Below are 72,089 nucleotides of genomic sequence, written 5' to 3' on the forward strand. Positions count from 1 at the left end.
TGTATGTGATACTGTCGAGCCACTACGTGGCCGAATACGGATAATGTTTTATGTGTATGAGCAGATACGTTACTGCGATGATGAATTATATGACATGATGATGTATACGCTATGATGATTCATGTACGACGATTATGTATATATGATATATGTATGAAATGTATTCATCCTTAAGGGTCGCGTAGGTTTTTTCCTTCACCTTATGACTTATGATTTCTCTATCACGTTTATTTCATTCATGCCTTACATACTCAGTACAATGTTCGTACTGACGTCCGTTTTCTTTGGACGCTGTATTCATGCCCACAGGTAGACAGGGAGACGGCACAGACCTTTAGGAGCTATCAGCAGATTTGCAGGAGCACTCCATTATTGCGGAGGTGCTAATCGTGTTTACACTTTTGTGTATATATATATGTATATTTATTTTAGGCACGATGGGGTCTTGTCCCATCCATATGTCTAGAACTCTAGTAGAGGCTCGTAGATACGTATGTGTGGGTAGTATGGTCTCACGATGCTATTATGGTGTATATGTTATTATTTTGATAGTCGAAGGGCGTATGTATATAAAAATCAATTATGTTTCAAAATGAAAGATGATTTTCTTATAATTGAGTATAAATTTGATAAAAGAGCATTATATGATTATGATGAGTAATAGAACGAGCGGTGCTCTGTGGTTAGCCCCGGGTACCCGTCGCGGCCATACTCGGGTCGTGACAAAAGTTGTTTCAAAGCAGTTCAGTCCTAGGAAGTGTCTACAAGCCGTGTCTAGTAGAGTCTTGCTTATGGTGTGTTGCGCGCCACGCTAATAAAAAAGAGGCTACAGGGCATTTAGGAAATATTACCATCTTTCTTCTTATGAGATCGTGCGATAGAGCTATGTATAAGATTTTATCCTCCCTAATAGTGTGTTGTGATTTCAGAAATGCCGCCAAAAGGAAAAGCTACAGTTGCCCAGAAGGGCAAGACTACGACAAAGAGGCGGGTTGAAAGAGAGCCTCCGATGAATGTAGAAGTGGGCGAATCACATCATGAGGCCCTATCTAATACTTCCTCTACCGCGCCCAATGTAGAGGAACAAGGAGGAGCTTTAGCTCCAGTTCCTCCACCGGTTGCTTCGGTTCAACAAGTGACCGAGGCCATTAATTTATTGACACAGTTGGTTGCCGCCAAGGAACAACGACAGAATGCGGGCCCAATTGATCGGTCAGCTAGTACCCGAGCTCGTGACTTTATGAGTTTGAATCCTCCGGAGTTTTTTGAGTCGAAGCCGGATGAAGACCCGCAAGGTTTCATTGACGAGATGTTGAGGACATTGAAGATTATTCATGCCTCCGAAACTGAATCCGTGGACTTAGCATCTTATAGACTTCGGGATGTGGCAGTCTTATGGTATAATAACTGGGTATTATCAAGAGGAGAGAATGCGCCTCCTCCGGTTTGGCAAGAATTTGTAGATTCCTTCATCTGCCACTATTTTCCACCTGAGGTCCACCGATCTAGAGCGGATAGGTTCTTAAATTTAAAACAAGGAAATATGAGTGCCCGAGAGTATAGCCTTCAATTCAATTTATTGGCTAGATATGCCCCAGCTATGGTGGCCAATATGGGAGATAGAGTGCATAGGTTTGTGAGTGGCCTAGGGCCACATTTTTTCAAAGATTGCTTAACGACTTCATTGCAAGACGGGATGGATATTTCCCGCATTCAAGCCCATGCTCAAAACCTAGAACAGCAACAACGTCCGCAAAAAAGCGAGCGTGATATGAGTCAGGGCAAAGTAAGAGGGCCAGATCCATAGGTGTTGATAGCGACTATAGAGGGGGATCGAGGCAGTCATATTCTAGACAGTCAGGTCAGTCGGTGACTAGTGTACCCCCACGAATTACAGGCCAGGGGTCCGACTTCTCTAGTCATCCCGGACCGGATCAGAGTTTCATAGAGTCAGGCTCTCGGTATAGGAGTGATTCAGGCCAGAGGAGATCATCTATGCCACAATGTACCCAGTGCAGTAAGCTACATTGGGGACCGTGCCGATTGGGTTCGGATGTTTGTTATGTTTGCAGCCAGTCAGGTCATATTATGAGAGAGTGCCCATTTCGAGGCGGCAGGCAGACGGTTCAGCCCGCAGGATCAGCAGCTGGTTCTTCTTTGATGCGCCCGGGAGGGCAGACTTTCCCGGTACCAGCAGGTCGAGATAGAGGTAGAGGGGGAGCATCTGCTTCAGGTGCCACTCAGCCCCGTATATATGCTTTAGCTGAGCGACAGGATCCAGAGTCATTTCCCGATGCCGTCACAGGTATATCTACACCTTTGATAATGTGTGAAAGGAGAAATAAATATTTATCATATTAAACAAGTTTGAATTGAGAAGTTTTATGCTATGTAGCGACGGTAATCGGTAAAGTACGATATGTGGTATTAACAGTTTTATATATATATATATATATCCTTGAGGATTGTATTAATCCACCACCTGTAATCTAAATGAAATACCTTTAAAAGTCCCATCGATGAAACTTAAAGGGATATTGTAAAATATGGCGATACTATATTAGAATAGAAGAAAAAGGTACTAGGGGTTAAGTCGTTGTTACTAATATTGCTATTTATAAGCGACAATTAAGAAAGAGACCTAAGGTTTTCTATAGCAGGACGCTAGATATGATAATCAAGGAAAACAAGATAAAGGAAGGAAGAGAGTACGATGAGATAAGTTACTACAGATAGCCAAAAGGGCTTTTGGTATGAACGACACCGAACCTAGTTATGGTCGGGTGCGCGAAACACTGAACCTTCGTGGTCGGGTGTGCTATATAAATGATATGCATATGAATATGACTATGGATATGATATGTAAATGAGTACGATTATGAATACGGATACGGATATGGATACATGTATATGTATAGATGTGTATGCACACGAAACACGCAAAAATGATTATGTAACTTGCAAGTATATATACGTCGCCAATGAAACCAAATGGGTACTTAAAAAAAAAGAGGAGTAAAAGGTAAAACAAGGATAATGTAGTCATGATACTCAGGGTCAGTTGAAGGAAAACATATGGTAAATTGAGTTGAAATGTTGAGTTGGGATTATCGTTAGGGATAAATAGGACAATTACATCGAATGTGACATAAGTGCTTGCTATAGTAGCCCTGGGGTGTGACAACTTACGAATGCAATAAGATCACTGAATGAAAGGGAAGCTTAGGCCCCGATGCATCAGGCCTTATGAGATTGTATGCAAAAAAGGCAAGATGGCTTATGAGTTAGATCTACCATCCATGCCTCGATGCTTCATAAATATGTTGGAAATCCTACTAGGATCGTGCCAGTGAATGATGTTCATGTGACGGAAAAGGTGATTTATGAGGAGGTACCCATTGCCGTATTAGATAGGCAAGGATGGAGACTTCGATAAAGGAGTGGCCTCAATTAAGGTCTTATGGAAAAGTAACAACCGAGGAGAATTACTTGGGAAGAAGAAGAGAAAATGAAATCCACATATCCGCACTTATTCCATCCCCCAGGAGATATTCAAGATGAAACGCTAACAATATAAGGTATGTATGCTTACTTTTCATGCTTTTGGTCGTGTGTGGCCAATTTATAAGTTCTATCGTGTTGTGGCCCTGTGAGGGAATGATATTATTGGTTTTTGTGACAGGATGGTAGTGCCATATTACAGGGGAAGCTCTGGCGAAATTTTCGCAGAATTCCCGAGTGTTTAACATTCGAGGACGAATGTTCCAAAAAGGGGGGAAGAATTTTACACCTTGGAAAAATCCCCGTTAATGTACAGTGAATAGGATAGCGAGGAACAAGAGGTATACGATGATTCTGGTAAGTAATAAATAGCATTTTATGACTTTAATCGAGATTTAAAGACATTTGACTAAAAGGAAGAAGTTTGGTAGAGAAAGTAAAGGATATGTTATGTGTCGGGTGGGAATCATGGACAACGAGTTAACGATGGCATAATGATGTCTTGGAGATGAGTGATAATGTCCCTTAGATTGGTATTGAGGTGTTAAACAAGTGTCAAGAAGGTTTCATAAGAATTGGAGATCAAACGAGTCGACGAGAACGAAATCAGAACAACTGGGCACTATACGGCCCAACATATGGACCGTATAAAATATACTGGCCATATGTTAGGCCGTATATTTTTCCAAGAGGAGCACCACCTACTGGACCAAACATACGGCCACACATACGGCCCTTATAAAATGTACGGACCGTATGTTGGTCCGTGTAACTTGGTCGGGACAGGTTTCAACATTTAAAATAAGGGACCCTTTCTCATTTCATTTCATTTCATCTCACTCCTTCACAAGTCAATAAACCTCTAAAACCTTCCCCATCATTCAACCACAAGAATTCAAGGGAAAACCAAGATCAACTACACCAAATCCATGAAAACAAGTGTGTGAAGCCTAGCAAAAGCTCATCTACACCAAGAAAACTCAAAGGAAGTGAGTTAGGGTTTTGGTGCAAGAAGAGAAGTTCCACTCAAGGGTTGTTCATCCATCATCTAAGGTAAGTTTTATGACCATACCATGTTGTTTGAGGTATTTGAAGGCTAAGACACTTGAATTGTAGAAAGATATAGGAGATGCGTCTTGAAAGAGTGAATAGTGTCATTGTTGAACAATAATTTGGATTGAATGACTAATATTGGTATGTTGTGATTGTAAATATGTGATGAATGACATTTAGACCATGGAATATGTATTATATATGAGAAAACGCGATAGGGAGTTATAACCATAATTGTGGAGAAATTGAAGGGAAATGGTGAATTGTGGTAAATGTAGGTAAATAATGATTGTCGTGTGCAATGTTGTGAAAGTTGTTATGAATGCTTGGGAGTTGATATACTATATGACGAAAGTTGTATAAACAAAGGAGATGCCGCCCAAATTTTCCTAGAAATAGTAAGCAAGTTTAAGTAATCGATTGACCAACCTTCGTACGACTTCTCTTGAAGGTAGGAACGTGAATATTGAAGGGGAACAATCAAGCGGTGGAATAGCTACAGGAAAAGGTATGTAAGGCTAGTCCCTTCTTTCTAAGGCATGAATCCTATAGTATGATGTCCCCTCCTTCTTCATGATTTTCCTACGTATCAAAAGCTATGAGTCTACGATTACAAAGAGTATCACAAGATAAAGAAAAGAGACATGTATGAGCATGACTATATTGATGATGAATCTAAGTCTAGGAGTTCTAAAGCACATGAACGACATGCCTACGAAGATGGCAATCCTTATACGATTCCTATGATATTATTTCTCTACCTCTCCCTGACTTTCTTATATTCCGAAACTGCGAGTCAACATTGATAGAGATTTTCTTATGAGATAAAGATGAGCAATGCGTTATGAATATGATAATGAAGATGATAAGCTTAAGTCTAAAGATTCTAGAGTTCATGGTATAATGTTCCTACCAAGCTTATGATATTAACTATAATCTATTGGTGTTACTTGTTGTATACACTCACCTTATGTACTAATTCCTTCAAGGTGAGGCGGAATACCTATGAATGCTCCATAATGTAATCGGGGTTCTCGACCTTATGTCACCCCGACATTGTTATAGATTGTCCATAAGCCTTATTGCATGTCTTATGACCAATGTTCCGCAAAGTTGCGAGTCTAGGTCCATAGATAATTTCATATGAGATAAAGGTAACAGATATGCTATATAAACAGTAGTGGTGATGTTGAGCTTAAGCCTAGAGATTATAAAGTCTATCCTACGATATTCATACGAAGTCCATGCTACGAATATGATGTGATTTTCATAGATTGTGTTTAAATTTAAATGTATGCATTAATGAAAGGTTACGATATGCTTATAAGACGTATGTGATGACAATGATGATGATGAGATATACTAATCCTTGTTATGATGTATGTGATATGGTCGAGCCACTACGTGGCCGAATACGGAAGATATGTATGTGATACTGTCGAGCCACTACGTGGCCGAATACGAATACTGTCGAGCCCCTACATGGCCGAATACGGATATTGTCGAGCCCTACATGGCCGATACGGATAATGTTTTATATGTATGAGCAGATACGGTACTACGATGATGAATTATATGACATGATGATGTATACGCTATGATGATTCATGTACGACGCTTATGTATATATGATATATGTATGAAATGTATTCATCCTTAAGGGTCGCGCAGGTTTTGCCTTTACCTTATGACTTATGATTTCTCTATCATGTTTATTTCATTCATCCCTTACATACTCAGTACAATATTCGTACTGACGTCCATTTTCTTTGGACGCTGTGTTCATGCCCACAGGTAGACAGGGAGACGGTGCAGACCTTTAGGAGCTATCAGCAGATTTGCAGGAGCACTCCATTATTTCGGAGGTGCTAATCGGGTTTACACTTTGGTGTATATATATATGTATATGTATTTTGGGCACGACGGGGTCTTGTCCCGTCCATATGTCTACAACTCTAGTAGAGGCTCGTAGATACGTATGTGTGGGTAGTATGGTCTCACGATGCTATTATGGTGTATATGTTATTATTTTGATAGCCGAAGGGCATACGTATATAAAAATCAATTATGTTTCAAAATGAAAGATGATTTTCTGATAATTGAGTATAAATTTGATAAAAGAGCATTATATGAGTATGATGAGTAATAGAACGAGCGGTGCACGGTGGTTAGCCCCGGGTACCCGTCGCGGCCCTAGTCGGGTCATGACAAAACAAGTTGATGATAATCTGACCGCTCAGGGTAGTTCTTACAATCGCCAATTTGCCTTGGTGCCACAACTACTCGCAATGATGAAGTTGCTCAGATTATCCCTTTAAAGTCGAATGTTGCAATATGGAAGATTAATTCAGCAGCTCCCTCTGTTTCACTTGGAGATGTTTGTGATAATTCGACTGCTCTAGCTAACTCTCATAATCCCTGTTGTGTCACCACTATTCCAAATGAAGCAACAAGGCTATTAATAAATTATCTTGTCGGAGAAGGTGTAGTGTCATTATATGAAATGACTAAAATGTTGCTTTGGAGTTTTCCGTCAAACCTTCTAATGGTATGTCTAGGTATATGTAAGATTAGGAATGCTAATTTGTTGAAGGAAATTGTTGCTAATTCATTTTGCATGTTGAATTCTACCAGCATGCAATGTCGTCTTCCGCCTGTGATGAAGGATTGCAGAATCCAAAATCATAGATTGAAAGTGCAGCCAACAGTACCAGTGATCTTGGCATAATGCACCAGTTTATCACGGTGTTTTTAAGTTTAAAAGGTACACTTGGTTTTTGGTATTTCTGGTTGTCATATCTCTCTGTCATATAGATGAAATTTTGTTCATATACACAAATTAGTAGAAAGATAAACTCTATTCATTGCTACCGTATCCAAATTAGGCCTTTTGACTATCCAGTATGAACAAGCATCACGTATAAGTTGCGTACTGCATAAATCATTCAAATGAAACTCATATTACCTGAACTACTCAACATATTCTCATATGAATTTCTTCATACAGTAGAAGTGAGTAACTTCCCCCCCCCCCCTGAATGACGTGTCTTTAGCATTATTCTATGCCTTACATGTATATTTTCAATCTTATTTACTAATTTCTTACTGAATGACATGTCTTTAGATTGCGTAACTTTTCTTGGAATTCTAATTTAGCCTCCAAAGAGAAGAACTTTTAGAATCTATTTTTATGGTACAAGATGAATGACAAAGTCATGAAATCAAGAAAGTGTTAAATTCTGCATTGAATCTCAATCCAAGTAACTTGTATGCCTATCTGTTTTGGATCATAAAGCTGAAAATTTAAAATTTAAGCTTATGATATGTATAGACAAGAAGAAGTAGAAACAAGAGGACTAGGAAATGCTACTAAAATTTTGTATATTCTATATGTACCTATAACCGGTACATAATTAGCTATACTGCTTCTTATATACTTCTCTTATCACATGGAATCTTTTTATTGTTTTCCTTCGTTCATTCTATAGCTGTAGTAATTTTCTATCTTGACTACGGCATGTAACAGGTCTTAATATTTTTGTCAAAGGCTAGAAACCATTGAGGCTGACGACGACATATCTTGGTTGACCTTCAAAGTTAATGCATCATAATTAATATGTAAACAGTATGCAAATATGTTACTTGTAAAATTCTAGGCATCCTGTAAAAAATGTTCCTAAATTGATAGTACCAAGCAGTTATAATTCAGTAAAGTTGCCTTCTAAATCTTGGTATGTTTGCATTTTTGTTGGCGAACTCTTGCTTTAGGATCATCATAAGGCCGTCGTTTTGTGAATGGGAAGCTTCAACCCACATGATTTTTTTTTAATGTTGGCTTCCATTGTTGGGTTCTCTTCATACTTCCTTTCTTCATCTTTTTTTCTTTTGGTACTTTTTTCTGGGTTCTTTTCGTATTTTATAATATTGCTATTTCATGGTTGTTGTGAGCTAAATTTTAGGGTGTGACTCTAGTAGATAACCATAAAGAATCATATCATGGTATATTTCTAAATTAATTATCTGTATGCCTTTAATTTTGTTCTGCCCAAAGTTTTCTACTTTCTAGGAATGAACTGCTCAATCTTTCCTTCTTACCTTTTCATTTTCCAGTTTGTATGTGTCACGACCCAACCAGAGGGCCATGACGGTCACCCGGAGCTAATCCACCGGGCACGTTTCATCATACTTCTACAATCATATCTAGGTGAGCCATATGGCCTACTCATAATCTTTATGCATCAATAACACAATTTTTATCGGGCTAAGGCACTTTTATATCAACATCAACACTATGCCTATATATATACACAAGCCGACGAGGCTAAACAAATGATTTACAAAAATATGAGCCGACAAGGCTAAGAGACACCTAGCTATACACAACTGTCTACGAGCCTCTAGAAAGAGTATGTAACATCGCAAAGACGGGACAGGACCCCGCCATGCCCATATATGCACACAAAATAATAGTACTAACAGTTGCAGCTCCGGATCAAATGGAACTCCTGTAAGCAATCTCTGGATAAGCAGCCTAAGGATCAAGTCTATCTCCCTGTCCACCTGCGGGCATGACACAACGTCCACAAACAAAAGGACGTCAGTACGAACAATGTACTGAGTATGTAATGCATAATCAATAACATAATGGAAACATGAAGGATTACATGAGATAGTAGAGCCATTTATACCTCTAGCGACGTTCATTATATTTACTTAACCTTTTTCTAAGGGAACCTTCCATTACATACACATACATATATAGTAGCACCATACCCAAATATAGAGGTTCGGTGTAACACATACCCGACCATAACAAGGCTCGGTGTTATACATACCCGGCCCTATCAAGGCTTAGTGTTATCCGTACCCAACTGTAGTGGTGCGTGCGCAATAGATATCATACTCGGGCACATAAGCTCGGTGTTACAAAATAGTCATATATATACATAGACCCATAGAAATACATAATTGTCATCAACATCATCATCATCACTAAATCATTCCTTAGAGGGTCAACTATCGTAGAATGGGACCAATGGTATCATGACAGTATCAAGATTTATGAGCTTTAGCACTTCTAGAAATGGAGTCATCATGGAAGACATTATGGATTTCACATACCGGTATACAACAATGGAATCATGCCTTAAGAAAGAAGGGTTAGCCTTACATACCTTAATGTCTTTTTAGCTACTTAACGTTCATCTCCAAAGCCCGAGAAATCTACATTTAAGAGGGTTCATACGAAGGTTACGCTTCAAAGACCCTTAAGTTCAAACGAGTATAATTCGTAAGCTAGAAAAAATTGGGCAGCATTTCCCCTATTTCATCTACTTCTACCAACATCCAAAACAACTCCCAATCAACAATGAAATTATCAACAATACCACAATCAAGATGTTTCATTCAAGTTAATCATCATCCAATCCCCAAAACTCTTTTTCATGATCATTCATTACAATAGCTACAACACAACACCATATATACTTATGTACAATACATCCTCAGCATCATTAGTACCACCCACAACAAGATTATACTCATAACATGTAAAGAATTATAATTCAAGTTAACCTATAGCTGATAATATCCTCATGTTCAAACTTGAACTCTGTTTTCACTTTTCTTCCTTTTCCCACATGGTATAACAATCAAACAACCTTAACCATATGTAAAGATGTGAAATCTTACCTTAATCACTCAAGAACAAGTCTTGGATCAACTCACTCCACTCAAGTGAAGTCTCCAACATCAATACCAAAGGAAAACTTAAGTTCCACTAATCCTAGAAAGCTTTTTTGCACTTGAATCTCTTGGATTTGACTTAGATCAGTTTATGGACTTGGCGAGAGGGTTTTGGAGAGCCCAAAGATCTGTTTTGGGGAAAAAATGAGCTCAAATGAGTTGAAATGAAATATATAAAGCGTGACTTAAAATCCCGTCCGGCAATTCTACTCTCACTTTGACGGACCGTCAAAATTCCTACGGTCCGTCAAAATGCTCCGTCAAACTGCCCAGCCAAACATGGCTCACTGTGACTATTTTACGCTGGGAAAATACCATTTGACGGGCCACAGAAATTTCTGTGGTCCGTCAAACTGATCCTTCAAAATGTTCTGCCCGAGCAGTCTATCTTAAAACACCCATAACTTTTTACTCTGATGGCACATTGACGAAATGTTTGTTGCGTTGGAAACTAGACTCAATGAACTTCAATTTGGACAGAAAAAACACACCAAAACACCTAATATTATAGGAGATATACCTCTCTCAATTTGGACCAAAATCCTGTCCAAAATTTGCCAAGTTTTCCCAAAGTTCTGACAAACTTAATTTCCTTAATTCCCTTGTTCTCAAATCCTTGCATAGCTTATTTCATGAACATAAACCCCCCATAACCATAAGATAGGAACATATAATCTCATATATCCTAGAAGATAACTCCAGTTTCCATTATTAGGACAACAAACACCTAACTAATTTCATCGTACAAAACTACAAGGTGTAACAGTATGTTTCTCTGGAGTCTGATATGCCTGTCATGCTCTTTTTGTGTTTTGATCTGCTTGCTTTTTGCACCACTGGTATTCATTTGTTGGATTTTTCTTCTTTTACTTCATTGTCATTTGATTATTTTGCTTCCTACATTGTCTAATTTTATCAATTTCATTATTTTATTCTTTTCATTTTGCCTCTTCTTACATGGCCCTGTTGATGCTTTTCTCCCATTGGAATTTCTTTTGTGTGCTTAATACTTGGATATAAGTATGGGTAGCAGATTTCGATGATAAAATGGAGCTTAGATGGTGGATACACCAACAGAAGCCCTATGTTTGACGGAAATTATTGCATGCTTCGAAATAACATTGTTTTTCAACTGTGTACTTTGAGAATAATGATGGGTTTGTTTGTGTATTCCCAAGTAAGTGTGTATGTTCACAAGTTTAAAAGTGATTAGAGGTTCTAAATCTGGTTTCGTCAAAATAGACAAGTAAACACAAACATATGAATAGGAGGAGAAAAGAGGTCTACGATCTACAGTGGTTCACTTTTAAATTATTGAGAAGGACAAAGGGTAAAGAATAGAACTCCAAATCTGCATGATGAAGCATTTTTGTGTTTCGGCCAAAATAGAGTGTTCTCATTATTTACTTTAGTTGTTATGCATATGTCTACTGTTACACCCCGTAGTTTTATATTTTGCGATTCAGGCTACCTTTCAGGAGGTATGTGAGCTTATATGTGTTTAACTTATGGTTATAAGGGTTTAAGTGCATATAGTAAGCTATGGAAGGATTGAAGGGCAAGTGAATTAAGGAAATTAAATTTGTTTGAACTTGGAAGAGAATATGAAGGGTAATTTTGGCTCAACTTGGAGAAAGAATATCTTTTAGTAGATGAGGAGTTTTGAAGCAAAGTAAAAGCCTAAAATAAAGTTCGTCGTGTCTAGTTTCCAGTGCAACAAACCGTTCATCGATACAGTATCGGAGTAGAAACTTATTGTCACGACCCGACCGGAGGGCCGCTACGGGCACCCGGTACTAACCCACCCGGGCACCTCTTATCATACTTTCACATTTACATCTAGGTGAGCCACATAGCTAAATCATACTTTTATTCCTCATTCATATTATATCCATTGGGCAACAATACATTTATATCATCATCACAACTATGCCCACAACAATGTACATAAGCCGACGAGGCTAACAAAATTATATCCAAAATATAGGCCGACAAGGCCAAACACATCTACCCATATACACATGTCTACGAGCCTCTAAGGAGAGTATGTCATATCATATAGGCGGGACAAGACCCCGCTATGCCCATAAATGTGCACACAAAAGAATAAATACCAAAAGATGTAGCAACGAATTAAATGGAGCTCCGCTATGTAGTCCCTGAGTAATAAAGCTATGGATCAAGCCTTTCTCCCTGGCCACCTACAAGCATGACGCAGCGTCCCCAAACAAAAGAACGTCAGTACAAAGAATGTACTGAGTATGTAAAGCATGATCAACATCATTATGAAAGAATAATAGAAAACATATGAAATAGCATTGGTTGGGAGATAGTAGTATCATCGTCATAAAGACTTACTTGCTTTTCATAGGGACTTTCCATTTCTAATGCGTGATTGTGTACATACATCTATATCCGTATCCGTATTCATATCCGTACTCATTTACATTCGTATCCATTTTCGTATTCATAGCATATTCGTATTTATACTGATATTTATATCGTATACATATCCATATCATGTACATAGCATACCCGACCATGAAGGTTTGGCGTTTCGCATACCCGGCCATGGCAAAGCTCGATGAGTATACATACCTGGCCCTACCAAGGCTCAGGGTTATCCGTACCCAATTGCAGTGGTGCGCGCGCAATATATATATATTCAACCCGGCCGTATAAGCTCGGGGTTTCATAATAGTCATACATAGATACATATACATAAAAGCTCATAAGCATATTTAGCATCATTACTATCGTCATTCATTACATCTATCCTTAGAGGATTACTCATCATATAAGGAATGTAGTACAATCGTAACATATCATGAATCATGAGCTTAGTAGCTTTTGAAGATAGCATCATTTGGAGGACATCATAGGCTCATAGAAGATTAGATATTTTTCCAAAGAACCATGCCTTATGAAGGAAGGGTTAGCCTTACGTACCTTTCCGTTCAAATATTCTATCACTTGCACGTTTTCCTTCAATGCTCACGTTTCTACCCGCATTAGAGTTATACTATCATTAAAAAATCGATAGCTTAGCATACATGACTAAAGCTAGAGAAAATTGGACAGCATCTCCTTTATTTATACGACTTCCTCCATATCATATATCAACTCCCAAACATCAATAATAACATTCACAATATCATAACAATACTCTTTATTCACATACATTATCCTTACTTCTCAATTCACTACCAATCATCCATATCCATGGTCATAGCACACGATTACATTCATTCATATACAATGTCTATACCATGTTCTTAACATCATTTATAACATAACCATAATCATAACACATCAAGAATCATGACTCAATCCAAGCTATTACTCAAAAATGACACTATTCCCACATTCATGACCAATTTTCTATATCCTTCTACAATACAAGTGTTTTAACTTCTCAATACCATAAACAACATGGAAATATCATAAAACTTACCTTATATGGTGTAGGAATGAACTTTGGGTCGAAACACTTCACTTGAGAAAAACCCTAGTTTCACCTTCACTTGGATTCCTTGTCTTGGATGAACTTTAATAGGTTTCTTACACTTGATTCTCTTGGTTTGATGAAGTTGTTCACTAATATCCCTTGAATTCTTGTGGGAGAAGTGTAGAGAAATGTTCTAGAGAGAAGGGGAGTGAAGGGGAAATGAAATGAAATAAACTTGAACCCCTTATTAATAATACAAAATATGTCCCGCTTGGATTTCACGGACCAACATACTGTCCGTATAAATTATACTGACCGTATGTTTGGTCGTACTTTTGGTCCAGTGAGGGGTGCTAATCTGTGCTGATTATATGGCCAGTATGTTGGGCCGTATAATGCCCAGTACTTTCGAACTCATTCTCGTCTACTCGTTTGATCTCCAATCCTTATGGAACCTTCTTGACACTTATTTATCACCTCATTAACAATATAAGGGACGTTATAACTCTTCTCTAAAGAATCATTAAATCATCATTAACTTGTTACTCGTAAATCCTTTCTGATACATATCGTATGCCTTTGTTACACCTCGGAAAATTTCCCGTTGGTACGCAAGTAAATGAACTAATGATGTGTGCGAGGAGTGCGAGTGTATAATGTTTCATGGGAAATGTATGTAAAGGGATGTGGATGATTAGAATGAAAAGTCGAGAAATGAGAAAAATTGAAAGTTGGCAAAACTGCCCAGTGGTCGTATAGTGCAAAATACGGACCGTAAAGTACAATACGGTCCGTAAACTTGACGTCGTAAACTGGCATGTCCAACTTCAACTTTCTGCCAGCTGAGGAAATGGCTAAAATACGACCTGGTGGACGGACCGTAAAATGATTTACGGCCCGTAAACCATGGTCGTAAATCACCATGCATGCAGGCCAAAGTTTCTGGTTCTGCTTAAGCTTAAAAACGACCACGAGGGACGGTCCGTAAACTGAAATATGGACCGTAAACCTCCATGGACGACCACTGTTCACCCAGCATAGATTTTTCAATTCATTAAATATGAGGATCAAGACTTGTCTTATTTCATTTACAACATTACACCACTTCTCTCTAGAACTTCTCTCTACATTTATTTTATGAGTTTTCAAGGATTATAAGTCATCCATAACATTAAGACAAGTAAATCAAGGATAAGGGAATCATCAAGGATCATCCAAGTCAAGAAATCCAAATAGAGAAAAACTAGGGTTTGCTCAAAGAAGAGTATTATCAACCAAAGCTTGTTCCTACAACTTCTAAGGTAAGATTCATGATTTTTACAAGATGTTTGAGGTATTGGAGAATTAAAATACATGGATTGTAGAAAATGTGGTCAACTAGGTCATGAATGATGAATAGTGACATTTTGAGAAATAGTTTGAATTGAGTTATGAATGTTGTTGTGTTATGATATGAATGTGTCATAAATGGTATTAAGATCATGAACTAAACACTTTAGACGAATGGACGAAGATGGGAGTTATAATCATGAATGTGGGAGAATTAGAGGAAAATTGAGGAATTCTAGATAATGTGGATAATGTGAATGACTAATGGCCATTGTTATGATATTAATGAAGGTATAAATGCTAGCATTGGAAGGAAACGTGCAAGTGTAGAATAGTTTGACGGAAAGGTATGTAAGGCTAACCCTTCTTTCATAAGGCATGGTTCTTGGCCAAATTCCTAAATTCCTCTATATGAGTATGTTGTCTCCACATGGTTGGCATTCCGAGCTCATAAGCTCACGACCCTTGATATGTACTATGATTATACTATGTTCCTCGCTTGACGAGTAAGTCCATAATGTAGATGTAACGATAGTGATGAGGATAGAAATGATGATGACAGTAAAATGAGATTAAAGATGCTTACGAGCTATGATATATGTATATGTGCCTATGAAGGGCTATAATGATACCCCGAGCTTATAACACCGGGTAGGATATATATATGTATATGATTATGTATAAAGTATGTATACGATTACGTAACGCGCGCACACCCTTGCAGAGGGTACGGATAACCCTGATGCCTTGGTAGGGCCAGGTACGTATGACCTTGAGCCTTGGTTGGCCAAGTATGTATAAGACACCGATCCCATGAGGTCGGGTATGCTATGTATATGAAATGACTATGAATATAATATAAATATGAATGTGAAAAGACTATGTATAGGAATACGAATAAGGACATGTATACGAATATGAGCACAAGTATGGTACGAGTATTATTATGGGATACGAACGACGGTGTATGCAAGTAAGCGACATGATGATGATATTACTGTCTCCCCTCCTATGCGCAGGGAGACAAATTTGATCCTTAGCTGCTTATTCGGAGATTTCATAGAGAGCTCCATTTCCTTCGGAGCCATATCTTTTGGGTACTCAATCTTTTGTGTATATAATTATGGGCATAGCGGGGTCCTGTCCCGCTAATGTGATATGTTATACTCTTAGAGGCTCGTAGACATGTGTGTGTGGGGGTAGATGTGTTTGGCCTTGTCGGCCTATGTTTTGTATATCATTTTGTCGGCCACGTTGGCCCATGTATATTGATGTGGCATGAATGCCTATGATGATATAAATGAGCGGTTGTCCATATGGGACTAGTTGACGAATGAATGGAAATGCATGTATGATTATGTGGATCACCTAGATGTAAGTATAAGAGTAAGCTAAGAGGGTGCTCGGGTGGGGTAGCACCGGGTGCTCGTCACGGCCCCAAGTCGGGTCGTGACAGCCTTGCCTTCTCTTGGCAAACTTTCTCCCCCTACCTCGAATGGCTTCGAAATCTTAATTAGGGTCATCAAATGTCTTTCCTTACATATTCAAATACCATATACTTCGTGCTCTTCGTTAGGCTATGTCACGACCCAACCCTATGGGCCATGACTAGTGCCCGAGCTGGACACTCGTATACGTACCTGTTAAATATAGACAAACTGATTCTTAAGAACAATATGGAAACTTGCAAAAAAACCTCAAAGGTTGATAACGCCATCATATATAGGTATCCAAATAACCTGTCTCCTGAGGAGTCACCACTAATCAAAATATAATATGATACGCAAGCCGAAAGGGCTGCCATTACATGTCAATATGATACGCAAGCCGACAAGGCTGCCACGACATATCAATACCATGCGCAAGCCGACAAGGCTGCCACTACAGACGAACATATCCATAACCCATCGTATAGACACAGCTGAACAAAACTTATACACAACCCACACATATATCTACAGACCTCCAAGAGTATCGATAGTGAAATATGACGGGACAGGGCCTCGCCGTACCCCTGCATAACATATATGTATACACATCAAAAGATTTGTACCAAAAGTCTAGGCTTCGGAACAATTGAGCTCCCCAAGACAGCTGAGTGGAAGTCCTAAGCTGGTGGATCACCAAATCGACTATCCGTACCTGCGAGCAGGAAACGCAGCCCCCCGGAGAAACAGGGGTCAGTACGAGATATGTACTGAGTATATAAAGCATAAAATAAAATAAAGAGGATCATGACTGAAATAGAGATCACAGGAGACAAGTATGACATTCAAATACCAATACACTTGACTTAAAAAATGTAGATCATGCATATCAATATCATATATCGTACCCGGCCCATTATGGGACTCGGTGAATAAAGTCATCACATGCCATCCTTGGCACCATAATCATATCATCATATCATCATATCATCACATCATCATATCATCATATATATATATATATATATATATATATATATATATATATATATATATATATATATATATATATACCGTACCTGGCCCTCTAGTGAGGGACTCGGTGAACAATGCAGTGAAACTGTGCATGAAAACATACCCGGCCCGGGACTCGGTGAAAGATATATTGGGGAATGCACGAGCTGAGTAGTGAGCAAACATATGCAAACTAAGTCATATCTGAGACTCGATAGAATAATCAAAACGAACTATCATTTGAAAATCAAGACAATAATCATATCAAGTACCCTTCGAATGTCACAATGGATTATATCAAAATAGGACGCCTGAAATCATAGACACGTATCAAGACATAATAAAATAAGTCATGGGAATCAAGAACATTAACCATCCAAGTGTCTCTAAGACTAGGAGCTTCTATGGAGTCATATACACGTTGTCTGTTTATTTCATCAAGATCATGACAAAAAGAAGGAAGGGTTAGCTTTACATACCTTACGTCGTCCAAGGAACTCAACTTAATCACGAACTTTTCACAATTAGTGTGCCAAACCTATAATCGTAAGAATATGCATGTTACTTAAGAAGGCTTTCGTATATCATATATATTAATAAATAACTTAATTCTAAAATGAAACGGGCAGCATCTCCCCTATATCATTAGTATCTCCCAATTCGGTATATCACCACTATAGCCCAACAACAAATAAATCTCAAAAACACAACAATATACTTAATTTACTACAACAATCCATCCAACATATATCCTTAAAATCAATCCCTTAAACTTATCTTTATTTCTAACGGAATTTCGACATCATTTCCATTCTATTTCGAACAATCCCAATACCTCAATTCAACTAACAAACCATTAATATCAACATTAACAAAAATACCCAACATTTATCCACAATAATCTAACTAAATCCACCAAAGAATCCATCCAAATCAACACCTGATCCCCAACTACTTAATACAACATATACGACAATTACATCAACATTTCCAACATTCTAATCCGCCAAATCTATCAATAAACATGTAAATAACATCACAGACAACATAAACATACCTTATGTAGTCCATAACAACGAAATCAACACCATCCAAAGCTAATTTGTGGTTCAAAACGACGACAATAACTTTTTCTTCATTTCACTCTTCACGGGCCTCGGGATTTGGGGTCGCGAACTTGATCAAACTCTCACTTTCTCACTCTAATCTCTCCTCCCTCTCTCTATAACCTTGCTGAACTTTAAATCACATTAAAATGCTATTTATGACTTGTTTGAAGCCTATTTATAGTGACAAAGGGCGGTGGAGTGGTCCTGCCACGTGTCAGGCTCTCTACTTGCGGCCGGCGCCTTTGTTTAGTAAAATAGTCATATCTTTTGATTCTGACATCTAATAAATTCGCACGACCAATGGTTGGAAAGATAATTCAATTATCTACAACGTTCATTTTAGGAGTTTTCCCAAATTCCCAAATAATGATGGGGTTATGGTCTCCCGAAGTCAGATCACCCGAAAACGTAACTTAAAAACATCTTTTTGGAGGGCTTACACTTGGATTTGGCTCAAGGGTCCTTCTTGAGTTGTGTTTAACTTCACATATATTGTCCATATAACTTATAATATGTCCTTTATAAAAATCCCATCATGTGGGCCCCACCTCAGCTTATGGTTACGAGGGCTATATATCTTTTAACGTATCATTCCAATCATATTGTACGAATTCCAAATATCATACTCATGCTATCCTCATGATACTACAGTAGAATTTCATTCTTTATACTTGTAATATTTTCTCCTCCTCGAGCTCACATTAAGCCGTCTGTAGCCTTAGTAACACGAAATTTTCTGGGGTGTAACATCCTTCCCCCCTTTGAAACATTCGTCCTCGAATGTTAAACTAATCCTGCACTCCCAATACTTCCTTAAACGTTCTTTTACTGAATTATGCCCTTCACATGCCTCCTTCATTGGTCGATCCCTTCACTTTATTGTAACGCATTCCAGATCTCTACGTAACCATTCCCATAATATTTGTTCTTGTTCTTGCCTCTCAAGGCGATAATTCCACGCCGTTGTCTTTACTCTCCTTTTCATTTCACAGTTGGTTGACGATTGTATTGCGAGCTCTTCCGCTGAAATCTTACTCTCTCCTAGTGCACGTAGTCTTAACTCGACTCTTTCTTCTTCTATAGTTACTCCTTTAAGACGTATCGTTCACTTCATCTTACCTCTCACGCGTAGACGTCCCTCGTCGATTTATTAGACTTTACATTCCCTGGAGTATTTCATGCCTCCAGTAACCTGTAGACCCTTCGCAGACGCTACAAATAAGACAAAATTTCCCTTGGTGTAACATTATTTTGCTTCAATAACGTTACATTGCTCTGTTGTTACAGTCCATACTCTGGAATCTTCAGCATCATGTATCACTTCTCGACTTTCTTATTAAACGATTTTAACTGCCACTTTGCTTTTAGCTCTTAATCTCGATCTTTAGAGTTGGCTATCAAGTAGCGCTGGAGTTCCCTCATGTGATAACCTTATCTAGCTGCTCTGTGATCCGTCTATTATTAACTGGTACAATTCTGAAAGAATTTTTTATTTTAGCATATAAATTCAATGTCATCCAGTAACCAGTTTGTTCTGATCGTCTCGCTTGAACTGTTTCACCATTTCCCTTACTCCAACTTGTAATACTTTAGGCATATTATCCCGTGCCGTTTCTTTATTTTATTTTTCTCTTAGCTTTTCTGTCACACATTATGTTGCGATCTTTTCAAGATCATGCGAAGGTGCTCAAATACCTTAGCGTCGTTTCACTAGTCTTTATGCTTTACTTGCATTCTTCTCTTGTATCTTTCAATCGGTATCGAGGCTCAACTATGGCCATGTCCTATTTGCCCTCAGTACTAATTCTATCTCAGTAATTTGGCTCAAACCATCTTACACCTTTCCTTAATGTACCCAAAATATCATTACCGCATTGCTATTACTGAATCCTTACTCTTTTTATCAAGTACTCACTTGGTCTCATCCTTAGCATACAAATATTCGTAGGTTGCATAACTATTTTTGTACAACTTGTATAAAGTATGTCCAATCATGGAGAAGCATAGAAGAGTAGCAGAACCTGGATTTCACCGGAGATGGAGGTGGCATTTTCATGCCAACTTTGTTGAAGGAGAAATGCGGACAACAAGCTTAAAATTAGGGATTTACTTTCCTAATTCCCAAATGTGTATTTTTATTTTTCTTTTTAGACCTTATTTCCATTTTTGTTGCACTTTGAACCTTTATTTTTTGGATAATTTACAAAAGCAGTCCTTAACAGGACTATAATTTTTTTTTTAAAAAAGTATGTCCAATCTTAGTCGTAGTCCTTCCTTCTCCTGGTTCATTCTGCTTTACATATTTCATCCGTACTAAAGCTCGCTCATAGCTATCTTGTCATACTCCTTTCCCTTTCTTTATTTACCCTTTGATTTTCTCATATCCTACTATAGGAGATTTTCTATCTCTCCCCTTTGCTACTTATAAGTCGCAACATCATTAGCGCACAACTCTATTGCCAAATCTTAGCCTCTAATCTAGTATAGCATTGCTATTCTTTATAATATCTCTTAAGTTACTCGTTACCATTCTTTTGTCGTACTCTTTCTTTTTATAAGCACCAACTTTGTAATGCCATATCATTCAAGATCTTTACAGATGCTTCTCCGCACCATCTCAAATACCATCCTGACTTCTATCCATTCATTGCTGGCTTCAAATCTTACTAACTTGTTTCGGCAAGGGATCTCACTTGAAGTTTAAGTATCCATATCAAACATATTGCAGTGTCAATTGCTTCCATTTTACACTTGCTTCTTCTCACACCCGCTTCTCCCCTTTAGGGTGTACTTATACCATTATCTGTTTATATTCCGCTCTACGTCCCTATTTCTAATCTTCAAATTCATCTGATCCTTTTTTTTTTCAATTCACTTGGCACACTGTACCATATCCATATCTTTTCTTTATAATTTATGATTTTGATTATCCACGTATGAAACCTTTACAAAATCGTGAAGCGACGAGAACCTTTCTACATATAGTATAAAATCTCATCTGACCATCTGTACTCGAGTAATACGACCCATGTAGCAACTTATCCAAGGCCACATTCCACTTACTACGATTAGTAATTAGTTAGTACTTATAGTCGTTCCAAATTCTCAATTAGGTAGCACTTATATTCCAATGATAAGGGTCCAAAGTTCTTTTATAATATTATCTTTATCCCAACCTATACATAATCAGAAAGCACACTATACAAGTAGCTTTTCCAAGTCCCTCTTAACCATCCAGTCATGAAGCTAGTCATGAAGATGTACAGGGTACATGAACTCCTGGACACCGCTCTTGGACTTCAGTCTTTGTGTTACAATGCCCGTCTATCATAGTCCATCACAGATTGCCCTAAGATATAAAAGTACTGTAGTCATGTGAGCTTACCTTAGACCAAGTGTTTCTACTCTCATCCCTTTGTTTATAGTCAATTTCAAGCCTAATCCTTGGCGTCGACTTTATTGTTTCCGTCTTGATAATTCGTTTTTATTCATTCCTTCTCAATTTACCTTATTACCTTCCGTTATAATCAATCCTCCAGTCCTCACACGAGGAACCCTATTCTTAATCTCAATAGCGCCTTGTCTTTTAGGATATATTACTTCTCTATAGTCCTTTTTTCTCTTCCAAAACTTATGTTGTTCATTCTGATCATCCGCTCTCATTCTTATTATCCCAGTCATTTTCTGGCACTCATTCTACCTCGTTGCTCATCTTTCTATAGTTTGGCCTTTTACAGTTCTGTCACTGATATTACTCGTGTTCTCGGCTATACATGTCATAACCTATTACTGCACTGTTATCTCGTTTTCTTCTTATTTCCTTCTTCCAATTAACTCCTTGTTCACTTGTGCTCGCTATCATTTCCATTATCGCGTACCTATAGAAGAACTTCATAAGTCTTTCTTATTCGTTCTATAGCTCGCCTTAATACTTTAATCACATAGATCACGTCATATCCTTTAGTCACTTCGTTGCTAGGCTTTACTCATTTTCATAACAACCCTTATGATATTCACATTACATCCTGCTCGTAATCAATCCTATAGCGTAACACTTCTTAACCTTTTACCCTTTTTGGTCAATCTTATCCTTAATACCCCACAAGCTGGCTTATCAATACATTCATATTCGTCACAATTCTTCTTTCTCTGTACTCTTGTCTCAATCATACTGTTATTTCTTCTAACTATAAACTCGTCGTAATTTATCCCTGCTTGTCAATTCAGTGATACCTCAATATAATACCCTATTAAGATTTGCTAGCCTTTTCTAAATCATCTCTTAGTATCTCAAGCCCTTCCAAATTATCCAAGCATTTCATCAACAACACATGAAACACATGATCTAAGACAGCCCACAAGTTTGAGTTTTCCTTCTACAAATTCCATCTCCAATTAGTTGATTAAGAACTAATAAACTCAAGGACATAAAGATATGATGAAATGTTACCTCAAGAACACAAGAACACTCCAACTCCAAGATTACGTCACCATGAAGCATCCTCCAAAACCACCACAAGAAGAAGAAATAGAATCCGACAAGCACCACAGGACTTCTAATGCTTGATTCACATAGTTTACCTTCAGACCATGAACGAACTATTTAATTCATAAACTACTTGTTGTATGCTTTGTACTCTTCAAATAAAAGTGAAACTTAATTGTGGACGTTTTTGGTCTTCAACATGAGCTTTTTCTAAGGTAAAATGTGGCTGAAACGTATTCTGGTCCGTTCAAATGAATTCGAAACTTGCTGCTCATATTTGCTTCTTCGAAATAAAATTTCCCAAACAAGAATGATACCTCTTACGGATGACATGGAGGGTATCTCTTAAAAATTTAATCCAACCTGATAAATTTACCATATCGATATCGACCTCATAATTACTATTACTATCAATTCAACCGTTAACTTTATTTCTCGAAGTTAGACGTACTTGCAACCTAGTCAAATCTTATCATTACTGTTGACATGACCTTTCAAGACCTTTTACGAACTTATATCTCATTCTCTTTTTATTTCTAGGAAAATTTTGGCAGAGTTCCCTCTGTATTTCTTACTATCCCTAAACCTACACGCAGGAAATACCAACAATGCCTCACAGTGCCAACATATATACGTATATATTATCTCGTATCATAGCAGCACAGGGCTCCCCATATCAATAACAATATGAAAATGATGAACTTACCTCGTATGTCCAAATCGAACTGTACCTGTTACACTTTCCTGTTTACTTTCCCTTTCAATCTTTAACTGCAGGTTTCAATCATACCTATAACATTCATACCGTATCTGACATGTACCCTTCTTACTTATCTTTTTACTGATTCGTTCAGCTTCTTCTGTTCACACCTTGAACTTATCAACAATATATATACATTCAATCTATTTTCTTACTATACTTCAATAACTTACCTTGATGATGGCCTGTTTGCCATTCTGTATATACAATTTCTGATAACGTAACCTCGATGAAATATCTTACCACTGTAACTCCCAGTAGCATTATTTACCTTCTCTTGTCAACACCATTCTCTTGCTGAAATCAAAGGTTAGTATATAAGGGATATCATTTCCTATCTCTTGGCTCTATCGCACGATCTAGAGTAAGAAGAAAAGTAACATCCTAAATATCCTGTAGCTTCTTGTTTATAGATGTGGTGCACAACACACCGATAACAAGACTCTACTAGACACGGTCTGCAGACACTCCAAGGATGAACTGCTCTGATACCACTTTTGTCACGACCCAACCCCGTGGGCCATGACTAGTGCCCGAGCTGGACACTCGTATACGTACCTGTTAAATATAGACAAACTGATTCTTAAGAACAATATGGAAACTTGCAAAAGAACCTCAAAGGTTCATAACGTCATCATATATAGGTATCCAGATAACCTGTCTCTTGAGGAGTCACCACTAATCAAAATATAATATGATACGCAAGCCGACAGGGCTGTCATTACATGTCAATATGATACGCAAGCCGACAAGGCTGCCACGACATATCAATACCATGCGCAAGCCGACAAGGCTGCCACTACAGACGAAAATATCCATAACCCATCATATAGACACAGCTGAACAAAACTTATACACAACCCACACATATGTCTACAGACCTCCAAGAGTATCGATAGTGAAATATGACGGGACAGGGCCCCGCCATACCCCTGCATAAACATATATGTATACACATCAAAAGATCTGTACCAAAATTCTAGGCTCCGGAACAATGGAGCTCCCCAAGACAGCTGAGTGGAAGTCCTAAGCTAGAGGATCACCAAATCAACTATCCGTACCTATGGGCCTGAAACGCAGCCCCCAAGAGAAAGGGGGGTCAGTACGAGATATGTACTGAGTATATAGAGCATGAAATATAATAAAGAGGATCATGATTGAAATAGAGATCACAGGAGACAAGTATGACATTCAAAATACCAATACACTTGACTTATAAAATGTAGATCATGCATATCAATATCATATATCGTACCCGGCCCATTATGGGACTCGGTGAATAATGTCATCACATGCCATGCTTGGCACCATAATCATATCATCATATCATCATATCATCACATCATATATATATATATATATACCGTACTCGGCCCTTTAGTGAGGGACTCGGTGAACAATGCAGTGAAACTGTGCATGAAAACATACCCGGCTCGGGACTCAGTGAAAGATATATTAAGGCATGCACGAGCAGAGTAGTGAGCAACCATATGCAAACTAAGACATATCTGAGACTCGATAGAATAATCAAAATGAACTAACATTTGAAAATCAAGACAATAATCATATCAAGTACCCTTCGAATGTGACAATAGATTATATCAAAATAGGACACCTAAAATCATAGACACGTATCAAGACATAATAAAATAAGTCCTGCGAATCAAGAAAATTAACCATCCTAGTGTCTCTAAGAATAGGAGCTTCTTTGGAGTCATATACATGTCGTCTGTTTGTTTCATCAAGATCATGCCAAAAAAATGGAAGGGTTAGCTTTACATACCTTACTTCGTCCAAGGAACTCAACTTAATCACAGAGTTTTCACAATTAGTATGCCAAACCTATAATCGTAAGAATATGCACGTGACTTAAGAAGGCTTTCGTATATCATATATATTAATAAATAACTTAATTCTAAAACGAAACGGGCAGCATCTCCCCTATATCATTAGTATCTCTCAATTCGGTATATCACTACAACAACCCAACAACAAATAAATCTCAAAAACACAACAATATACTTAATTTACTGCAACAATCCATCCAATATATATCCTTAAAATCAATCCCTTAAACTTATCTTTATTTCTAATGGAATTTCGACATCATTTCCTTTCTATTCTGAACAATCCCAATACCTCAATTCAGCTAACAATCCATTAATATCAACATTAACAAAAATACCCAACATTTATCCACAATAATCTAACTAAATCCACCAAAGAATCCATCCAAATCAACACTTAATCCCCAACTAGTTAATACAATTACATCAACATTTCCAACATTCTAATCCTCCAAATCTATCAATAAACATGTAAATAACATCACAGACAAGATAAACATACCTTATGTAGTCCATAACAACGAAATCAACACAATCCAAAGCTAATTTTTGGTTCAAAACGATAACAATAACTTGTTCTTCACTTCACTCTTCACGGGTGTTACACCTCGGAAAATTTCCCGTTGATACGCAAGTGAACGAACTAGTGATGTGTGCGAGGAGTGCGAGTGTATAATGTTTCATGAGCAATGTGCGTAAATGGACGAGAATGATTAGAATGAAAAGTCGAGAAATTTGAAAAGTTGAAAGTTGGCAAAACTGCCCAGTGGTCGTAAAGTGCAAAATACGGACCGTGAACTGGTATACGGTCCGTAAACTGGAAGGTCGTAAACAGCCATGCAAGGCTTCGAATTTCTACCCAGTGGAGAAATGGTAAAATACGACCAGGAGGACGGACCGTAAAGTGATTTATGGCCCGTAAACCATGGTCATAAATCACCATGCATGCAGCCTAAAGTTTCTGGCGCTGCATAAGGGTAAAGACGACTACGAGGGACGGTCCATAAACTGAAATACGGACCGTAAACCTCCATGGACGACCACTTTTCACCCCAGTACAGATTTTCAGTTCATTAAATATAAGGACCAAGACTTGTTTTATTTCATTTCTACACTACACCACTTCTCTCTAGAATTATCTCTCTACATTTATTTCATATGTTTTCAAGGACTATAAGCCACCAACAACATAAACAAGTGAAGCAAGTGTAAGCAAGCCATTAAATACCATTCAAGTCAAGAAATGCAAATGTAGAAAAACTAGGGTTTTGCTCAAAGTGGAGTATTATTAACCAAAGCTTGTTCCTACAACTTCTAAGGTAAGATTCATGATTTTTACATGATGTTTAAGGTATTGAAGAGTTGAAATACATGGATTGTAGAAAATATGGTCAAGTAGGTCATGAATGATGAATAGTGACATTTTGAGGAATAGTTTGAATTGAATCATGAATGTTGTTGTGTTGTGATATGAATGCATTATAAATGGTATTAAGATCATGAACTAGACACTTTAGACGAATGGACGAAGTTGGATGTTATGACCATGAATATGGGTGAATTAGAGGCAAATTAAGGAATCTAAATAATGTGGATAACGTGAATGACTAATGGCCATTGTTATGATATTAATGAAGATATAGACGCTAGCATTGGAAGGAAGCGTGCAAGTGTAGAATAGTCCGACGAAAAGGTATGTAAGGCTAACCCTTCTTTCATAAGGCATGGTTCTTTGGCCAAAACTCTTAAATCCTCTATATGAGTATGTTGTATTCAAGTGATTGACACTCCGAGCTCATAAGCTCACGACCCTCGATACGTGCCACGAATGTACTACGCATCCTATTGACGAGTAAGCATAAGATAGAGATGTAGCGAAAATGATGATGATAGTGATAACGATGATAATAATAATGATGCTAAAGGTGCCTACGGGCTATTATATTCACATGTGCCTATGAAGGGCTATAATGACAGCCCGAGCTTATAATGCTGGGTAGAATATATATATATGGATGTATATATATATATGTATGTATATGATTACGTAACGCGCGCACACATCTGCAGATGGTACGGATAACCCTGAAGCCTTGGTAGGGCCAGGTAGAAATAACATTGAGCCTTGGTTGGCCAAGTACGTATGAAACACCGAACCTTATGGTCGGGTACGCTATGTATGTATATAAGTGTATGGCTATGTATATAATATGAATATGAATGTGAAAAGACTATGTATATGAATGCGAATAGGGGTATGTATACGAATACGAGCACTATTATGAAATACACATGAGAAATGGAAAGTTCCTATGAAAGGCAGGTAAGTGCCATGATGATGATATTATTGTCTTCCCTCCTATGACACTTCATATATTGTCTATGATGCTTCTACATTGATGTTAATCATGCTTTACATACTCAGTACATTCTTCGTACTGACGTCCTTTTGTTTGTGGATGCTGCGTCATGCCCGCGGTGCACAGGGAGACAGACTTGATCCATAGCTGCTTATTCAGAGATTACATAGCGGAGCTCCATTTCTTTCGGAGCCATAGCTTTTGGGTACTTATTCTTTTGTGTATATAATTATGGGCATAGCGGGGTCCTGTCCCGCTCATGTGATATGTTATACTCTTCTTAGAGGCTCGTAGTCACGTGTATATGGTTAGATATGTTCGGTCTTGTCGGCCTATATTTTGTGTATCGTTTTGTCGGCCACGTTGGCCCATGTACATTGATGTGGCATAGATGCCTATGGTGATATAAATGTACTGTTGCCCAATTGGGACTAGTTGACGAATGAATGGAAATGTATGTATAACTATGTGGCTCACCTAGATGTAAGTATAAGAGTAAGCTAAGAGGGTGCTCGGGTAGGCTAGCACCGGGTGCTCGTTGCGGCCCCGAGTCGGGTCGTGACAAAAGTGGTATCAGAGCAGTTCAGTCTTAGGGTGTGTCTACGAGCCGTGTCTAGTAGTGTCTTGGTTATGGGTGTGTTTCGCGCCACACTTATAAACAAGAAGCTGCTGACATTTTAGGAATAAATGACCTTCTTTCTACATAAGAATCGTGCGATAGAGCTATGATGTAGGAAATTCTTGCTCCTAAATCGTGTGTTGTGTATTTCAGAAATGCCTAAAAAGGGAAAGGATATGGCAGCCCAAAAGGGCAAGACGGTGGTAGAGAAGCGGGCTAAGAAAGCACCGCCACCGGTAGTAGAGGAAGGTGAGTCCCAGAGTACGGCTCAATCTCAGTCCTCCCAGACAGTGCCTATTACTGAGGAGCGTGAGGGAGCCTCAACCCCAGCTCCAGCACTTCCACCAAATGCTTCTGGCCAAGATGTGAAAGAGGCCATTAATTTGTTGACCCAGTTGGTTGCGGCCCAGGATCAGAGGCAAGGTTCAGGGTATGGTGATAGGGCTGTTAGTGCAAGGGCCCGTGATTTCATTTATTTAAACCCCCCGGAATTCTTTGGGTCAAAGCCGGAGGAGGATCCCCAGGACTTTATCGATGGTATGCTAAGGACGCTCTGGTTGATACATGCTTCAGACACCGAGTCGGTAGAGCTAGCGTCATATAGATTGAGAGATGTCTCGATCCAGTGGTATACGGTGTGGATGGCTTCACGGGGGGCCAATGCACCTCCCCCGGTATGGCAAGAGTTTTTGGATGCTTTTCTCCGTCACTATATGCCTCCAGAAGTTCGGCGAGCAAGGGCCGATAAATTCTTTAAATTTGAGGCAAGGTAGTATGAGTGCCCTAGAGTATCGCCTCCGCTTTAACTCCTTGGCTAGGTATGCTTCGGCCATGGTGGCAGATATGGGCGACAGGGTACACCGATTCGTAAAGGGCCTAGGGCCACACTTCATGGATAAATGCTTGTCTGCGACCCTTCAGGACGGTATGGATATTGCACGCATTCAGGCACATGCTCAGAACTTAGATGAAAGCCTTCAACAGTGGAGAAGTTAGCGTGAGCAAGATCGGGGACATAGCAAGAGAGCTAGATCTTCGGGTCCGACAAGAGAGTTTAGAGGCGGACACAGGCAGCAGTTCCCTAGACATTCAGGCTATTCTATGACCAGTACATCTCCTCGGTTTCCAGGCCAGAGCCTTGATAGATCTGCTCGTTCAGGGCCGAGTCCCAGTTATTCAGGACCTCAGTTCATAGATGATTCAAGCCAGTCAAGGCCACCTGTACCACGATGTTCCCAGTGTGGGAAGTTGCATTGGGGTGGATGCCGATTGGGCTCGGATGGTTGCTATTCATGTGGTCAACCAGGCCATATCATGCGTGATTGCCCCTCAGTACAGGGTAGAGGTAGGACCCAGCCAGCAGGGTCGGCAGCCGGATCATTAGCATCTGTACGCCCTACGGGGCCAGGTTCACATGCGCCAGTCGGCCATGGTAGAGGTACAGGCAGAGCTCCCAGTACTAGCGGTCCTCAGCACCGTATTTATGATTGGCTGGACGCCAAGATCTTGAGTCTTCTCTTGATGTGGTCACAGGTATATTATCGGTATTCTCTCATGATGTATATGCTTTGATTGATTCGGGCTCCACATTATCATATGTTACTCCATATATTGCGGGTCGATTTATAATTGAGCCGGAGTCTATCAAACCTTTTGAGGTGTCTACACCCGTGGGTGAATCGGTAATAGCTAGTCGAGTATATAGGAATTGTATGATTGTGATTTGTGATCGTTGTACCATGATTGATTTGCATGAGCTAGAAATGGTAGATTTTGACGTTATTATAGGAATGGATTGGTTGGCTTCTTGTTATGCCAATGTTGATTGCCGAATGAAGATGGTTCGTTTCTAGTTTCCGGGAGAACCATTCTTAGAATGGAAAGGGAATGTGGCATCACCAAAAGGTAGGTTTATTTCCTATCTAAAGGCAAGGAAAATGATCACAAAAGGGTGCATTTATCATCTAGTACGAGTTCAAGATGTAGAAGCTGAGTCGCCGACTCTACAGTCAGTTCCAGTGGTGAACGAATTTCCGGATGTGTTCCCGGAAGAGCTTCCAGGCCTTCCTCCCGAACGGGAAATTGATTTTTACATTGATTTGTTGCCAGGCACCACACCTATATCTATTCCCCTATATATAATGGCACCCGTGGAATTGAAAGAGTTGAAGGAGCAATTGAGGGACTTGCTTGATAAAGGCTTCATTAGGCCTAGTTCATCACTGTGGGGAGCACCCGTATTGTTCGTCCGAAAGAAGGACGGCTCCTTGAGAATGTGCATTGATTATCGGCAGTTGAATAAAGTGACGATTAAAAACAAGTATCCTCTTCCGAGGATCGATGATTTATTTGATCAATTGCAAGGTGCCAAATGGTTTTCAAAGATTGATTTGAGGTCCGGGTACCACCAAGTAAGGATTAGGGAGAAAGATATCCCTAAGATAGCTTTCAGAACAAGATATGGCCATTTCGAGTTCCGAGTAATGTCGTTTGAGTTAACTAATGCACCGGCAGCGTTTATGGGATTAATGAATAATGTATTCAGACCTTTTCTGGATCTATTCGTGATTGTTTTCATCGATGATATCCTGGTGTATTCTAGATCCGAGACAGATCATGCGGAGCATCTGCGTACAGTCCTTGAAGTTCTGCGAGCTCGAGAGTTGTTTGCAAAATTCTCCAAGTGTGAGTTTTGGTTGAACTCAGTATCATTTCTGGGCCATATTGTTGCAACTGATGGTATTCGGGTGGATAGCCAAAAGATTGAGGCCATAAAGACTTGGCCAAGGCCCACGACTCCTACGGAGGTTCGTAGCTTTTTGGGCTTAGCAAGTTATTACAGAAGATTTGTTGAAGGTTTCTCTTCTATTTCTGCACCGCTCACAAAGTTGACTCAGAAGTCAGCTAAGTTTCAATGGACAGATGCCTGCGAGCGTAGCTTCCAAGAGTTGAAAGATAGATTGACTTCTGCCCTAGTATTGACACTTCCAGAGGGATTGGAAGGGTATGTTGTTTATTGCGATGCTTCAGGCGTTGGGCTAGGTTGTGTACTGATGTAACACGGTAAGGTGATTGCGTACGCTTCTAGGCAATTGCGGAAACATGAATAGAATTACCTGACCCATGATTTAGAATTAGCCGCAGTGGTCCATGCATTAAAGATATGGCAACATTATTTATATGGTGTCCATGTGGATGTTTATACAGATCATAAGAGCCTTCAGTATATCTTCAAGCAGAAAGAGTTGAATTTGCGACAACGACAATGGTTGGAGTTGCTAAAGGATTACGATGTTGATATCTTGTATCACCCCGGAAAGGCTAACGTTGTGGCTGACGCTCTTAGCCGCAGATCCATGGGAAGTCTAAGTGATGTACGACCAGAAAAGAAAGAGATGGCCCGTGAGCTTCAACAGTTAGTGAGCCTAGGAGTCCGAGTAGTGGACTCAGGTAGCAGCAGAGCTACTATTCAGAATTCAACAGTTTCATCGCTAGTAGCGGAAGTAAAAGAGCGACAATATGAGGATCCCATGCTAATGCAGTACAGAGATACACTCTCTCAGAAGGAGGAGTCATCATTTGATATTTCGGAAGACGGAGTTCTCCGATGTCGAGGCAGGTTATGTGTTCCCGATGTGGTAGGTCTACGTCACCAAATATTGAGGGAAGCTCATTGTTCCCGTTACTCCGTACACCCCGGAGCGACGAAAATGTATCATGATCTTAAGTCTATATACTGGTGGAATGGAATGAAGAAAGATATAGCGGAATTCGTGGCTCAGTGTCCTAATTGCCAACAAGTGAAGATTGAACACCAAAAGTTGGGTGGATTATTGCAAGCTATAGAAATCCCAACTTGGAAGTGGGAAGTGATTAATATGGATTTCATTACAGGGTTACCCCATTCTCGACGTAAGTATGATTCCATATGGGTGATTGTGGATAGACTCACAAAGTCAGCTCATTTCTTACCGGTCAGGACGACCTATGTGGCAGAAGATTATGCGAAGCTTTATCTTAAAGAGATAGTGAAACCCCACGGCGTTCCAGTATCTATTATCTCCGATAGAGGGACCCAGTTTACAGCTAAGTTTTGGAGATCGTTCCAAGAGGGTCTAGGGACCCAAGTGCGCCTAAGCACGGCATTACACCCACAGACCGATGGGCAAGCTGAACGCACTATTTAGACTCTCGAGGATATGTTATGAGCATGTATGATAGACCTTGGAGGAAATTGGGATGACCATTTGTCACTCATTGAGTTTGCTTACAATAACAGTTATCATTCTAGCATTCAAATGGCACCGTATGAGGCTTTATATGGGCGAAAGTGTAGATCCCCGATTGGGTGGTTTGACACTGGGGAGGCCAAGTTGATAGGGCCATATTTGGTCCAGCAAGCTATAGAGAAAGTCAAGCTCATACAAGATCGGTTGTTAGCGGCTCAAAGTCGCCAGAAGTCCTATACGGATAATCGTCGAAGGGACTTAGAGTTCCAAGTTAAGGATTGGGTATTCTTGAAAGTGTCGCCAATGAAAGGCGTTATGAGATTTGGCAAAAAGGGAAAGCTCAGTCCCCGGTATATTGGACCATATGAGATTGTGCACAGAATAGGAAAAGTGGCCTATGAGTTAGATCTACCTCCGGAATTGGAGTCAGTCCATCCAGTATTTCATGTCTCGATGCTTCGAAAATGTGTTGGAGATCCTACTAGGATCGTCCCAGTGAATGATGTGCAAGTGACAGAGAAATTGATTTATCAAGAAGTACCCATTGCTATATTAGACAGGCAAGTACGGAGGCTTAGGAACAAGGAAGTGGCCTCAATTAAAATTCTGTGGAGGAATAGCAATCGAGAGGAGATGACATGGGAAGCAGAAGAAAGTATGCGATCTAAATACCCACATTTATTTCAGCCTGTGGAAGAAGCCCAAGATGAGACGTTAAGATCATAAGGTACGTACATTACCTTTTATGCTTTTGGGTCATGTATGGCCAAAAATTTTTATGTTGTTACGTTGTGGCATTGTGTGGCATCGATATTATGGGTTGTTGTGGCAGGATGGTAGCGCCATATTATAAGGGGAACTCTGGCAAAATTTTCGTAGAATTCCCCGAGACTTTAACATTCGAGGACGAATGTTCCTAAGGGGGGTAGAATGTTACACCTCCGACAATTTCCCGTTGATACGCAAGTGAACGAACTAGTGATGTGTGCGAGGAGTGCGAGTGTATAATGTTTCATGAGCAATGTGGGTAAATGGACGAGAATGATTAGAATGGAAAGTCGAGAAATTTGAAAAGTTGAAAGTTGGCAAAACTGCCCGGTGGTCGTAAAGTGCAAAATACGAACCGTAAACTGGTATACGGTTCGTAAACTGGATGGTCGTAAACTGCAATGCAATGCTTCGACTTTCTGCCCAGTGGAGAAATGGTAAAATATGACCAGGAGGTCGGACCGTAAAGTGATTTACGGCCCGTAAACCATGGTCGTAAATCACCATGCATGCATCCTAAAGTTTCTGGCGCTGCTTAAGGTTAAGATGACCACGAGGGACGGTCCGTAAACTGAAATACGGACCGTAAACCTCCATGGATGACCACTGTTCACCCCAGCACAGATTTTCAGTTCATTAAATATAAGGACCAAGACTTGTTTTATTTCATTTCTACACTACACCACTTCTCTCTAGAATCATCTCTCTACATTTATTTCATAAGTTTTCAAGGACTATAAGCCACCAACAACATAAACAAGTGAAGCAAGTGTAAGCAAGCCATTAAATACCATTCAAGTCAAGAAATGCAAATGGAGAAAAACTAGGGTTTTGCTCAAAGTGGAGTATTATTAACCAAAGCTTGTTCCTACAACTTCTTAGGAAAGATTCATGATTTTTACATGATGTTTAAGGTATTGAAGAGTTGAAATACATGGATTGCAGAAAATATTGTCAAGTAGGTCATGAATGATGAATAGAGACATTTTGAGGAATAGTTTGAATTGAATCATAAATGTTGTTGTGTTGTGATATTAATGCATTATGGTATTAAGATCATGAACTAGACACTTTAGACGAATGGACGAAGTTGGATGTTATGACCATGAATATGGGTGAATTAGAGGCAAATTAAGGAATCTAAATAATGTGGATAACGTGAATGACTAATGGCCATTGTTATGATATTAATGAAGATATAGACGCTAGCATTGGAAGGAAGCGTGCAAGTGTAGAATAGTCCGACGAAAAGGTATGTAAGGCTAACCCTTTTTCATAAGGCATGGTTCCTTGGCCAAAACTCTTAAATCCTCTATATGAGTATGTTGTATTCAGGTGATTGACATTCCGAGCTCATAAGCTCACGACCCTCGATACGTGCTACGAATGAACTACGCACCCCATTGACGAGTAAGCATAAGATAGAGATGTAGCGAAAACGATGATGATAGTGATGACGATGATAATAATAATGATGCTGAAGGTGCCTACGGGCTATTATATTTACATGTGCCTATAAAGGGCTATAATGACACCCCGAGCTTATAATGCCTGGTAGAATATACGTATATGGATGTATATATATATATGTATGTATATGATTACGTAACGCGCGCACACATCTGCAGATGGTACGGATAACCCTGAAGCCTTGGTAGGGCCAGGTAGAAATAACATTGAGCCTTGGTTGGCCAAGTACGTATGAAACACCGAACCTTATGGTCGGGTACGCTATGTATGTATATAAGTGTATGGCTATGTATATAATATGAATATGAGTGTGAAAAGACTATAAATATGAATGCGAATAGGGGCATGTATACGAATACGAGCACTATAATGAAATACGCATGAGAAATGGAAAGTTCCTATGAAAGGCAGGTAAGTGCCATGATGAAGATATTATTTTCTTCCCTCCTATGCCACATCATATATTGTCTATGATGCTTCTACATTGATGTTAATCATGCTTTACATACTCAGTACATTCTTCATACTGACGTCCTTTTGTTTGTGGATGCTGCGTCATGCCCGCAGGTGCACAGGGAGACAGACTTGATCCATAGCTGCTTATTCAGAGATTACATAGCGGAGCTCCATTTCCTTCGGAGCCATAGCTTTTGGGTACTTATTATTTTGTGTATATAATTATGGGCATAGCGGGGTCCTGTCCCGCTCATGTGATATGTTATACTCTTCCTAGAGGCTCGTAGTCATGTGTATATGGTTAGACATGTCCGGTCTTGTCGGCCTATGTTTTGTGTATTGTTTTGTCGGCCACGTTGGCCCATGTACATTGATGTGGCATAGATGCCTATGGTGATATAAATGTATTGTTGCCCAATTGGGACTAGTTGACGAATCAATGGAAATGTATGTATAACTATGTGGCTCACCTAGATGTAAGTATAAGAGTAAGATAAGAGGGTGCTCGGGTGGGCCAGCACCGGGTGCTCGTCGCGGCCCCGAGTCGGGTCGTGACAACGGGCCTCGGGATTTGGGGCCTCGAACTTGATCAAACTCTCACTTTCTCTCTCTAATCTCTCGTCCCTCTCTATCTAACCTTGATGAACTTTAAATCACATTAAAATGCTGTTTATGACTTGTTTGAAGCCTATTTATAGTGACAAAGGTCGGTGGTGTGGTCCTGCCACGTGTCCACCACGTGTCAGGCTCTCTACTTGTGGCCAGCGCCTTTGTTCAGTAAAACAGTCATATCTCTTGATTCCGATATCGAATAAATTCCCAAGACCTATGGTTGGAAAGCTAATTGAATTATCTACAACTTTCATTTTAGGTGGTTTCCCAAATTCCCAAATAATGATGGGTTTATGGTCTCCCGAAGTCAGATCACCCGAAAACATAACTTAAAAACATCTTTTTGGAGGGCTTACACTTGGATTTGGCTCAAGGGTCGTTCTTGAGTCGTGTTTAACTTCACATATATTGTCCATATAACTTATCATATGTCCTTTATAAAAATCCCATCATGTGGGCCCCACCTCAGCTTACGGTTACGAGGGCTATATATCTGTTAACGTATCATTCCAATCATATTGTACGAATTCCAAATATCATACTCATGCTATCCTCTTGCTACTACAGTAGACTTTCATTCTTTATACTTGTAATATTTGCTCCTTCTCGAGCTTACATTAAGCCGTCTGTAGCCTTAGTAACACAAAATTTTCTGGGGTGTAACAGTCTATTCACTGTGCATGAACGGAAAATTTTCCAAGGTGTAACATTCGTCCTCGAATTTTAAGTCCTCGGGGATTCTATAAACATTTCTCCAGAGTTTTCCCTGTAATATGGCACTACCATCCTTTCACAACAGCCCATAATAACAATGCCTCACAGGGCCACAACATAATAGCAATAGAGTTTGGCCACACACAACCCAAATGCATAAAAAGGTAAACATACATACCTTATGATCTTGATGTCTCATCTTGGATCCCTTCCGGGGGCTGAAATAAGTGCGGGTACTTGGATTTCATAATTTCTTCCGCTTCCCATGTCATTTCTTCTCGGTTATTATTTCTCCACAAAACCTTAACTGAGGCCACTTCTTTGTTTCTAAGCCTCCGTACTTGTCTATCTAATATGATAATGGGTACCTCTTCATAATTCAGCTCTTCTGTCACTTGAACATCATTTACTGGCACGATTCTAGTAGGATCTGCAACATATTTACGAAGCATCGAGACATGAAAGACTGGGTGAACTGACTCAAGATCAGGAGGTAGATCTAACTTGTAAGCCACTTTGCCTACCTTGCGCACAATCTCATAAGACCCAATGTATCGGGAACTTAACTTCCCCTTTTTGCCAAATCTCATAACGCCCTTTATCGGCAACACCTTTAAGAATACCCAATCTTTAACTTGGAACTCTAAGTCCCTTCGACAATTATCCGTATAGGACTTTTGACGACTTTGGGCTGCTAATAGTCGACCTTGTATGAGCTTAACTTTTTCTATGGCTTGCTGGACCAAGTCTGGCCCTATCAATTTAGTCTCTCCTGCTTCAAACCACCCAATTAGGGATCTACACTTTCTCCCATATAAAGCCTCATACGGTGCCATTTAGATTCTAGAATGATAACTATTATTATAAGAAAATTCAATAAGGGGTAGGTGATCATCCCAATTTCCTCTGAAATCCAACATACATGCCCGTAACATATCCTCAAGAGTCTGAATAGTACGTTCAGCTTGTCCATCGGTTTGTGGGTGGAATGCCGTGCTAAGGCTCACTCGAGTCCCCAAACGCTCTTGGAAGGACTTCCAAAAATTACCTATAAACTGAGTCCCTCTATCAGAGATAATCGATACTGGAACACCATGGAGTTGCACTATCTCTTTAACATAAAGCTTTACATAATCTTCTGCCATATATGTAGTTCTGACTGGTAAGAAATAAGATGACTTCGTGAGCCTATCCACAATCACCCATATAGAATCATACTTGCGTCGAGAATGGGGCAAGCCTGTAATGAAGTCCATGTTAATTACTTCCCACTTCCAAGTTGGAATTTCTATAGCCTGCAACAATCCGCCCAACTTTTGGTGCTCGATTTTTACTTGTTGACAGTTGGGACATTGAGCTACAAATTCTGCTATATCCTTCTTCATCCCATTCCACGAGTATATAGATTTAAGATCATGGTACATTTTTGTTGCTCCGGGGTGGACAGAATAACGGGAGCAATGAGCTTCTCTCAATATTTGGTGTCGTAATCCTGCCACATCCGGAACACCTAATCTGCCTCGGCATCGGAGAACTCCGTCTCCTGCAATCTCAAATGATGACTTCTCCTTCTGAGGGAGTGTATCTCTGTAATCCATTAGCATGGGATCTTCGTATTGTCGCTCTTTCACTTCCACTACTAGCGACAAGACTGCTGAATTCTGAATGGTAGTTCCCCTGCTACCTGAGTCCACTACTCGAACTCCTAGGCTAGCTAACTGCTGGAGCTCACGAGCCATTTCTCTTTTCTCTGGTCGTACATCACACAAACTTTCCATGGATCTACGGCTAAGAGCATCAGCCACAACATTTGCCTTTCCGGGATGATACAGAATATTGACATCATAATCTTTTAGCAATTCCAACAATCGTCGTTGCCGCACATTCAACTCTCTATGCTTGAAGACATATTGAAGCCTCTTATGATTTGTGTAAATATCCATATGAACACTATACAAGTAATGTCTCCATATCTTTAATGCATCAATCACTGCAGCCAATTCAAGGTCATGGGTTGGATAATTTTTCTCATGTTTTTGTAATTGGCTTAAAGCATACGCAATCGCCTTACGATGTTGAATCAAAACACAGCCCAGCCCAATGCCTGAAGCATCGTAATAAACAACATAACCTTCCAATCCCTCTGGAAGTGTCAGGACTGGGCAGAAGTCAATCTATATTTTAGCTCTTGGAAACTACGATCACAAGCATCTAGCCATTGAAACTTTGCTGATTTCTGGGTCAGCTTTGTGAGTTGTCCAGAAATAGAAGAAAAGCCTTCTACAAATCTCCTGTAATAACTTGCTAAGCCCAGAAAGCTATGAACCTCCGTAGGAGTTGTGGGCCTTGGCCAAGTCTTCACGGCCTCAATCTTTTGGCTATCTACCCGAATACCATCGGCTGAAACAATGTGTCCCAAAAATGTCACTGAGTTCAACCAAAACTCACACTTAGAAAATATTGCAAACAACTCTCGAGTTTGAAGAACTCTAAGGACAGTACACAAATGATCTGCATGTTCTGCCTCAGATCTAGAATACACCAAGATATCATCGATGAATACAATAACAAATAAATCTAGGAAGGGCCTGAACACATCGTTCATCACATCCATAAATACTGTCGGTGCATTAGTTAGTCCAAATGACATTACGCGGAACTCAAAATGGCCATATCTTGTTCTGAAGGCTGTCTTAGGGATATCTTTCTCCCTAACTCTCACTTGATGATACCCAGATCTCAAATCTATCTTCGAAAACCATTTGGTGCCTTGTAATTGGTCAAATAAGTCATCAATCCTCGAAAGAGGATATTTATTCTTAATCGTCACCGTATTCAATTGCTGATAGTCAATGCACATTCGCAAGGAGCCATCTTTCTTTCGGACAAACAATACGGATGCTCCCCACTGGGATGAACTAGGCCTAATAAAGCCTTTCTCAAGCAAGTCTTTCAATTGCTCCTTCAACTGTTTCAACTCTGCGGGAGCCATTATATAGGGTGGAATAGATATAGGCTTGGTGTCTAGCAACACATCAATAGCAAAATCAATTTCCCGCTCGGGAGGGAGGCCTGGTAGCTCTTCCGGAAACACATCCGGAAATTCATTCACCACCGGGACTAACTGAAGAGTTGGCGGTTCAGCTTCTACATCTTGAACCCGCACTAGATGATAAATGCAACCTTTTGTGATCATTTTCGTTGCTTTAAGATAGGAAATAAACCTACCTTTTGGTGACACAGTATTACCTTTCCATTCTAAAATTGGTTCTCCCGAAAATTGGAAACGAACCATTTTAATTCTACAATCAACATTGGCATAGCAAGAAGCCAACCAATCCATGACCATAATAACATCAAAATCCACCATTTTTAACTCATGCAAGTCAATCATAGTACGACAGTCAGACATCACAACTATGCAGTTTCTATATACTCGGCTAGCTATTACCGATTCACCAACGGGTGTAGACACCTCAAAAGGTTTGATCGACTCTGGTTTGACTTTAAACCAACCCGCAATATACGGAGTAACATATGACAATGTGGAGCCCGGATCTATCAAAGCATATACATCATGAGAAAATATCGATAATATACCTATGACCACATCAGGAGAAGACTCAAGATCTTGGCGTCCAGCCAAAGCATAAATATGGTGCTGAGGATAGCTAGAACTGGGGACTCTCCCTCTGCCTCTACCATGGCCGACCGGCGCATGTGAACCTGGCCCCAGAGGGCGTATAGATGACGAAGATCTAGCTACCGACCCTAAAGGCTGGGTTCTATCTCTACCACCAACTGAGGGGCAATCACGCATAATATGGCCTGGTCAACCACATGAATAGCAAACCTCTGAACCCAATCCGCACTGACCTTAATGAAACTTCCCACACTGGGAACATCGTGGCACGGGTGGCCTCGCCTTACCCGAATCACCCCTGAACTGAGATCCCGAAAAGCTCTGACTCTGCTCGGAATGAGTAGACCTATCAAATCTCTGGCCAGAAAACCGTGGAGGCGCACTAGTAATAGAATGGCCTGAATGCCTCAAAAACTGTTGTCTGTGCCCGCTTCTATACTCACTCATCAGACCTGAAGATCTAGCCCTCTTGTTATACCCTCTATCATGCTCACGCTCACTTCTTTGTTGTTGTTGGCTTTCTTCTAAATTTTGAGCATTGACTTCAATGCGTGAAACATCCATATTGTCCTGAAGGGACGCAGTCAAGCACCTATCCATCAAATGTGGCCCTAGGCCTTTCACAAATCGGTGCACTCGGTCACCCATATCCGCTACCGTGGCCGAAGCATACCTCGCCAACGAATTGAAGCGGAGACTATACTCTAAAGCACTCATGCTTCCTTGCCTCAAATTCAAAAACTTATCAGCTCTAGCTCGCCGAACTTCTGGAGGCAGGTAATGTCGGAGAAAAGCATCTACAAATTCTTACCATACCGGGGGAGGCACATTAGCTCCCCGTGAAGCCATCCAAATAGTGTACCAATGAACCGCAACATCCCTCAATCTATAGGATGCTAACTCCACCAATTCGGTGTTCGAAACATGTATCAACCGAAGTGTCCTCAACATTCCATCAATAAAATTCTGTGGGTCCTCATCTAGCTTTGATCCAGAGAATTTCGAAGGGTTCTGTCACGACCCGATCCCGTGGGCCATGACTGGTGTCACGACCCAACCCCGTAGGCCGTGACTAGTGCCTGAGTTGGACACTCATATTGTCTGTTAACTATAGTCATTTACAATTAGCATGTCATGATCTCATTTGTATATAAAAAGATAGGGAGTATTTTAAATCTGTCAAAGTTTTGTGTCTCTTAGGCCCCTGTCTCCTGAGGAGTTGCACTTTTAAATAACCACATAGATATATATATTACTACGCAAGCCGACAAGGCTGCCACGATATACAAAATACCAAACATACATATATATGCAAGCCGACAAGGCTGCCATTACGAATGGGTACGCCCCAAACATAAGCCATAGACATAAAACGCATCAACAACTACAAACAGACCCACACCGATGTCCACAGACCTCTAAGAGTAATGACCGTATCATATGGCGGGACAGGGCCCCGCCGTACCCAAACAAACACATATGAATACAACATAAGGGAGTTATACCACAAGCTAGGCTCCGGAACAAGGGAGCAATCCAAAATAGCTGAATAGGTATCCTAAGCTGGCGGATCTCCGAAACGAGCGTCTGTACCTGCGGGCATGAACGCAGCCCCCCGAAGAAAGGGGGTCAATATGGAATATGTACTGAGCATGTAAAGCATGAAATGTAGTAATAGACTCATAAGGAGACAAAGTATGTAGGACTCAGTGCAACAACCAGAATTTCTTAATACTTGCCTATGAGCATAATTCATCTGTATCATTCTCATATCATTATCATTATAGAGTTTTGTAATCAAAGATGCATAATCATTCTGTATATAACATATATAACGTGTCCCGGCCCTTTAATGAGGGACTCGGTAATCTAAAATCATAGCATCATAACATAAACATAGACGTGTCCCGGCCCTTTCCTGAGGGACTCGGTAATAAGGAATATGCCCTCCTGGCCACCATCATCTCCATATCATCATATCATTATATCATCACATCATCATATCATCATATCATTATAACATCACATCATCATATATATATATATATAACGTGTCCCGGCCCTTTAATGAGGGACTCGGCAATAATATAGTAAACATGCGCACGAAAACGTATCCTGGCCCGGGACTCAGTGAAGGATATAGCGATAAGCACGAGCAGAATAATAAGCAACCACATATATGCAATTCATCTTTTGAGACTCAATGGATAAGCAACTGACCAGCTCTAAAGCGTTAAAATGATATTCATTTTCAGTTCATTTCAAGTCTCATAACAACCTATCACAAGAAACGTTTCAGATTTCATGTACATATATCACTTTAATTTGGTGTAGCTTTTGAAAGTCAAGTATGTCTCTAATTGTGCAATCCTTTATGAATAGGAACTTTCATACATTATTCATTAGTCACTCATATTGTAGGCACATGACAATGGCCTTAATGAAATATAGAATCATAAGTCATGCATGGAACTAGAGAATAGAATTTACCCCAAGGTTCATATCGTTTCATACTTACGTCTAGGACATGCCAAAAGAAAGAAGGAATAGGCTTTACATACCTTTAGCGTTTAGTTATATTCTAACTTGTACTTGCTGCTCAAAAACACTTATCCTATATCAAGATATAAAGATCTACAATTAGTCTACAAGGGCATTCAATACGTATTGTGACACTCACAATTCCTTTCTAACAATTAAACGACGTTTCGTTCGCATTCAAACCAACTAGCGTTACAAGCTAACATTGCTAATCGTTCTTTCATATATTAATCAAGACTTGTTTAAACATGACTTAGGGAGCTTGGGCAGTCCCTACACCATTCAAAACTGTTTCATACACACGGCTAAACAACACACATAGCATTTCCATTCTCACTTAGCAATTTTCCAGTTTTAACTTGCAACAACAACAACACGTTTAATGACATTACTTTCATGATTCTTGGAACTGTTTTAACCTCATTTTCATTCCTACAACAGCCCACCATCATTTCAGTTTCAACTTGAATCAATGCACTTTACTTTCACCAAACGTTTGCAACAAGAATCAACATTCAACACACACAAATTCACTTCTAACATCAAAACTGTCCACGGTTTTGGACTGCCTATACACTTCAACATAATTCATTTCTTTAACACCTCAATTCACATATTCAAAATGCATACAATACATCATAATGTCCATAACAACAACAATCCAAAGGTGACACAAAACAGTCCCTAAATCTCCCCTAAAACAGTCCCTTTTTCACGGCTACAACACCCTTACCACGATTTCATGATTTTTATCCGTTTATCCAACTACAATACATTCAATCCATTCCCAATACATGTTCAAGAAGATAAAGCATGACTTCATTAGAACCTTCAACACACGGCTCATTTTCAATTCAAGAAAAACAGCCCAATATCCAACATGCAACATCACAACCAACTTCTACAATCTTTGTTCAGTTACCTATGTTGGTACATATTCAATTCATCAACAATACATGCAAAATGAAATCAATCATGACTTCACCTCACTCACGGCTCACTCTCTACTTCAACTACAACAACAATCCAACAACAACATGCATGAACTATACATTCAAATCATCATACAACACAAGAACAATAAGCATTCTTACCTTTCAATCTTGTTCTTCACCTTGGCCGAAACTTCAACTCTATTGAGGTGCTACACTTCCTTGTTTCTTTTCAACAACTACTACATATTCTTGTACACTAAATGAGGAGTTGATTTGAGGAAGAAAGCTGATTTTTTTTTGGATTGAACTCACCTCACCACTCTCGGCTAGCTCTAGCCGAGAGCTTCTCTTTCTCTCACTATGCATTTTCAACTTGTAAGTGTTGAAATGAGTTGTGGAATGTGGAGTGAATCAGATTTTTTTTCACATTATGTATTCACTCCATATTTTGGCCATGTGTATTACACTAACTTAGGTCAAGAATCTTTGACCACTCCATTATTCTACACGGCCAAACATGGCTTTAAATAATGGGCTGATTTTTTTGTTCCCAATCCCACTTATTAATCTAACCATGGTTAATTTAATCCCCATTTTCCATTAATACTTTCATGCCAACGAAATTGTAGGTGAATTGTGACTCGAAACGAAACCGGAAGATAAAATCTCTACTTCGTACCTTAAGATAGTCTTGTCTTTAACTTGTCGCGTTTATTTTAAAACGTCCCAATGTATGAAAATATGGGATATAACAACTAGTGCCCGAGTTGGACACTCGTATATGTACCTGTTAGATATAGTCAACTGAATCTAAGAACAATATGGAAACTTGCGAAAGAACTCCAAAGGTTCATAACGTCATCATATATCTATATATATCCAGATAACCTGTCTCCTGAGGAGTCACATCTAATCAAAACATAATATGGTACGCAAGTCGACAAGGCTGCCACTACATGTCAATATGATACGTAAGCCGACAAGGCTGCCACTGCATATCAGTATCATATGCAAGCCGACAAGTCTGCCACAACAGACGAACATATCCATAGCACATCGTATAGACACAGCTGAACAAAACTTATACACAACCCACACATATGTCTACAGACCTCTAAGAGTATCGATAGTGAAATATGACGGGACAGGGCCCCGCTGTACCCCTGGATAAACATATACATATACATCATAAGATCTGTACCAAAAGTCTAGGCTCCAGAACAATGGAGCTCTCCAAGACAGCTGAGTAGAAGTCCTATGCAGAAGGGTCACCAAACCGACTATCGATACCTGCGGGCATGAAACGCAGCCCCCCCGAAGAAAGGGGGTCAATACGGAATATGTACTGAGTATGTAAAGCATGTGATACAGTAAGGAGGATCATAACTGAAATAGAGGTCACAGGAGACAAGTATGACATTCAAAATACCAATACATTTCCCTTATAAAACGTAAATCATGCATATCAATATCATATATCATACCCGACCCATTATGGGATTCGGTGAATAAAGTCATCCTTGGCGTCATAATCACATCATCATATCATCGTATCATCACATCATCATATATATATATATATACCGTACCCGGCCCTCTAGTGAGGGACTCGGTGAATAATGCAGTGAAACTGTGCACGAAAACATACCCGGCCCGGGACTCGGTGAAAGACATATTGAGGCATGCACGAGCAGAGTAGTGAGAAACCATATACAAACTAAGTCATATTTGAGACTCAATATAACAATCAATATGAACCATCATTTGATAATCAAGATAATAATCATATCAAGTACCCTTCGAATGTCACTATGGATTATATCAAAATAGAACTTCTGGAATCATGGACACGTATCAAGACATAATGAAATAGCTTCTGAAAATCAAGAACATTAGCCATCCTAGAGGCTCTAAGAATAGGAACTTTTTTGGAACCATATACACGTCGTCTGTCTGTTTCATAAAGATCATGCCAAAAAGAAAGAAGGGTTAGGTTTACATACCTTTAACGCTTATTTAAATGTCCAACGTCTACTTATCGAGCTCGTAGGTCTAAAATTAAGATATCATAAGCCACAATTAGATCATCCACATATGTTACTAACCAATCCAAGTACGAATGAAACTTAACAACATTCGGGCAGCATTTCCCCTGAAAAACATAACAATCCTCGAGATTCCAATTTAGATAAACATCAATCAAAATACCAACAACAACAACACCAACAATTTCATATCAAACTAGAATTAAATCCATTCTTAAATCAGTTCCAAAACAGCCCAATATACATTCGTATACCAATGCTTGTATACACTTCTTTATTTTCGTATATCTATAGTATAACAACAAACACAACAACAAGAACAACAACAAAAACTACAGTCAATCCCACAATATTCCATCCCAAAAAACAATTCATAACAACCACCAAACAGCCCAAAAATATTGTCACAAAACAGCCACGAAAATCATATAAAAACAGCCCGGTATACGCTTTGTGTATAATATCTTCATACACTTTATTCTCCCAAATTCAAGAACAACAACTTGTCAACAACATCAAAAATTATTATACATCATAACTTAGCCAATTCCATCCATTTAATCCAACTAAAACAGCCCCCGATCCATAAATCTCAACAAAACAACAAACGAATTTATAATGCTATTTTCTCCGTTCTAATCCGTTAAAACTCTAAATAAACTTGTTAACAATGAAAACGGGACCTTACTCTTACCTTAACTATGCAGCAACCACGTCAACACTCTTCTTGTTGGCTAATTTTTAGCTCAAATTGAAGGCAACACAACGTACAACACTTTTCTCTTCATGAGCTTCGAGATTCGGTGCTCAGATTTTGATCAAAACTTTGTTTTTCTCTCTAAGGCTTTCCTCCCTCTCTCTCTATAGAATTTTCTGGGTCTTTTTGGTCTGAAAATGTGGAGGAGAAGGCTGAAACTTCCCTTAAATAACAAGGGAAATGGGCCTGACCCGGATTGGAATCGGGTTGGGCCCATTTCACTGCCGAGTTTGACCTTTCTGGCTTAAAATGTCCATAACTCTTTATCCCGATGTCACATACAGGCCCAGGACCTATGGTTGGAAAGGTATTTCAATTATATACAACTTTCATTTTAGGAGTTTTCCAAAATTCCCAAATAATGATGGGGTTATGGCCTCCTGAATTCAGATCACCCGAAAACGTAACTTAAAAACATCTTTTTGGAGGGCTTACACTTGGATTGGCTCAAGGGTCCTTCTTGAGTTGTGTTTAACTTCACATATATTGTCCATATAACTTATCATATGTCCTTTATAAAAATCCCTTCATGCGGGCCCCACCTCAGCTTACGGTTACGAGGGCTATATATCTTTTAACGTATTATTCCAATCATATTGTACGAATTCCGAATATCATACTCATGCTACTACAGTAGAATTTCATTCTTTATACTTGTGATATTTGCTCCTCCTCGAGCTCACATTAAGCTGTCTGTAGCCTTAGTAACCTGAAACTTTCTTGGGTGTAACAGGTTCAAGCTATAAAATCACGGGGCCCTTGCACTAACAGCCCTATCACCTTGCCCTGTACTTTGCCGCTGAGTCTGGGCAGCAACCAATTGAGTAAGAAAATGAATGGCATCTTTCACATCTTGGCCTGAAGCATCCGGTGGAGGAGCCGGAGGTCCTGGAGCTGGGGTGAGGCTCCTTCACGCTCCTCAGAAATAGGCACTGAATGGGAGGACTGAGATTGAGCCGCATTCTTGGACTCACTTTCCTCTACAACCGTTGGCGGTGCTCTTTCAGCCCGCTTTTCTGCCACTGTCTTGCCCTTTTGGGCTTCCGTAGCCTTTCTCTTTACAGGCATTTCTGAAATACATAACACACACTTAAGGAGAAGGAAGTTCTTACATCATAACTCTATCGCACGATCTTATGAAGAAAGAAAGTCATTCATTCCTAAAATGCCCACAACCTCTTGTTTATAAGTATGGCGCGCACCACACCCATAACCAAGACTCTACTGAACACGGCTCGTAGACACACCCTAGGACAGAACTGCTCTGATACCACTTTTGTCACGACCCGAACGGAGGGCCCCGACGGGCACCCGGTACTAACCAACCCGGGCACCTCTTATCATACTTTCACATTTACATCTAGATGAGCCACATGACTAAATCATACTTATATTCCTCATTCATACTATTTCCATTGGGCAACAATACATTTATATCATCATCACAACTATGCCCACAACAATGTACATAAGCCGACGAGGCTAACAAAATGATATCCAAAATATAGGCCGACAAAGCCAAACACATCTACCCATATACATATGTCTACGTGCCTCTAAGGAGAGTATGTCATATCATATAGGCGGGACAGGACCCCGCTATGCCTATAAATATGCACACAAAAGAATAAATACCAAAAGTTGTAGCTCCGAATGAAATGGAGCTCTGGTATATAGTCTCTGAGTAATAAAGCTATGGATCAAGCCTATCTCCTGGTCACCTGTGGGCATGACGCAACGTCCACAAACAAAAGGACGTCAGTACGAAGAATGTACTGAGTATGTAAAGCATGATCAACATCATTATGAAATCATAATAGACAACATAAGAAATAACATAGGATAGGAGGTAGTAGTATCATCGTCATAAAAACTTACTTGCTTTTCATAGGGACATTCCATTTCTAATGCGTGATTGTGTACATACATTCATATCCGTAACCGTATTCATATCCGTACTCATTTACATTCGTATCCATTTTGGTATTCATAGCATATTTGTCTTTATACTCATAGTTATATCGTATACATATCCATATCATGTACATAGCATACCCGACCATGAAGGTTCGGCGTTTCGCATACCCGGCCGTGGAAAGGCTCGGTGAGTATACATACCTGGCCCTACCAAGGCTTAGGGTTATCCATACCCAACTGCAGTGGTCCGCACGCAATATATATATATATATATATATTCTACCTGGCCATATATGCTCGGGGTTTCATAATAGTCATACATAGACACATATACATAAAAGCTCATAAGCATATTTAGCATCATTACTATCATCGTTCATTACATCTATCCTTAGAGGATTACTCATCATATAAGGAATTTAGTATAATCGTAACATATCGAGAATCATGAGCTTAGTAGCTTTTGAAGATAGCATCATTTGGAGGACATCATAGGCTTATAGAAGATTAGATATTTGGCCAAAGAACCATGCTTTATGAATGAAGGGTTAGCCTTACATACCTTTCCGTTCAACTATTCTATCACTTCCACGTTCTCCTTCAATGCTCACGTTTCTACCTTCATTAGAGTTATACTATCATTAGAAAATCGATAGCTTAGCATACATGACTAAAGCTAGAGAAAATTGGACAATATCTCATTTATTTATACGACTTCCTCCATATCATATATCAACTCCCAAACATCAATAATAACATTCACAATATCTTAATAGTACTCTTTATTCACATACATTATCCTTACTTCTCAATTCACTTCCAATCATCCATATCTGTGATCATAGCACACGATTACATTCATTCATATACAATGTCTATACCATGTTCTTAACATTATTTATAACATAACCATAATCACAACACATCAAGAATCATGACTCAATCCAAGCTATTACTAAAAAATGACACTATTCCCACATTCATGACCCATTTTCTATATCCTTCTACAATCCAAGTGTTTCAACTTCTAAATACCTTAAACAACATGTAAATACCATAAAACTTACCTTAGATGGTGTAGGAATGAACCTTGGGTGGAAATATTTCACTTGAGAAAAACTCTAGTTTTACCTTCACCTGGATTCCTTGTCTTGGATGAACTTTAATAGGTTTCTTACACTTGATTCTCTTGGTTTGATTAAGTTTTTTCACTAATATCCCTTGAATTCTTGTGGTAGAAGTGTAGAGAAATGTTCTAGAGAGAAGGGGAGTGAAGGGGAAATGAAATGAAATAAACTTGGACCCCTTATTAGTAATACAAAATCTGTCCCGCATGGATTTCACAGACCAACATACGGTCCGTATAAATTATACTGACCGTATGTTTGGTCGTACTTTTAGTCCAGTGAGGGGTGCTAATCTTGGCTGATTATACGGCTAAACATACGGCCAGTATAATTTATACGTATAATGCCCAGTCCTTCCGAACTTATTCTCGTCGACTCGTTTAATCTCCAATCCTGATGGAACCTTCGTGACACTTGTTTATCACCTCATTAACGATCTAAGGGACGTTATAACTATTCTCCAAAGCATCATTAAATCATCATTAACATGTTACTCGTAAATCCTTTCCGATACATATCGTATGCCTTGCCTTCTCTTGGCAAACTTTCTCCCCCTACCTCGAATGTCTTTGAAATCTTAATTAGGGTCATCAAATGTCATTCCTTACTTATTAAAATACCATATACTTCGTGCTCTTCGTTAGTCTATTTACTGTGCATCAACGGAAAATTTTCCAAGGTGTAACAATTATGGACGTTACAATTTCAGCTGACAGAGCAGAAACGCGTGCTACAACAGCTGCTACAGTAACAGACTTGCTACAGTTACCCGACCCGAATTTGACCCAATATTTAAGGATCAAATCTGATCCTAAACCTCATTTTTCAGCCAAGAACACTCCAAATATTTCCCAAATTCTCTAGAAAACTGTCCCAACTTCCCGCCACTAGATTTTAACGCATATTAAGTGAAATCCCCGAATTTATTTTTGGACAACACATAGCTGCGATTATAATATCGAATTGCGGCGAAACTTCGCTTGGATTCAAGGTGATAATCGAAGATATTGCAATTCTAGCAGGTGAAAGGTATGAATATTTCCTTATTAGTATTAATTTAAGCGTATCTATGGAGGAAAAGTTACTAAATGAGCGTGTAAGGAGTTTATGGGTCGAGAAATTGGATAAAACATCGTGTGGGATGTTTATGGAATATTTTTGTTACACCCCGGAAACATTTCGCGCTACAAAATCATAGACGGCGTAGTACGAGCTCGAAAAGGAGTTAAGTCAAACAAGGATTAAGGATGAAGATTGGGTGATCTAAGTGTAAGAATATATACACATACGACATTTGGAGACAATATGGTGTGAATTGGTTCATAAGTTATTTAACGAAAAACCCTCGTTACAGTAAGTTAAGGTGGGGCCCACACATCGGGACCTTATAAAAGACATATGAAGAGATATATGGGTAGAACATGTGAATTTGAGCAAGTCCTAAGAAGGACCCATAAGCCAAAAATGAGTGTAAGCCCTCCAAAAGGACGATTTAAGAAAACGTTTTCGGATGACCTAACTTAGAGGGGAAAAAACGGCCTTATAAGTTTGGAATTTGGGACAACTCCCAGCAATAAAGGTTGTAGATAATTGAATTATCTTTCCGACGGTAGGTCATGGGCCTACAGGTGACATCGGGATAAGGAGATATGAACGTTTTAAGGCAGGAGGGTCGAGTTGAACAGTAAATCCGGCCAAACCCGAATCCAATTCGGGTCAGGCCCATTACCCATGCTTTTTAACTAAAATTTTCGGTTTCTCTCCCTCATTTTCAGACCAAGAGAACCTAGAAAACTCTAGAGAAAAAGAGAGAGGAGAGTCCAGAGAGAAAATCAATTTTTGACCAAAATCGGAGCCCCGAATCCCGAAGCCCATGAAGAGAAAGGTGTTCTACGTCGCGTTGCCTTCGATTTGAGCTAAAACTCAACCAAAGAGAAGAGGGTGGACGTGGTGGCTGTGCACTTAAGGTATGAATAAGGTTCCTTTTCATTGTTAACAAGTTTATTTAGAGTTTTAACGGATTAGAACGAAGAAAATAGCGTGATAAATTCGTTTGTTGGTATGGTTGAATTGTGGAATGGGGTTTGAAGAAAATTTTGGATGAAAAAAAAATGTATTTAACTTGTAGAATGCGGAGGATGTTGTTAGTGTTAATTTCGAGTTCTTTACGGAAATAAAATTATTAAATAATTATATCGCGAATTGGTTGGTTGGAAAATTTGGAAAATAATGTGCGGGCTGTTTTACAGCATATGTTGGTGTTGGAAATGATGTTAATATATTTGGTATTGTTGTTGATGTGTTGGTTGCTGAATTGTAATTCTGGGCTAGGCATATAATTCTTAAAGGTTTATAATCAATGTTTGGTATTTGTGACCAATTGTAGATTTTGGGGCATTCGGGATTTGAAATTGGAGGAGCGTAAGAAGCGGAAAAGGTATGTAAAGCTCACCCTTTCCTTCTCTTGACATGTCCTAGATGTATTAGGTTTGAAGTTGGACCTCGGGGACTACTCTACTCTTCGGAATCCGCGTCTAAATTTGCCCCTTTTCCATTCAGTGGAATTGAACTAATTATGTTGCAAATGGTTAGGAAAGTTGTTTAAATACCTAGAACTTGTGTAAATAAAATCCGATTACCTTAAAACCCTCATAAGAGACTCCATAAAGTTTATTACACATACTTTGTGTCCGCCAATTCGTTTGACCCGAGGTGGGCCCACTACTCCCGAATTTTTCTGATTTGTTCCGTTTGACTCGTTCTGAAGTAGAATTCAAAGGAAACTCTTGGCTACTCTCCTAACTACCATATGACGTTTGTTTGAATTATTTCATTGACTTCCATAATGCATTTTGAAACATGAAAACGATTTCAGAAAGCTTATTTTGATATAAACCATCGTGACATCCGAAAGGCATACGCTATGATTACCGTTCAATCTCTTTTATATGATTTGCCATCTTAGTTATGCTATCGAGATTCTGTAAATGTTATATTTTGATATGTTCAAACAATCCCAAAAGCTTTAATTCGATATAATCCCCCGCGACATCCGAAAGGTACGTGCTATGACTATCGTCTGATTTCTTTCTTAAATGACCTGTCATTCGGATTATTCTGTCGAGTCTTTGTAAATATTTTATGATGCAAAAGTTTCTCACTACTCCACTCGTGGATGCCTCAATTCTTCCTTCACTGAGCCCGGGCCAAGATTTGTTATCAAGCGTATTCCACTGCATTGTTCGCCGTGCCTCGATGTGAGGGGGCAGGTATGACATATACATGGGTCCGGAGTATGATGTGCCATGTACACCTATGTTCTGATATGATATGATATGATGTGGCCATCTGATATGTTATGATATGTTACGGAGCTATTCCCTACTCTGAAGTATGATGTGTTGTGGCGCCAGTGACGGGGTGGGGCCACGTTCTGTTCACCGAGTCCCGTATTGGGGCCGGATTTGACATATGTTTCTGCATGCATTATTTACGTTTTGTAAGTATACATTTTGATATCCTGGACTTTGCACTCATTTTCTGTATTTTCTGTTCCGGTTATGATTTCGTCTACTGTACTTCATGCTTTACATACCTCAATGCTTCCTTCACCGAGCCCGGGCCAGGATTTGTTATCAAGCGTATTCCACTGCATTGTTCGCCGTGCCTCGATGTGAGGGGGCAGGTATGACATGTACATGGGTCCGGAGTATGATGTGCCATGTACATCTATGTTCTGATATGATATGATATGATATGATATGATATGATGTGGCCATCTGATATGTTATGATATGTTACGGAGCTATTTCCTACTCTGAAGTATGATGTGTTGTGGCGCCAGTGACAGGGTGGCGCCACGTTCTGTTCACCGAGTCCCGTATTGGGGCCTGATTTGGCATATGTTTCTGCATGCATTATTTACGTTTTGTAAGTATACATTTTGATATCCTGGACTTTGCACTCATTTTCTGTATTTTCTGTTTCGGTTATGATTTCGTCTACTGTACTTCATGCTTTACATACCTTTTCTGCTTCTTACGCTCCTCCAATTTCAAATCCCGAATGCCCTAAAATCTACAATTGGTCACAAATACCAAACATTGATTATAAGCCTTTAAGAATTCAATCTTAACTCAACACTTGTCTACAAAAATTTGGGCAGCATCTCCCCTGTTTATATGCCTAGCCCAGAATTACAATTCAGCAACCAACACATCAACAACAATACCAAATATATTAACATCATTTCCAACATCAACATATGCCGTAAAACTGCCCGCACATTATTTTCCAAATTTTTCAACCAACCAATTCGCGATATAAGTATTTAATAATTTTATTTCCGTAAAGAAGTCGAAATTAACACTAACAACATCCTCCGCATTCTACAAGTTAAATACATTTTTTTTTCATCCAAAATTTTCTTCAAACCCCATTCCACAATTCAACCATACCAACAAACGAATTTATCACGCTATTTTCTTCGTTCTAATCCGTTAAAACTCTAAATAAACTTGTTAACAATGAAAAGGAGCCTTATTCATACCTTAAGTCAACAGCCACAACGTCCACCCTCTTCTCTTTAGTTGATTTTTAGCTCAAATCGAAGGCAACGCGACGTAGAACACTTTTCTCTTCATGGGCTTCGGGATTCGGGGCTCTGATTTTGGTCAAAAATTGATTTTCTATCTAGACTCTCCTCTCTGTTTTTCTCTAGAGTATTCTAGGTTCTCTTGGTCTGAAAATGAGGGAGAGAAACCGAAAATATTAGTTAAAAAGCATGGGTAATGGGCCTGACCCGAATTGGATTCGGGTTGGGCCGGATTTACTGTTCAACTCGACCCTCCTGCCTTAAAACGTTCAGATCTCCTTATCCCGATGTCACCTGTAGGCCCACGACCTACCGTCGGAAAGATAATTCAATTATCTACAACCTTTATTTCTGAGAGTTGTCCCAAATTCCAAACTTATAATGCCGTTTTTGCCCCTCCAAGTTAGGTAATCCTAAAACGTTTTCTTAAATCGTCCTTTTGGAGGGCTTACACTCATTTTTGGCTTATGGGGCCTTCTTAAGACTTGCTCAAATTCACATGTACTACCCATATATCTCTTCATATGTCTTTTATAAGGTCCCGATGTGTGGGCCCCACCTTAACTTACTGTAACGAGGGTTTTTCGTTAAATAACTTATGAACCAATTCACACCATATTGTCTCCAAATGTTGTATGTGTATATATTCTTAGACTTAGATCACCCAATCTTCATCCTTAATCCTTGTTTGACTTAACTCCTTTTCGAGCTCGTACTACGCCGTCTATGATTTTGTAGCGCAAAATTTTTCCGGGGTGTAACAATTTTGGTGTTGATAATATTGTTGTTGATGTTGGTATTGTTGTTATTGTTGGTTGCTGAATTGAGATTTTGGGCTAGGCATATAAACAGGGGAGATGCTGCCGAAATTTCGGCAGATTCTAGAAAGATTTATTTGAAGGACTAAGACAAGCGTATAAAGGTGAGTCTAACAATAGTATAAATTTTCTTGAATATAGATTTACCAGCATGGGAGGACAAGCGCTGAGTAGTTAATGTTAAGGCGACCAAAAAGGTATGTTAAGGCTCGTCCCTTTCTTTCAAAGGCATGATTCCTAAGTTATGATCCCATAAATGTTTTCATAACCTCCTTGTTTTCAAAAGCTAGAAGTTCAAGACTCTTAAAGCTTCTTATGATAATAAATGAAAAATGTTCTATGATGATTGTGAGGATGATGATGATTCTCTTCTAGAAACTCTGAGGCTATGATTTGAGAGCATTATGAGATTATTGAGCCATTCCATGAATCCCTTGATCTTACTTATTGTTGATGGTCTCACCTCATGCAATTCGTTCCTTTCAGGTGAGATATAGCAAAGATAATGGTTCTATTTTCAGTGCTACCAAAGTTCATGATTCTCGAGACTCTCGTGACATTATCGATTTCATCTTTTGATGGTTGACCCTTCAAGGAATGATATAGTGACAATAGTAATGCTAATGATGATGTTGATTTCATTTATGTATTTTTATGTGTACGTATGTATGTATGTATGTAGACATTGCATCCAACTGATCAGTTGGGTATAACACCGAGCCTACATGGCCAGATAAGATAACATCGAGCCTACATAACCGGGTAAGATACCACCGAGCCTACATGGCCGGGTAAGATAACACCGAGCCTACATGGCCGTGTAAGATAACACCGCGCCTATATGGCCGGGCAAGATAACACCATGCCTTAATGGCCGGGAAATATGCTAAATATATTACCGTGCCTTAATGGCCGAGAAAGATGCTATATATATTACCATGCCTTAATGGCCGGGCAAGATGCTACATATATTATCGCGCCTTAACAGCCAGACAAGATATTATATATGGATATGTATGGAAAAGTTTTTTTTTTTAAAAGCTAAGCATGCACGACATTCGCCTTAAAAGGGCATTCAGAGGCATAAATTGATCTCTTTTATAGTACTTTATCTTCATACGTTCATTATATTATTTTCCATGTTTGGTATCTCTTACTATGTTACTATTCATGCTTTACATACTCTGTACATTGCTCGTACTGACGTCCCTTCTTGTGGATGTTGCATTCATGCCCGCAGGTGTAGATAGACGAGACGAGAATCTTTCATCGTAGGCTGCCTTCAGGTACTAGTCTCGAGTAGTGGCTCCGCTTCTTCCTGGAACATTGCCAAGTCGGAGTCTATATATATATGAGTTGTGTTAAGGGTACGTCGGCTCTGTCCCGACATGTATACCTCAGTCATGTTCATAGAGCCTTTGCAAACAGTTCCTGTGTACAACTTAGTCAAAGTGTGACAGAAGTAATGTCGGCATCATGGGTCTATTGTACATTTACTTATGCATGATATTATGTTCATATTTAGCCTGTTGATCTTATTGTTTCCGTTCGAGACATAAAGGATGTGAGTTGTAAGTTGGTTCGCTCGGTTTCCGCAAGGTGCCGGGTGCCAATCACGCCTTACCTAGGGTGGGGTGTGACATATACTTATCTGTCACTCCTAATATTTCACTATGTTTGTCACGACCCAATTTAGCTAAGTCGCGCAGGCACCTACATTTTCCACCTCGGTAGGTGAACCCTTAACCCAACAATAGTAAAAACATGAATAAATAAGTAAATAAGCAGAAGAGACAAAATCACGTAAGTCTGACGATAATGATATAGAAATATGCGAAAGTAAGGAAAATACACCCCAGAGTCTAGTCTAACCATGCAAGAGCATCTAACTACAATCTACATGTCTAGAATTATCAATAATACATCAAAAGTCCGAATATGTCTCGAAATATCAAATAATAAATAAATAAATAAAAGAAGAATCTTAAAGGTGGCGGACGTCATCGTGCTCACCCTGTAGACTCTAAATAGCAACTCTCGGAACGACTATCAGCCACGAGAAAAAGGGGTCAATCCCACTTGGAGTTCTACATTCATAAAAGAGTGCAGCAAGGGCAGGTCAGTATAAACAACAGTATTGGTAGGTATCATAGGCCGACTATGACTAGTTGACACATATAAAGACAATAAGGTAAGAGAAAACAAGCAAACCATAGAGTACAAGTCATGCTTGCAAGAAATCGACTCACCTAATCAAGCCTTGATGTAACAACTAGCCCCAAGTGAACTAAATATCCAAGTATACCGACACCCAAGTCCCATCAAGACAAATCAACACGTAGCCCATATCTAATACAATCCAAGAATATGACCAACGCAGTATCCAAATCATAAGAAACCACGAAGCATAATCAAGGAATGCAATATGAGATACGAATGCAATGCAATGCAATGCCTGTACTCTTATACTCCGATAGCGGAATACCTCAACGCCTCGATAGCACAACCCATGGGGGACCCGCGAAGTCCAAGCACCGTCACTTCACACACAGCTCAGAGGACCCAATTTTCGACAAGTATCGCAATATCAGTGTTCCATATCAGCCCCTCCGCACACAACTCAGAGGTAACTTACCATGTTCCATAATCATCAATGTTCCTTTTCATTTCCATCAATAGTGCCAGTCACAGCATAATAAGGTGATATGAAATGAATATGGAATGATGCAAGTACAAACATTGAATAATATTAAGTTCAAGTTGTGCCACAGACAGTGCACCAATATCATCAACAAGTGGCCCACACAGTAATCCTAATGAATCTCCAATTTTCATAACAATAAGAGCCAACTATCCCAAAATGGAAATACTAATAACGAGGTGTACACTAAGTACCAATATCAATATCAAGTAATTTCATCTTTCTAATTTACTCCTAATTCACAAACAATCCACCGATTTATACACAACGTACCAAACAGGGTCCTATGGAGTCTATAGGCCACTAGCCCGATCAAACAAGTCACAAGAAATACTGAACCCTAAGGCAACATCCAACCCAACTTCATACCCGAAGGTTTACATGAAATATCTGACAATATAATCTAAATCTATGCTTCGCTAGTCGAAGTCTCACCACAAGGGTAAACCGTAACCAACCTAGAAGGCCAAACAGCAATATCACCAACAATCACTCTTTCGACTTCCCTTTCCTTTGAGCCTCGAGATAAAGAAAGTCTAACAAATCCGAATCATGGAATTAGAATCAAGAAGAACATCAAACAAAACTTATTTCTATTCAAGACCCAAATCCCCAACCTATGGAATAGGATTTATAAACTAGAAAGGTGAAATTAGGAATCTAAAGGTTCCAACATGAAATTAAAGCTCTAGTTGATCAATTCCCATCAATAACAAGCTAGAATAACCAACAAATTACTCAAAACAGATTCTAGGCGAAACCACCAAATTTGAGTAGAAACCCTAACTTCCAATTCTATAAATTAGCCTCTAATTAGGAAGAATCAAGCAATAATAGGTTCCAATCATCAATTCCATGCTTAATAGAGCTGACCCAACCGACAAATCATGATTTAGAAGCCTAGAAGGAAGAACTCATGAAACCCACTTTAACCTTCAATCACTTAATGAACTATCAACATAAATGGATTCTAAGGTGATTAAGGCCAACGGAATAGTAGAGGGATTAGAAGAACTTGCCACCGAGAATTTCCTCCAAGAATCACCTTCGAAAGCTCTCAAATTCTCTTAAGTCGAAATAAGAAAGAATGAGTAACCTTAGGGCTTTAATACTCAATTAATGAAATAACACAGCTCGATACCATTTATGCGGCAGCAGGACCACTTCAGCGGTCCCGCATAGACAGTCTCTCAAACCGCCTTGACGGTCGGCCCTCAAATGTACTTGGCGGCTGTGGCGGCCCATCCCGCCGCTATGGCGGTACGGCTGAGGAGGTAAGGGTGCCGCCAATGCGGACACCAGCACTATATTTTCCCCAAAAATAATATCAACCTCAATCTAAAATCCTGACTAATACCCGGGACCATCTGCTCATAAACCACATACACAGACACACATAAAAACAAGCTACAAACGCACTCGTAGCCTCGGAATTGTCACGACCCAACTAGGGGCCGCGACGGGTACCCGATACTTGTACCGAGCACCGCTTATCTCGTATCGCACTTTTACTACTAGGTGGGCCATATAGACTATACCGTATCCTTTTTTTTTCTATTACTTAACGCTAACATTAATAGCATAATTGTAAACATGGACTAATAAACTTTGCTAGCACCTTATACAACGACGAGGACAACAAACGTACAAAACATATGACTGTACATATCTGTCTACGAGCCTCTAAAAATAGCACACATATCTCTACAAGATGGGCCGGGTTCTGCCGTGCCCGAATATATATACACAAAAGTAGTACCGAGAGACTGAGGCTCCGAAACAACTGGAGCGCTGCTACAATACTGCTGATGAAGCTCCTAGGAGTCAAATCTATCTACCTGCTGACCTGCGGGGCATGAAACGCAGCGTCCACAAGAAGGGACATCAGTACGAATGGTGTACCGAGTATGTAAGGCATGGAGGATAATACAAACAGAAACATAAAGTATGAATAACAGCATCCTGAGATCATTGGACATATAATGAGATAAGAAGTAACCTGTACATCGGAATACCCTTTCAGGCCCGATACCATGTGTCACGACCCAGTTAGGGGCCGCGACGGGTACCCGGAGCTAGTTACCGAGCACCGCTCACTCTACTTCTTATCTTGCTCATTTAATATTCTTTTATCAATTTACATACCAGTTGTAGGAAAATTATAATTAAACAAACATAAATACTTTATATACAATTGCCTTTCGGCCATCAAAATAATATACATGCATATGAAAACGTCTTGTGAGACCATCTAACCCACACTGCGTATCTACGAGCCTCTACTAACATACTGTATATACATGGACGGAACAAGACTCCGTCGTGCCCAAAATATACATATATACCAAAAGGATAATCCTAAGCACCTCCGGACAATGGAGTGCTTTCAACCAGCTGACTGCTACTGAGGATCTGGGCCAAGCTCTCCTCTCTGTCTACCTGTGGGCATGAACACAGCGTCCGAAGAAAGGACGTCAGTACGAATGTTGTATTGAGTATGAGAAGCATAAACAATGAAATAAAACATCAACAACATAGTGATAACATCAACGTGAAATATCTGGATCTGTCTGATAATCATAAAGGAAATAATGCGTGCCATCTTACTCATACTCATCCTCATAACATATATGCATCATATGCAAGCTGCCCGTCCATGTCGGAACGGTGTGATAATCAATAATATTAGCCCGTGTCCAGGCCTCCCGCGTCCGGGGTACCATCTCATGCCGCCCACTAGTGGTGTCTACCCATGCCCGAAGGTCATGGTGTATCCGTATAGCTGCCCGCCTTGGCGGTGACTGCCCGGCCAACTAGGCACGGTGTGAAATGCTCATGTCATGCTTATCATAAAATGCTCATAATAATAATATACTCATCATAAAATACTTATCTCATTGTAATACATGCATAAGGCTCAAGATCAACTTTATTCTATCGGGGTGACGTAAGGTCGTGATCCCCCGATTCCATTGTCGAACAACTATTGATACTCTGCCTCACCTTGAAGGAACTAGTACATAAGGTGAGTGTAAGCGATAATTAACATCATCATTATACTAGCATCATCATATCGTATTCCTCATCTTATATAGACAGGAGTTAGACTCTTAGCCTTTCGGACTATAAGAACTCATGAAGAGAATAGGAATTTCGTGTTACAAGATTCATGCCATCAGGAAGAAGGGACTAGCCTCACATACCTTGGTCGTTTAGCTAAGATATCGCTCACTCGTTCTCCTTCAATATCGCGTCGTTACCTTCATAAAGAATTCATATCAACATTAGCATACTATCTACAAGAACGCGTCGCTAATTCTAAGAGAAGTCGGACAGCGCTTCTCTTGTTTATACTATTTTTCACATGTTTTATATTAACTCCCAACATTCACAGCATTACTCACAATATCGAAATCAACAATCGTCGTTTACGTACATTTAGCAAAATCCACCATTTTCCTCCAATTTCCCTCATAATTAGCCTTATGACTCGTCCTTGCATTTTCATGCGTTTAACGCTTGTTTCATGATATAAACATCATTTATAACGTATTTGTATTCAAAACACTTCAACATTCATAATTCAATCCCACTATCATTCATTTATGGCACTATTCACTCAATAATGGTCCATTTCTATGTTCTTCTACATTTCAAGTGTCTAAGCTTTTCAATACTTCAAACAACATAGAATGATCATGAAACTTCCCTTGGATAGTGGTTGAACAACCCTTGAGTTGAAATTCTTCACTTAAACAAAACCCTAGTTCACCTTCTTGGGAATTACTTGACTTAGATGATCCCTTGATGTGTTCTTGCACTTGATTTCATAGGTTTTGTGTTGTTGATCTTTAGCTTTCCCTTGATTCTCTTGGATTCTTATGGAGGAAGTATTTGGAGAGTTCTAGAGTGTTCTTGAGTTGTATGAATGAAGAATGAAATAAAATGAGGCCTAAGTTCCTTTTAATAACTCAAAAGCTGATGTTTAATGAATTCTCGTCGGGTGAACAGTGGTCGTAAACTGCAGTTTATGGACCGTATTTTGATTTACGGGTCGTCCACTGTGGTCGTATTTAAGCATTCCAAAAACAGAGAGTTTGGCTGGTGGACATGGCAGTTTACGACCTGGTTTACGGTCCGTAAACCAGTTTACGGGCCGTAAACTGGGTCGTATTTAACCATATTCAACATTTACAGAAAGTCTTGGCTGAGGGACCTGGTGGTTTACGACCTGGTTTACGGTCCGTAAACCAGTTTACGGGCCGTATTCTGGGTCGTCTTTAACCATTTCAACACTTAACAGAATCTTGAGATTTTTGTCGCAATGAAAGACGATTGCACTATACGGTCCGCAAATCACTTTACGGGCCGTATAGTGCCATATACGACCACTGGGTGAAAATTTTTCTGCAACTTTATTATTTCCAAAAATGCAAAGTTATCCATTCTCAACTTAGTAAAACACCATACACTCAAGTCATTCATTGTTCTACTCATCACACAAGTACGGAAAAATTCCCGAGGTGTAACATTCTTCCCACCTTTTGGAACATTCGTCCTCGAATGTTCGACACTCGGGGATTCTAGAAAAATTTTGCCAGAGTTCCCTTTGTAATTTGGCACTACCAATTTACCACAACGACCCATAATATCATCGCCTCACAGGGCTATGTCACAATATAAACACATTTATGGCCACACACGACCAAAAACATAAAATTAAAACATTCATACCTCATATCGTCGACGTCTCATTTTGAATCTCTTCTGGGGATCGGAACAAATGGGTGTACATAGATTTCATCTTTTCCTCCGCTTCCCAAGTAATATCTTCCCGATTATTGTTCCGCCATAGCACTTTGACTGAAGCAACCTTTTTATTCCGAAGCCTTCGCACTTGTCTATCCAAAATAGCAATGGGCACTTCTTCGTATGTCAACTTCTCTGTCACTTGTACATCATCAATAGGAACAATCCTCGTGGGGTCTCCAATACACTTGCGGAGCATCGAAACATGGAATACTGGGTGTACAGATTCGAGCTCTGAAGGCAAGTCCAACTCATAGGCTACTCTTCCCACCTTGCGGATGATTCGATAAGGTCCAATGTATCTTGGACTCAATTTCCCCTTTTTGCCGAACCTCATTACTCCCTTCATTGGTGAAACTTTCAGGAATACCCAATCATTAGCTTGAAATTCTAAATCCCGTCGGCGGTTGTCCGCATAAGACTTTTGGCCACTTTGAGCTGTTAACAGTCGGTCTCGAATCACTTTAACCTTTTCAACTGCTTGTTGGACCAAGTCCGGGCCTATCAATTGTACTTCTCCGGTTTCAAACCATCCAATTGGAGATTTGCATTTTCTTCCATATAAGGCTTCATACGGGGCCATTTGGATACTGAAATGATAGCTGTTATTATAGGCAAATTCAATAAGAGGCAAATGCTCGTCCCAACTACCACCGAAGTCCAGCACACATGCTCGTAGCATATCTTCTAAGGTCTGAATAGTGCGCTCGGCTTGCCCGTCGGTCTGTGGGTGGAACGCCGTGCTGAGCTTAACTCGAGTACCTAGACCTTCTTGAAAGGACTTCCAGAACTTGGCTGTGAACTGCGCCCCTCTATCCGTGATAATGGCCAAAGGAATACCATGAAGTCGTACAATCTCCTTGAGATACAATTTAGCATAGTCTTCCGCTGAATACGTAGTCCTGACGGGGAGAAAATGAGCTGCTTTTGGGAGCCTGTCCACGATCGCCCATATAGAATCATACTTCCCTCGCGTATGGGGTAATCCTACCATAAAATCCATATTAATTTCTTCCCATTTCCACGTAGGAATTTCCATTGCTTGCAATAAACCTCCTGGCTTTTGATGTTCGGCTTTCACTTGCTGACAATTTGGACATTGGGCTACAAACCCTGCTATGTCTCGCTTCATGCCATCCCACCAATATAGCAACTTAAGGTCGTGGTACATCTTGGTTGCACCTGGATGAATAGAATACCGGGAATAATGTGCTTCCTCTAAAATCCGTTGGCGTAAGTTTGCCACATCCGGTACGCATAACCTGCCCCGATATCTAAGGACCCCTTCTATGGAAACTTCGAATGGAGACTTTTCTTTTTCGTGAGCTAGATCTCTATAATGACTTAGCTAGGAATCCTCATATTGCCGTTCCTTCACCTCTAGATTCAATGATGAAATTGTGGGGTCATTGATGCTAATACTTGCATCTCCTGCATCAGTCGCACGTACGCCGAGACTTGCTAGTTGATGGAGCTCACGAACCATTTCCTGCTTTTCCGAAGGAACTCCACATAAACTACCCATCGATCGGCGGCTAAGTGCATCTGCCACTACATTCGCCTTCCCTGGATGATATAGAATGTTCACATCGTAATCCTTTAGTAATTCTAACCATCGCCTTTGCTGCAGGTTCAACTCCTTCTGTTTGAAAATATATTGGAGGCTTTTGTGATCCGTATAGATGTCAACACGTACACCATACAAGTAGTGCCTCCATATTTTTAAGGCGTGGATAACCGCGGCCAATTCGAGATCATGAGTCGGATAATTCTGTTCATGCCTTCGCAACTGTCTCGAGGCATATGCAATGACTCTCCCATGCTGCATTAATACGCATCCTATTCCCACACCGGAGGCATCACAATATACGACATAGCCATCGGACCCTTCTGGAAGTGTTAGCACTGGCGCTGAGGTCAACCTGTTTTTCAACTCTTGGAAACTACGCTCACAGGCATCATTCCACTGGAATTTAGACAACTTCTAAGTTAACTTCGTCAATGGGGCTGAAATAGATGAGAAGCCCTCTACAAAGCTCCTGTAATACCCTGCTAACCCAAGAAAACTACGAACATCTGTAGGTGTCGTAGGCCTTGGCCAAGTCTTCACAGCTTCTATTGTCTGAGTGTCGACTCGGATACCATCATCTGAAATAACATGACCAAGAAATGCCACGGATTTTAGCCAAAACTCGCACTTCGAAAACTTTGCATACAATTCCCGATCTCGAAGAATGCCAAGAACAATTCTTAGATGATCTGCATGTTCTGACTCTGTGCGAGAATATACCAGGATATCGTCGATAAACACTATCACAAAAAGAACCAAGAACGACCTGAACACATTATTCATTAAATTCATGAACACCGCCGGGGCGTTTTTCAACCCAAACGACATTACTCGGAACTCGTAATGGCCATACCTCGTTCTGAAGGCTGTCTTGGGAATGTCGTCTTCTCTGATCCTCACTTGATGATAACCCGATCTTAGGTCTATCTTAGAAAACAACTTAGCACCTTGTAATTGATCGAACAAGTCGTTGATTCTGGGAAGGGGATATCTGTTCTTCACAGTCACCCTGTTCAACTGTCTATAATCGATACACATTCGTAGCGACCCATCTTTCTTTCGCACGAACAAGACCGGTGCTCCCCACGGTGATGAACTGGGTCTAATAAAACCCTTCTCGAGTAAGTATTTCAACTGTGCATTTAGCTCTTTCAACTCTGCTGGAGCCATTCGATAGGGAGGAATAGAAATAGGCTCAGTGTTTGGTACTACATCAATAGCAAAATCGATTTCCCTTTCTGGAGGAAAGCCTGGTAACTTCTCGGGAAACACATCTGGGAATTCATTCACTACCGGGACAGACTGGAAAGCTGGCACTTCCACTTCCGTGTCATGAACCCGAACTAGATGACAAATATAACCCTTGGCTATCATCTTTCTCGCCTTAAGGTAGGAAATAAACCTACCCTTTGGGGAAACTGTATTACCCTTCCACTCGAGTATGGGCTCTCCCGGAAATTTGAATCGAACTACCTTTGTCCGGCAACAAACATTAGCATAGCATGACGCCAACCAGTCCATACCCATAATTACGTCAAAATCTATCATCTCAAGTTCAATCAAATCAGCCTTTGTCTGACGATCACGTATAATGACTACACAATTCTTATATACTTGCCTCGCTATTACAGGATTACCAACCGGAGTGAATACTTCGAAAGGTTTAATTGGCTCGGGTCTCACCCCAACACAATGAGCAATATACGGAGTAATATATGAGAAGGTAGAACCTGGATCAATCAGAGCATATACGTCACGGGAAAATATAGTCAGGGTACCTGTGACAACATCTGGGGAAGACTCGAGATCCTGTCGCCCAGCTAAAGCATACACACGGGGATGAACAACACCTGAAGTAGATGCTCCCCCTTTACCTCTGCCTCTACCTGCTATAGTCTGAGGAGTCTGTGCTGTCGGGCGTGCTGAAGAAGAACCCGCTGCTGAACCTATAGGCTGAGTCCCAGCTCTATCCCTCGCTGAGGGGCAATTTCTCATCATGTGACCAACTTGCCCGCAAGCATAACAAGCATCCAAACCCTGACGACACCGTCCGGAATGTAATTTGCCACACTGGCTACACCGCGGTACTGGAGGTCTCCTCTGACTAACATCTCCCTAATACTGAGAACTTGGGGCCCTCGAACTCTGACCCTGCCCTGACTGGAAAGAGCGATCGAACCTTCCGTCTGATAATCTGGGAGGCGCACTAGTCGCGGACTGACCTGAGTGCCCGGGATGTGTCTGTCTCGATCCCTCTCTATACTCACTGTTCTCTCCCATAGATCTAGCCCTCTTACCTTGTCTTCTGTCACCATCACGATCACTTCTTTGCTGTCGTTGTCGTTCCTCGAGATTCTGAGCATGGGCCTGTATCCGGGAAATATCCATCCCGTCTTGCAAGGAGGCCGTCAAACAATCTCTGTACAAATGTGGCCCTAGACCACTCACAAATCTATAGATTTTGTCTCCCATGTCGGCCACCATAGTTGGAGCTTATCGAGCCAATGAGTTGAATTGCATGCTATACTCTCGGGCACTCATACCCCTTTGCTTTAAATTCAAGAACTTGTCCGCTCTAGCTCGGCGGACTTCGGGTGGCAAGTAGTGATGAATAAAGGCATCTACAAACTCTTGCCACACGGGAGGTGGAACATTTTCTCCTCTTGTTATCACCCAATTCTTATACCATAACACCGCCACATCGCGGAGTCTATAAGAAGCCAACTCCATGGATTCGGTCTCGGAAGCATGGATAATCTCTAAAGTCCTCAACATCTCATCGATAAAATTTTGCCCATCTTCATCTGGCTTTGACCCAAAGAATTCTGGAGGATTTAAGGCCATAAAGTCAAGGGCTCTCGTGCTAGCTGAACGATCCCTTGGACCCGCATCCTGTCGTTGTGCCTGAGCGGCAACCAATTGTGTCAATAAATGGATGGCCTCGGACACTTGTTGACCCGAAGCACCCGATAATGGTTCTATTTTCAGTGCTACCACAGTTCAAGATTCTCGAGACTCTCGTGACATTATCGATTTCATCTTATGATGGTTGACCCTTCAAGGAATGATATAGTGACAATAGTAATGCTAATGATGATGTTGATTTCATTTATGTATTTTTATGTGTACGTATGTATGTATGTATGTAGACATTGCATCCAACTGATCAGTTGGGTATAACACCGAGCCTACATGGCCAGATAAGATAACATCGAGCCTACATAACCGGGTAAGATACCACCGAGCCTACATGGCCGGGTAAGATAACACCGAGCCTACATGGCCGTGTAAGATACTTGTTGACCCGAAGCACCCGGTGGATGAATCGGAGCTGAGGCTCCTCCCTGCTCTCCTACATTGGGCGCGGCCTCACTTTGCGATTCGCTTTCCTCTACATTTGCCGGAGGCTCTCTTTCCGCCTGCCTCTTTGTCGTAGCTTTGCCCTTCTGGGCAGCTGTAGCTTTTCCCTTTGGCGGCATTTTCTGAAACCATAACGCACTTTTAGGAATAACATAATCCTAAGCATGACTCTATCGCACGATTTCATGAGAAGAAGGATGGTCATTTTCCTAAATGCCCTGTAGCCTCTTGTTTATTAGCGTGGCGCGCAACACGCCATAAACAAGACCCTACTAGACACGGCTCGTAGACACTTCCTCGGACGAACTGCTCTGATACCACTTCTGTCACGACCCAGTTAGGGGCCGCGACGGGTACCCGGAGCTAGTTGCCGAGCACCGCTCACTCTACTACTTATCTTGCTCATTTAATATTCTTTTATCAATTTACATACCAGTTGTAGGAAAATCATAATTAAACAAACATAAATACTTTATATACAATTGCCTTTCGGCCATCAAAATAATATACATGCATATGAAAACGTCTTGTGAGACCATCTAACCCACACTGCGTATCTACGAGCCTCTACTAACATACTGTATATACATGGACGGAACAAGACTCCGTCGTGCCCAAAATATACATATATACCAAAAGGATAATCCTAAGCACCTCCGGACAATGGAGTGCTTTCAACCAGCTGACTGCTACTGAGGATCTGGGCCAAGCTCTCCTCTCTGTCTACCTGTGGGCATGAACACAGCGTCCGAAGAAAGGACGTCAGTACGAATGTTGTACTAAGTATGAGAAGCATAAACAATGAAATAAAACATCAACAACATAGTGATAACATCAACGTGAAATATCTGGATCTGTCTGATAATCATAAAGGAAATCATGCGTGCCATCTTACTCATACTCATCCTCATAACATATATGCATCATATGCAAGCTGCCCGTCCATGTCGGAACGGTGTGATAATCAATAATATTAGCCCGTGTCCAGGCCTCCCGCGTCCGGGGTACCATCTCATGCCGCCCACTAGTGGTGTCTGCCCATGCCCGAAGGTCATGGTGTATCCGTATAGCTGCCCGCCTTGGCGGTGACTGCCCGGCCAACTAGGCACGGTGTGAAATGCTCATGTCATGCTTATCATAAAATGCTCATAATAATAATATACTCATCATAAAATACTTATCTCATTGTAATACATGCATAAGGCTCAAGATCAACTTTATTCTATCGGGGTGACGTAAGGTCGTGATCCCCCGATTCCATTGTGGAACAACTATTGATACTCTGCCTCACCTTGAAGGAACTAGTACATAAGGTGAGTGTAAGCGATAATTAACATCATCATTATACTAGCATCATCATATCGTATTCCTCATCTTATATAGACAGGAGTTAGACTCTTAGCCTTTCGGACTATAAGAACTCATGAAGAGAATAGGAATTTCGTGTTACAAGATTCATGCCATCAGGAAGAAGGGACTAGCCTCACATACCTTGGTCGTTTAGCTAAGATATCGCTCACTCGTTCTCCTTCAATATCGCGTCGTTACCTTCATAAAGAATTCATATCAACATTAACATACTATCTACAAGAACGCGTCGCTAATTCTAAGAGAAGTCGGACAGCGCTTCTCTTGTTTATACTATTTTTCCCATGTTTTATATTAACTCCCAACATTCATAGCATTACTCACAATATCGAAATCAACAATCGTCGTTTACGTACATTTAGCAAAATCCACCATTTTCCTCCAATTTCCCTCATAATTAGCCTTATGACTCGTCCTTGCATTTTCATGCGTTTAACGCTTTTTTCATGATATAAACATCATTTATAACGTATTTGTATTCAAAACACTTCAACATTCATAATTCAATCCCACTATCATTCATTTATGGCACTATTCACTCAATAATGGTCCATTTCTATGTTCTTCTACATTTCAAGTGTCTAAGCTTTTCAATACTTCAAACAACATAGAATGATCATGAAACTTACCTTGGATAGTGGTTGAACAACCCTTGAGTTGAAATTCTTCACTTAAACAAAACCCTAGTTCACCTTCTTGGGAATTACTTGACTTAGATGATCCCTTGATGTGTTCTTGCACTTGATTTCATAGGTTTTGTGTTGTTGATCTTTAGCTTTCCCTTGATTCTCTTGGATTCTTATGGAGGAAGTATTTGGAGAGTTCTAGAGTGTTCTTGAGTTATATGAATGAAGAATGAAATAAAATGAGGCCTAAGTTCCTTTTAATAACTCAAAAGCTCATGTTTAATGAATTCTCGTCGGGTGAACAGTGGTCGTAAACTGCAGTTTATCGACCGTAGTTTGATTTACGGGTCGTCCACTGTGGTCGTATTTAAGCATTCCAAAAACAGAGAGTTTGGCTGGTGGACATGGCAGTTTACGACCTGGTTTACGGTCCGTAAACCAGTTTACGGGCCGTAAACTGGGTCGTATTTAACCATATTCAACATTTACAGAAAGTCTTGGCTGAGGGACCTGGTGGTTTACGACCTGGTTTACGGTCCGTAAACCAGTTTACGGGCCGTATTATGGGTAGTCTTTAACCATTTCAACACTTAAAAAACTTGAGATTTTTGTCGCAATGAAAGACGATTGCACTATACGGTCCGTAAATCACTTTACGGGCTGTATAGTGCCATATACGACCACTGGGTGAAAATTTTTCTGCAACTTTATTATTTCCAAAAATGCAAAATTAGCCATTCTCGACTTAGTAAAACACCATACACTCAAGTCCTTCATTGTTCTACTCATCACACAAGTACGGAAAAATTCCCGAGGTGTAACACCATGCATGCTTGTCTTTCCCTTATATATAAAAAACACTTCTTTTTCATAGTCATAGAAAATAGACTTTATACCATATCATGTCTCTTCTTTTTCATATCGTATCGTATCACATCATATCGTATCGTATCATGCCGTATCGTATCATGTCATATCAATTCATATCATATTATATCAAGTCATATCATATCATGTCATAGCATAGCATGTTATATCATAGCACCGAACAATGTCGGCTCGCCCACATAGCGCCGAAATACGTCAGCTCACCCATATATCCCGCGTCCGGGGATCCCGCGTCCGGGATGATAATGCCAGCTGACCAGGTGGTAATGAAACATGTGTCCCTTCCCCTCCCCCATATACATATACATATCTCGTATACATATGTCATATAAGCATGCAAGAGAACCCAAAAAAAATCATGTATCCATCGGAGTGACGTAAGGTCGGTGACCTCCAATTACATTATGGAATAACCGTGGTCGCTTTGTCTCACCTCGAAGGAACGAGTATTTTAAGGCGAGACTATCAACGGAAAATAGCATTAAAAGAAACATAGAATGGAATCATGGGCATCATAGACGTCAATTCATATGCTTTGTAATCTTTAGAAAAATAGTGTCATAACTAAGGAATAGAATTAAAGATCAAGAACTAGTTTAACACTTTCATACTCATATTGAATCCTTGGCTTAAGACTCTTAGTCATGGAATCATTCTTGTCATACTTATCATAGACATATTCTCTTTCTTAGCATTATCGTTATCATTGTCAACATAGACTTATTTCCATTAGAATAGTTACAGTACTTATCGTTTGATAAACGGAGCAAGGATCAAAAGTTTCCTTTGGATTCTACTCCAAAATAAGTCAAACGGAACAATAAGGAAAATCCGGGAACAATGGGCCCACCTCCGATCAAATGAGGCAGCGTACAAAATTTACGCATATTACATTTCATGACGTCACTTGTGAGAGTTTTAAGGTAGTCGGGTCCTATTAATGCAAGTTCTAGATGTTTAGGAAGTTTTTCCAACATTTCACACAATTTCTAATTCAATTCTACTGAATGAAAAAGGGGTAACTTTAGGTGCGGATTCCGGAGAATAGAGTTGTCCCCGAGGCTCGTATCCAACCTAGTATGCCTAAGACATGCCAAGGAAGAAAGAGTAAAACCTTACATGCCTTTTTCCGCTCCTTATGCTACTCCAAATTCAAGTTGCAAATCTGCCAAATTCTACAATTTGGTCACATTTACCAAACATTGATTAGAGCATTTTGAAGTTGAATCTTAGATAACACTTGTCTACCGAAATTTCGGCAGCACTTCCCCTGTAAATACACCATCCCCAAAATTCAACTTAGCCAATTTTTAATCAACAACAATTCGGGAATTCAACCCGGACAAATTATCAACATTTTGTCAACAACCATATTAACAATTTCCACATTTAATCCAAGATACATTATAACAACTCAATCAAAATACTACTTCCTTCAAAACC

This window comes from Lycium barbarum, chromosome 3 (genome assembly GCF_019175385.1).
Source record: "Lycium barbarum isolate Lr01 chromosome 3, ASM1917538v2, whole genome shotgun sequence".
NCBI classification, from domain to species: domain Eukaryota; kingdom Viridiplantae; phylum Streptophyta; class Magnoliopsida; order Solanales; family Solanaceae; genus Lycium; species Lycium barbarum.